The sequence below is a fragment of the Phascolarctos cinereus genome, unplaced genomic scaffold (genome assembly GCF_003287225.1).
Source record: "Phascolarctos cinereus isolate Bilbo 61053 unplaced genomic scaffold, phaCin_HiC Scaffold_21;HRSCAF=504, whole genome shotgun sequence".
NCBI classification, from domain to species: Eukaryota; Metazoa; Chordata; class Mammalia; order Diprotodontia; family Phascolarctidae; genus Phascolarctos; species Phascolarctos cinereus.
The window spans coordinates 22,902-94,159 of record NW_027555536.1 but is presented as its reverse complement, the minus strand read 5'-3'; the positions used below and the strand labels follow the sequence as shown (position 1 = coordinate 94,159).

The 71,258-nt window shown below is 45.1% G+C and overlaps 9 pseudogenes across 7 annotated transcripts in view; 7 read left to right on the top strand and 2 right to left on the bottom strand.

Annotated features, from left to right (window-relative positions):
* The window catches only part of LOC110203857 (immunoglobulin kappa variable 3-11 pseudogene), a 19,868-nt pseudogene extending 19,237 nt beyond the window's left edge, over positions 1–631 (top strand). Inside the window, exon 2 of the transcript XR_013484049.1 lies at positions 315–631. The product of XR_013484049.1 is annotated as an immunoglobulin kappa variable 3-11 pseudogene (transcript). The remainder of the gene's footprint in view (positions 1–314) is intronic.
* A 6,767-nt stretch (positions 632–7,398) lies between these two features.
* Positions 7,399–8,050, top strand: LOC144455332 (immunoglobulin kappa variable 3-15 pseudogene; annotated as a pseudogene). Its single transcript, XR_013484047.1, has 2 exons — positions 7,399–7,510; positions 7,734–8,050. The product of XR_013484047.1 is annotated as an immunoglobulin kappa variable 3-15 pseudogene (transcript).
* Positions 8,051–22,107: 14,057 nt separating this feature from the next.
* Positions 22,108–23,267, bottom strand: LOC110203863 (NEDD4 family-interacting protein 1 pseudogene; annotated as a pseudogene).
* A 3,373-nt stretch (positions 23,268–26,640) lies between these two features.
* On the top strand, positions 26,641–27,338 carry LOC110203856 (immunoglobulin kappa variable 3-11 pseudogene; annotated as a pseudogene). The gene is made up of 2 exons (XR_013484046.1): positions 26,641–26,803; positions 27,022–27,338. The product of XR_013484046.1 is annotated as an immunoglobulin kappa variable 3-11 pseudogene (transcript).
* A 9,281-nt stretch (positions 27,339–36,619) lies between these two features.
* On the top strand, positions 36,620–37,270 carry LOC110203865 (immunoglobulin kappa variable 3-11-like; annotated as a pseudogene). Its single transcript, XR_013484055.1, has 2 exons — positions 36,620–36,720; positions 36,945–37,270. The product of XR_013484055.1 is annotated as an immunoglobulin kappa variable 3-11-like (transcript).
* A 10,765-nt stretch (positions 37,271–48,035) lies between these two features.
* On the top strand, positions 48,036–48,726 carry LOC110203854 (immunoglobulin kappa variable 3-15 pseudogene; annotated as a pseudogene). The gene is made up of 2 exons (XR_013484045.1): positions 48,036–48,113; positions 48,308–48,726. The product of XR_013484045.1 is annotated as an immunoglobulin kappa variable 3-15 pseudogene (transcript).
* A 3,812-nt stretch (positions 48,727–52,538) lies between these two features.
* LOC110203853 (immunoglobulin kappa variable 3-15 pseudogene) lies at positions 52,539–53,132 on the top strand (annotated as a pseudogene). Its single transcript, XR_013484044.1, has 2 exons — positions 52,539–52,621; positions 52,818–53,132. The product of XR_013484044.1 is annotated as an immunoglobulin kappa variable 3-15 pseudogene (transcript).
* A 7,245-nt stretch (positions 53,133–60,377) lies between these two features.
* LOC110203859 (NEDD4 family-interacting protein 1 pseudogene) lies at positions 60,378–61,512 on the bottom strand (annotated as a pseudogene).
* A 3,450-nt stretch (positions 61,513–64,962) lies between these two features.
* Positions 64,963–65,609, top strand: LOC110203852 (immunoglobulin kappa variable 3-15 pseudogene; annotated as a pseudogene). The gene is made up of 2 exons (XR_013484043.1): positions 64,963–65,071; positions 65,296–65,609. The product of XR_013484043.1 is annotated as an immunoglobulin kappa variable 3-15 pseudogene (transcript).
* The last annotated feature ends 5,649 nt before the right edge of the window (positions 65,610–71,258 follow it).

The window sequence follows — 71,258 nt, the reverse complement described above, 5'->3', positions numbered from 1 at the left end:
GAGGAAGATGCTGGGCAGCTGAGAGCTCAGGCATATGGACATGGGGTCCCAGGCTCACCTCCTTTTTTTCCTGTTGCTCTGGATCCCAGGTGAGTGAGGAAGACCAGAGACAGCCCTACCTTTTCTCCTTCTGGGCAGAAGTCAAAATGTGTGTGATTCTGAGGGTCAGAGAGAAAATGTGGCACTTCATTGGTGATCATGGGGGCAAGGCCCAGAACAGGAAGGTTTAACTCACAACACGGCCAGAGATTTCTCCTGCTGTAAATATACACTTGCTTTTTTTCTCACTCTTTACCTTGTCTTTGTGATTGCAGATGCCCAAGGGGCCATTGAACTGACCCAGTCTCCAGCCTCCCTGTCTGTGTCTCCAGGAGAGAAAGTGACCATGTCCTGCACGGCCAGTCAGGGCATTAGCAATTACCTACACTGGTACCAACAGAAGCCAGGCCAGGCTCCTCAGCTCCTCATTAGAGGTGCTTCCACCCTGCACGATGGGGTCCCCTCGAGGTTCAGTGGCAGTGGCTCTGGGACAGATTACTCCCTCACAATCAGCAGTGTGGAGGCTGAGGATGCTGCAGTCTACTACTGTCAGCACAACTATAACTGGCCTCTCACAGTGCTACAACTCTGAACAAAAACCTGCCCAGGCAGCAGCTGAGGGAGGCATCACTGCCCCAGGACTTCTCCTTCCCCAACAGCTGGGTCAGGGGCAGCTTGTTTGGGCTCTCTCAGGGGGAGGTTTCTAGTCCTCAGAAGATACACAAGCTGTGTTTGTGTTTGTCTGACTTTGATTTCCCAGAAAAGAATCACAGAGTGCCATAATCTCAATGATTCAATGACACCCCAAACCTAGGTTTCTCTAACCATACATGACCAAGATTCCCCTTTCCAAATCCTCAGTAAATATTGTTAATGACATTGCTTGTAGACCTCCAAGGCAGCAGCACTAGCTACCAAGGAGATGCAGTGGAGAGAGGATAGTTATGTAAGATACCTGGTCTTCAATCAGTGGGTAAAGGGCAGTGACTGTTCTATTTGTAAATCACTTAGCACAGTGCCTGGCACATAGTAGGGGCTTAGGAGAGACTTATTTTCTTCCATAGATACCTTGTCCTTACTTCAAGTATTAAATCTGCCTCTCTTCAGCTTCTCCCCATTGCAGGAGTTTCTGCCACTGGTGCCAAGCAGAACAAGCCATACACCTCGATTGTGTGATAAATCTATGAAGTCTTCAAGGTCGCCCTCCACTCCATCCTGGTGCCCCATGTATGTTCTGCAGGCCAAGCATCTCTGCTTCCCTCCAGTGATCTTCTTTACCCACCATGGCCTCTAATCCCTTCACCATCCTGACTGTTTCTCTGGCTGACTTCCAGCATTTCTTGGTTCCCTCTACCATGGGGCACCTGAAACTGGGAAAAAAACCCACTCTTCTAGGGATGACTTGCCCAAGGGAAGAACACAGCACACTGGGATAGACTAAAGCACAGAGCCATAAGATGTGGCTGTCTGTGTTTAGGACAGGGTGAAATACACACTGGGATCTGTTCCCTCTAATCATGTAGATGACTCAGCCGTGTCTACTTGCCATTCAGGCACTAAAGTGATTTTCCTAAAGTGCAGATCTGATCTTATAACCACCCCCCTCACCGCCCAACTCAATACATTCCAGTAGCCTCTCTATTTCCTCTTAATTCTAGTGCCTTCCCTCTCTAACTATTTCCAGTTCATCTGCTCTATAGTTTGCTTTATGTAGATTTATTTACATGTCATCTCCCCCACTAGATTGTAAGCTCCTTGAGGCAGCACTTCTTTTGCCTCATTGTGAACCTCCAGTGCTTAGCACAATTCCTAGCACACAGTAGGTGCTTCCCACATGATAACTGAGGTATGAATTGAATGATCCCATGTTACACCTCTTGTCCTGTCCTCATAGACGTTCATCTCATTAATCTCCTGTGCTAGGCCCTTCCTCACTTCCTCTTAGCATCATAATCACACCAGTGTAACATAGAGACTAGGCAAGAACTTAAGTGTTGTAGAAACAAAAGATGTGGATAAAGATCTATTTGTGAAATACTCCCCCTCCTTCTTTCCTTCACACCCATCCCCACTCCCACCAAGAGCATTTTCACACCTGGTTCTAACCTGTTAATCAAGGATTATTGCACATTACTCCCCTTTATGAATTCTAAATCTAAGTCAAGTTGTCTAATAGTAATGTCCTATACCTGGCTTTGCACCTCCAGTGTGGGGCAGGATAAATCAGGGGTTTGAAATTAAAGGAACTGGATTTGAGCCACATTATATCCCAATTACATTTTAACCTGATTTGATTGCCACTGAGGAGTGTAGCCAGCAGTTTCTTGTTTAACACCTCTGCCCTAAAGCACCTTTCTTTGTTTCTCTGGGTGCTAAGTATAGGCAGCCAGGGTAGAGAAAAGGACATTGGATATGAAATTAGAGACCATAGCTTCCCATCCTCATTCTGTTCCTCCTGCCTGTGTGATCTTGTGACAGTCATTTCAATTGTCTGAGCCCCAGACTCACAGAATCACAGAGTCTTGGTGCTGTGGGACCTCTGTGGCTGTCTTGTCTCATACATACATGCAGAAATTCTCCCAGTAATATGTCTGACAAGAGTCGGTCAACTTCTGCTGGCTGACCTCCAAAGGAGGGACCCCAGTACCTCCATCCATGTTGACTGTAACTATCAGGGAATTTCTTTTGTTTTTTTGGGTCCTGATGTCAGACATGATACTCATTTAAGATCAATTGAGCCCCAATAAGGGCCAAAAACCTGAATTAATCTTTTTCTCTCTGAGTGAACTAAAAACACCCCTTCCTGTGTCAGCAAATTCCGGGACCAGATGGAACTGACCAGCATTCTTCCTGGTCGTTATCACTAAGCCCAGCATGTCTGGGACCAGACACTCTCTTGAATAATGGGACTCTTCTTATTTTGGTCTATAATTTCAATTGACACTTTTACATTCTCCTATTTTATTGTATTTACAACCTATTCAATTAAGAAAATTCCTTTCCCATGCTATATGTTAAACAAACATATGGAGGCTGTATTTTTTTTTGTAACACAGACATCCTGAGTCTGATCACTCTAAACTATTATAAAACCTCTCTCATTTTGCTTAATCTTGGAGTCAGAATCATGTTCAGGCTCCCATGTTGACATGATTCGCTAGCTAAAAGGGAATAAACTATATCATCATGTATTGCCTAACTTGTTTGCCTTCTTTCACCAAACTTTCAGGTTGACAGACACAGTGTGTCTCTTGGCAACTTCCTTCCACTGTTGCTTGCTCTATGCTCTGGACTGAACCGAATGAACCCAAGCCCTCTTCCACACGAGATCCTATGAGATACTTAAGAGAGCTATCATGACCTCCTCCCACTGCACAAAAAATCTTTTTTTCTCCAGATCAATGTACCCAATTTTTTCAGCTGATTCACGTGTGAAATGGACTCAAACTCCCTCACCGTGGATTGCTCACAGTAGGCCAGCGTTGAGTGCTGACTCTGTGTGCCTTTCCCTCTGACACTTTAGTTTATCAATGACTGTTTTCAGTCGGGGCACCTAGAATTGAACGTAATATTCCAGATTAGAATTGAAGAGGTGGAATTACCAGCTTCCCAAAGACCCAGACTGTGGCAAATGTAATTTTTCTACATTTCTCAGGAACCTATCATGAACTGAGAAGCATGAGGAAACCTCACTGATCCTGAAGTTGCCCCTGAAGAGCACTGTCCATGGAGAGTGGGCATTGCCCCCCAGAGCAGGAGAGATGCAGGAGAATACAGAAGGCGAGAGAAGTGTCCCTCAAATCTGTCTACTCAGGAACACACACTCCATGGCTTAGTGAACCCACAGGCAGCCTGATGAGAGGAACCCTGAGTGCAGGGGAGCCCTTGGGTCTGGTTTCAAGAGAAACGAGAAAGGGCCACCTATGGCAAATTCCCAAACTCCCACTGCCAGCTTTGATTGGCATCCCCCATGGACTTGGGGCAGGTGGTTGGCTTCTGGTAAGAGTGGAGGCCATGATGAGAAGGACTTTTAGAGGGAGGCCAGAGATGCATTTTGAATGCTTCTCCTCCTGAACCTTTTTGTCTGTCTCAGGTATTTTTGAGAGCCTTAACTGAAAACACCCTTTGGGGCAGGTGCCTAAATTCCCGTGAGAGTAAGAAATTGAGAAGGTCCACAAAGACTGAATGAAAGGGGGATGGGGACAAAGGACATCTTACAATGAATCCAATCCTGTTAAATATTGTATATTTATGCATTTCTATTTTATTATTTTATTTTCAATTAACATACATTTTTATTAATCAGTATCTCCCACCCCATTCCTATTAAGCAAAATTTTTAAAATTGAAATAAAGCCCTCAACATATAGTCCTATATTCTGATGAAACTAATTCCCACGTTTGCCACACCTGAAAATGTATGTCCTTCTCTGGGAGGGGTGAGGACATTTCATGTTCATTCTTTGGGACTCGTGGTCCACCCTGGCCTTGATCACGGTTCTAAAGGCTTTCCAAGTTATTTCTGTCACATCCTTATCCTTGTTTCAGCAGCTCTCCCAGCTCTGCTCACCTCAGTCTGCATCAGTTCACAGAGGCCTTCCCAGTGTCCTCTGAAATTGTCCACGTCCTCATTTCTCTTGCCCTCATGTTATTCCATTATACTCACCTATCACAAGCAGTGACCTCGTTTCTGAGAGAAGACAGGATGGCTCAGGCTCACAGTGTCCTTCAGACCTCAGGAAATCCTTCCCATGAACCCAGGCAGAGATGTGGCCCTCAGCTCAACTGCCAGGGCAGGAGGAACCAGCTAGGGCAGCCAAGCCATGCTGATCTGCCCCATGGGAGGGTTCTGTTTGGGCCTGGAGCACTGTGGAGGTGAGGTATGGACCTGCCTTCAGCGACCTCAGGTTCGGCACAGCTGAGCAGAGGGTGACATCTGTCCCAGGCCAGCTGAGTGTGAATAAGGAGATTTGGTGTCGCTGCTGGTTTCTGGTGGTACCATCGAAAATCATGAGAAATATCTGAGCTGACCTTACACTTGATGTGGACTCTGGTCCTGGTGACACTGACAAGGAGGCTGCAGCACAACAGCCCCTGGGAACCTGAAATCACAGAGAAAAGACGAATATATGGAAACTCGATACATCAGTCCATATGTGATCAGGCTGCTTTGTCTTGGGCTGAACACTAAGGAAGGAAACATCTTTGTTTGGCAAAACTCTAATCAGGCTAAATCCTTTCCTCACAGCGTTGCTCATACACAGTCCAAAAGCTGCCAAATGTCCAGTAGTTGGTTATATAACCTGTCATCTGAAGGAGGTTTTTCACCTTCCTGTCTCTGACCTGAGATGCAGAGCAGTACACCCAGAGGAGCCGAGCCTGGCCCATCTCCTGCCAAAGTCCTCCTTTCAGTTCATCAGTGATGACTGCTGGGGTCCCTGCACGTGTATGAGGCTCCTCCCTGAGGAAAACAAGCAAATGAGCTGAAGGTTCAGGTAGCACAGTCATCAAGCAGAGCCATCTTCCCTTCCTCTCAGACACAGACCATCAATATCAGCAGTTATTGTCCATTCAGAGCTGGAAAGGTCAGAGAAGCTCAGCTGGGCTGGATCCCTTCTATGTGAGCCCAGGGGGAGCGGCCTGGGCAAGGGATGGCCACTAGCCAGTCAGGGGCAGGGCTGCATCTTACTTGGGACCTTCCAAACATGGCTGAGACTTTCTGAAAGTCAGTTTCCATTCAAAGGGATTGGGCTGAATGACCTCTTTAACTCAATGACCTCTTTGATGGCCTTCAGGTATATGTAACTTCTAGGGATATACACACAGAGAAATATGGGACCTGTATATATATACTACAGCCTGTGCATAAGTGTATATGTGTGTGTCTATGTATACCTAAAACATATATGTCTAAATACATAGGTAAATATATGATGTATATACCACAACTTAAATTTATCTATATTAATATAAAATGACTATATATATATATATATATATATATATATATATATATATATATATATATATATATATATATGTATATAGCATAAACTTACCTGTGTGTGTATGTGTGAATGTAGTGAGACTATCCCCCTCATGTAGCATGGCTTTCTTGATGCGGCTCACAGAGGAACATGAATAGAGCCTCTCTGGGAGAGGCTGCTGCAGATGAGTAACATTATGGTCTAGGGGAGCAAAGTTTCCTTTCACTAACATATCAGATTCTACATTGTGACTTCTGTGCCTTAGTAGGATTTTATTTATTTATTTTGGGGGAGAAGCAGTCAGAGTTAAGTGACTTGCCCAGGTAGCACAGCCACACAGCTAGTAAATGGCTGAGGTCAGGTTTGAACTCAGGTCCTCATGACTCCAAAGTTGCTGCTCTATCCACTGAGCCACCCAGTGGCCCCACCTAGGTGCTTTATAAAGGATCCTTTGCTACTCTGCATAACCCAACCTTCCCAGATAACATGTATAGAGTCAATAGGAAGAAAAACTTTTATTCTCCCTGGTGTATAAGGCCCATCCAAAGCTTGTTTTCTTATACTGATCTTTTAATGAGTTAATTAATTAGTGAATTAAAAAATACTGATTGTGCATTTGTGGTGGGAGAACACTATGCTAAGAGCTGGAGAGTCAAGTGAGCTGGGAGATGCCCCTGCTCTCCAGGAGCTTACCCTGCAGTAGGGGAGATGCGCCATACTGAGACTTTAGCTGCAAGTTGGATGGAAAGGCCTCTCGGTCCTAAAGGCTTGGCAGCAAACTGATGGTAATTCCTCTTCATTGATGTAATTTCTTCCAATCCAATCACATCAGTTTCTGAAGCTGAACCATTTACCATTTCCAAGACTTTGGTGGCTGGAACTTTCTTCAGGGGCTGTGGTAATTCTGCAGAGGGAGAAAATATCCAACAAAGGCTAAGAAATGACTCCCTTCTGCTGTAATGACCCCAATGCCTACAAATTCCTTCCTGCTGATTAGATAGTCATAGAAATCACTGTGAACCAGTGAGGAGCAAAATAAGAATCATGGGTGATGGGCGGGTGCTTCAGGCTAGAATGTAGGGTAATCCCATTAAAGACACTGGACACAAATGAGAATCACTTCCAGGCTGGTCCCAGTCTGGTCCTGAGCTTTCTTGGCACCTTTGAGGTTTTCAGGGCTGATGGGCAAAGGGTTGTATATAACACCACTGGGATCCCCCATGCCAGGTCCCAGAAGGCCAATGCTGCACTCACACAGTTCGGGTTCTGGGCTGTCCAAGAGTGAGATCACTGGCCTGTACAGTGGGCAGAAGCCTCCCTCCCTGAGCTGTTTTGCATGGCTCACTCCCAGCCCCTGAAGCTACTCAGGAGAGCAGCTATAAAAAGGCAGCTGGGGGGGAAGATGCTGGGCAGCTCAGAGCTCAGGCACATGGACATGGGGTCCCAGGCTCACCTCCTCTTTTTCCTGTTGCTCTGGATCCCAGGTGAGTGAGGAAGACCAGAGACAGCCCTGCCTTTTGTCCCTCTGGCAGAAGTCAGAATGTGTGTGATTCTGAGAGTCAGAAAGAAAATGTGGCTTTCACTGGGATCATGGGAGCAGGGCTCAGCACAGCAAGGTTTAACTCACAAAATTGCCTAAGAGATTTCTCCTGCTGTAAAAATGGACTTGCATTTTTCTCACTCTTTATCTTGTGTTTGTGATTGCAGATGCCCGAGGGGCCATTGAGCTGACTCAGTCTCCAGCCTCCCTGTCTATGTCTCCAGGAGAGAAAGTGACCATGTCCTGCAAGGCCAGTCAGAGCATTGGCACCAGCCTACACTGGTACCAACAGGAACCAGGCCAGGCTCCTAGGCTCCTCATTACATATGCTTCCACCCTGCACGATGGGGTCCCCTCAAGGTTCAGTGGCAGTGGCTCTGGGACAGATTTCTCCCTCACAATCAGCAGTGTGGAGGCCGAGGATGCTGCAGTCTACTACTGTCAGTATGACTATAATTATCGCCCCACAGTGCTACAGCTCTGAACAAAAACCTGCCCAGGCAGCAGCTGAGGGAGGCATCACTGCCCAGGGGTTCTCCTTCCCCAGCAGCTGGGTCAGGGGCTGCTTGTCTGGGCTCCCTCAGGGGGAGGTTTCTAGGTCTTACAGGAAGATGACTGTGACTGTGGCATGTCCGGCAAGTCACTTAACCTCATTTTGTCCTACTCTGCTTACCTGTAAAATGGTGATCATAACAGCACAGGTTTGTGGTGAGGAGTTAACGAGATAATAATGATAAAGTGTTTGGCACTATGCCTGGCACTTAGTAAGCACTGCAGAAATGTTACCTCTCTTTATTATTATCACCACCTCCAGTAATGGATTTTCCATTACACTTTAAATGGTTCTCATTACTGGAGTCTCTTCTTTAGTTTAAGTCTGAAGTCTGCCTCTCTGCCCCTCCACCCTTCACTCCTATTTCTCTGCTTTGGTATCAGGCAGAACAAGTCACACCCTCTTCCTTGTAAGAGCCCTAAGAATGCTTCAAGGCAGTTATTACTTGTCCCCATGGTGACAGCTTCCCTGTTTCCTTCAGGCAACCTTCCTTCTCTTGGCCTCTGGTCCTTTCCCCATATAGGCTACCTTGCTCTGGCTGGACTCCAGCCTAAGTCCATTCTAAAATGGGGCAACCAGGAGGAAAGCATTATTCCAAAGGTGCTCTAACCTGGACAAGACTAGAACACCCTGGGACCTATGAAGAAGTGGGTTACCTCCTCTTGACAGAGAAGAAATGGACACAAAGCACAGAGACATACATTTCAAGCATGGCTATTCTGGGGAATCTTTTTGTCTGACTGTTTATTTGTGGTTTCACTAAGGCAGAACACCATGAAAGCATTGGAGTCTGTCCAACACTCCCTGGAGTCTGGTCCTTCCAGCTCTGCAGGTGACAGGGCAGCCATCCATGCCCGTGCTCTGATACAGCTTTTGTCATGTCCTTCCTACATTCACTGCAGTGGCTCCCCAAAACCAGTGGACCCTTCTTCATTTTTCTGGACATCACTAAGATGTCCAGACCACAGACACCACTAAGACACCACACGGTGAAGCACATGGATCATCCACTGTTGTACCATTCTCTTGCCACCTGCCATATTTTTTGAGCGTACATTTGGCGTGATCTGCTTTATTCTATCCTTTCTTAATAAGTCTTTGTTTCTGTTTGCTCTTTCCTGCCATGTGGCTCTCCATTGGTTTCTCTAAGCTCCATGAGGAAAATGAGACATATAAGGACTACAGTGATGTAAGTGAAAAGAAAAGCATCGCAACAAAACTGAATGCGTCATCACTGGAGTGACCAAGCTTGACCCGGGAAGAGCTGAGGAATGGGACCTTCTGCCCTTTAGGTTATATTCTGCTGATTTACTGGTTGGTTTTACTGAACTATTCCCCACTGCTTTATATTTTTTTAATTTTGTTATAGTTCTCTGAATATAGGAACAGCCAGCGATAAATTTATAAATTGATTTAAAAAGAAAAGATATGAAAAAATTTAGCTCAAAATAAAGTATTCATAATATGGAATTTATGGATAGATCCATATGAATGGATCTTCTTGCTGAAAAGAAAAACAAATTAAAAACATTGCCCCCTTTTTTTTAGTTTTTGTGTAAGAGGGGTCTTACTGAGTAGAAGAACAAGCTGGGATATGTTACTAAATTAATATTAAAGTAAAAAAAAACATTTAAAAGCAAAGTAAGAAAATACTCATAGTATAGAACTTATAAATAGTTGTATACCCTTTTTGGAAAAAAAAACACCCTTTACTCATCCCTGCCCACACATAGACCCTGCCTAAGTATGAGAGGAGAAAGAACCATCACGCTGGGTTTGATTAAAGCTCTTTCAGGACAATGGGGTCTTTAGCTTCATTTTGAACCTCCAGTGCTGAGCACACATGTTAACTGATTTATGAATGGGATTGATCCCATGCTACCCCCCTTGCCTTGTCCTCATAGAAATTCATCTCATTAATCTCCTGTGCTAGGCCCTTCCTCACTTTTCCTTGGCATCACAATCACACCAGCATAACCTAAAGACTACCTAAGAACTTCAGTGTTACAGAAACAAAAGTTGTCAATGAAGTTCAGTTTTAAAAAACTATGTATTCTACCTCCTCTCCCCTCCTTCCTTTCTCCATAACCATTCCTCGCTCCCCACCAAGACGCCCATTTCTTTGGTTTTTATACAAACTGGTTCTAAACTATTAATCAAGGATTATTGCCCATTACTCTCCTTTATGAATTCTAAATTCTAGTCAAGCTAGTCTAGGTGCAATGTCCTAAACATGGCATTCCATCTCCAGGGTGGGGCAGTGGAAAAAGGGGGGAGGGAATTTGAAGGTAAAAGAACTGGATTTGAACCACTAGCACAGCCACTTACTGGACTTTGGGCAAATTTCTTATCTTGTCAGTTTCCTCATCTCTAAAATGAGGGGTCTCATATCTAATTCCTCTTCCTCCTCCTTCTCCTCTTCCGCTTCCATCTTCTCTCCATCAACTTTGTCCCTAAATAGCCTCTGGACACTGTCAAATATTGTCTTGAGCTGGTTTTTTCCTTAATCTGCTTCTCTCTGTGAGCCCATTTGCATGGGAATTCATTTTCCAAAGTTCCCAGATCATCTGTGTAGAGTCAAAGAGGAAGAAAACTGAGCATTCCCTAGTTTAGAGGAGCCCATCCAAAGCATGGCTTCTTGTAGTACCCTTTCAATGAATGAATAAATTAATGAATTAAAAAATACCGATTAGGTAGTTAGGATGGATGAAACATGGTGCTAAGAGCTGGAGACCTAAGCAGAGCTGTAAAATGGCCCCTGCACTCTGGTAGCTCACACTGCAATAGGAGGAGATGTCCCATATTGAAGATTTCTGTTGCCAGTTGGGTGGAAAGGCCTCATAGTCCTCAGTGTACAGGAGGAAAATGGTGATAATTAATTTTCCTTAATCTAATTTCTTTCAATCAAACCACATCAGTTTCTGAGGAACCATTTGCCAATGCCAAGGACTTTGGTAGCAGGAATTTTCTTCAGGAGCTATGGTAATTGTGCAGATGGGTGAAACAATCCAGCAATATTTCATAAATGCAATGAAATGACTCCCTTCTGTTGTATTGACTCTAATGCCTATAAATTCCTCCCTGATGATCAGTCATAGCAATCACTATGAACCAGTGGGGAGTAGAATAACAGTCATGAGAAACAGGTGGGTCTTTCAGACTAGAATGGAGGGTAACTAGACTGAGGTCACTGGACATATATGTGAGTCACTTCCAGGCCTGTCCCAGTCTGGTCCTGAGCTTTCTTGGCATGTTTGAAGTTTTCAAGGCTCGTGGTGACATGGTAAGATCTAACACCACTGGGACACCCCCAACCCAGGGTCACAGAAGGGGAATGCTGCACTCACACAGCTCAGGGTTCTGGGCTGTCCAAGAGGTGAGATCACTGGGGCCTATTCTGGGGCAGAAGCCTCCTTCCCTGAGCTGTTTTGCATGGCTCACTCCCAGCCCCTGAAGCTACTGAGGAGTGCAGCTATAAAAAGGTAACTGGGGAGGAAGATGCTGGGCAGCTCAGAGCTCAGGCACATGGACATGGGGTCCCAGGCTCACCTCCTCTTTTTCCTGTTGCTCTGGATGCCAGGTGAGTGAGGAAGACCAGAGACAGCCCTGCCTTTTGTCCCTCTGGGTAGAAGTCAGAATGTGTGTGATCTTGAGGGTCAGTGAGAAAATGTGGCACTTCACTGGTGATCATGGGGGCCGGGCCCAACACAGGAAGGTTTAACTCACAAAACTGTCAAAGAGATTTCACCTGCTATAAATATGGATTTGCATTTTCTCACTCTTTACCTTGTGTTTGTGATTGCAGAAGCCCTAGGGGCCATTGAGCTGACCCAGTCTCCAGCCTCCCTGTCTGTATCACCAGGAGAGAGAGTGACCATGTCCTGCACGGCCAGTCACGGCATTAGCAAGGACCTACACTGATACCAACAGAAACCAGTCCAGGCTCCTAGGCTCCTCATTATGCTTCCACCTTGCCCGAGGGGATCCCCTCAAGGTTCAGTGGCAGTGGCTCTGGGACAGATTTCTCCCTCACAATCAGCAGTGTGGAGGCTGAGGGTGCTGCAGTCAATTGCTGTCAGCAGGACTATAGCAATCCTCTCACAGTGCTACAGTTCTGAACAAAAACCTGCCCAGGCAGCAGCTGAGGGAGGCATCACTGCCCAAGGGCTTCTCCTTCCCCTCAGCTGGGTCAGGGGCAGCTTGTCTGGGCTCCCTCAGGGACTCACAGGAAGATGCTGTGGCTGTGACCAATTCTGACCTTGATTTCTTTTCCAGCCAAAAATCATGGAGTGTCAAAATGTAAAAATTAGATGACACCCCAAAGGTGGGTTTCTTTAACTGATACCTGACCAAAGGACCCCTTTCCAAATCCTCAACAAGTGTTCCTATAGTTTTGCTTGAAGACCTCCAGGGCAGGCAGTCTGGCTATCTAGGGAGCTAGGTGGTACAGTAGACAGAGTCAGGTATTTTGTCAAGAAGACCTGAGTTCAAATCCAGCCTCAAACACTTAATAGCTGTGTCATATAGGGCAAGTCACTTAACCTCTGTTTGTCTTAGTTTTCTTACCTGTAAAATGGGAATCATAATAGCACCAACTGCTAGGGTTCATGTGAGGACCTAATGAGATAATAACGATAAAGCATTTGGCACTGTGCCTGGCCATTAGTAAGCACTCCAGAACCCTTACCTCTTTCTATTATTATTACCACCTCCAGTAATGGATCATCAATTACACTTTTAAATGGTTCTCATTACCTGTTCTTAATTTAAGTCTAAAGGCTGCCTCTCATGCTTCACTTCTATTTCTGTGCTCTGGTACCAGGCAGAACAAGTCCCACCCTCCTCCTTGCATCAGCCATTTGGATGCCTGGTGCTTAGCAGGTACCTGATGAATATTGACTGAAAGACCATTAATATAGCATGATTATACTCAGATTTACAGGACAAGCAAAAATCCCAGGAATATCCTGCCTAAAACTCCTATCATCCTTATGAAAGAAAAAATGTGGCAAAACTCCAGAAAGAAAGTATGTCAAGTCCCAAGGAATGGCTCAATATCACACAAGACCTAGCAGCTTCTGCAAAAACCAGAGAAATCTTAGAAAACAATAATACAATTGGCAATAATCTGAAAAACAAGAACACTTTAGATGGCAAATCTCAGTTTGATCATGCAGGGAACAAAACACACTTTTATTGGAATAGGGGGATATCAAGTACTTTGGCTGAAGAGACAGAGCTGAGTCTTTCCCTCACAGAGGGGATAGAGACAGATTGTCTGGGCTCCCTCAGGGCGAGGTTTATCAGGTCTCAGAGGAAGATGCTGACACTGACTAATTCCTATTTTCATTTTTCCCCTGAAGTGATGGAATGGCTGCACCTGTCATTTCACTGGGCTAGCAAACTCCTGGGTGAAGAAGCACCCGACATCGCTACTCTCATCCTCCTCTCTGTTCCAAGCTTTCCTATAACTCGGCAACTGTACAATCACCCAGGATTCTGACTTGATTGTCATCCTCAACTCCTCTCTCACACCTGAGATGACCAACTTGTGGCCAAGTCTTATCATTTATGCTTTTACAATGGCTCTGATATAGGCTAACCTTTCTTCTTAAGGAACTCCCCTGTGGGTGAATACTTACCTCCAGGAAGAGTTTATCACTGACACTTTTATGCAACTCTCATTGCCTGGAGGCAGCTAGTTAGGACACTGGCTCAAACCTTGAGCCTGTACTCAGGAAAACCCAGGTTCAAATCTATCCTTAGATAGCTATTAGAATTTTCACACTGAGCAAGTCACTTAACCTTCGAATGTTCAACTTCAAGGCTGGTCCCAGTCTGGTACTGAGCTTTCTTGGCATCTTTGAATTTTTCAGGGCTGATTAGCAGTGGGTAGGATCTAACACCAATGGGACATCTCCATGCCAGGGTCCCAGAAGGGCAAAGCTGCACTCACACAGCTCAGGGTTCTGGACTGTCCAAGAGGTGAGATCTCTAGGGCCTGTCCTGTGGGCAGAAGCCTCCCTCCCTGAGCTGTTTTGCATGGCTCACTCCCAACCCCTGAAGCTACTCATGAGAGCAGCTATGAAAAGGCAGCTGGGGAGGAAGATGCTGGGCAGCTCAGAGTTCAGGCACATGGCCTTGGGGTCCCAGGCTCACCTCCTTTTTTTCCTGTTGCTCTGGAGCCAGGTGAGTGAGGAAGAGCAGAGACAGCCCTGCCTTTTGTCCTTCTGGGCAGAAGTCAAAATGTGTGTGATTCTGAGGGTCAGAGAGAAAGATGTGGCTCTTCACTGGTGATCATGGGGGCAGGGCCCAGCACAGCAAGGTTTAACTCACAACACTGTCTGAGAGATTTCTCCTACTATAAATATGGACTTGAATTTTTCTCACTCTTTATCTTGTGTTTGTGATTGCAGATGCCTGCGGGGCCATTGGGTTGAACAAGTCTCCAGCCTCCCTGTCTGTGTCTGCAGGACAGAGAGAGACCATGTCCTGCAGGGCCAGTCAGGTCATTGGCATCTACCTACACTGGTACCAACAGAAACCAGGCCAGGTTCCTAGGGTCATCATTAAACGTGCTTCCACCCTGCAAGATAGGGCTCATCGAGGTTCAGTGCCTCTGAGACAGATTTCTCCCTCACAATCAGCAGTGTGGAGGCTGAGGATGCTGCAGTCTACTACTGTCAACTGGGCTATAGTTCTTCTCCCACAGTGCTACAGCTCTGAACAAAAACCTGCCCAGGCAGCAGCTGAGGGAGGCATCACTGCCCCGGGACTTCTCCTTCTCCAACAGCTGGGTCAGGGGCAGCTTGGCTGGGCTCCCTCAGGGGCAGGTTTCTAGGCCTCAGAAGATACATAAGCTGTGATCAAATCTGACCTTGATTTCCCAGAAAAGAAGTGCCATAATCTCAATGATTCAATGACACCCCAAAGCTGGGTTTCTCTAACCATACATGACCAAGTTTCCCTTTTCCAAATCCTCAGTAAGTATTCTTAAAGACATTGCTTGTAGACCTCCAGGGCAGCAGCACTAGCTACCTAGGTGATGCAGTCAGGAGGTGATAGATATGTAAGACACCTGGCCTTCAATCACTGGGTAAAAGGGCAGTAACTGCTCTATTTGTAAATCCCTTAGCACAGTGCCTGGCACATAGTAGGGGCTTAGGAAAGGCTTGTTTTCTTCCATAGATACCTTGTCCTTACTTCAAGTATTAAATCTTTCTCTCTTCAGCTTCTCCCCATTGCAGGAGTTTCTGCCTCTGGCGCCAAGCAGAACAAGCCATGCACCTCGATCCTGTGATAAACCTTTGAGGGCTTGAAGGTCACCCTCCAATCTATCCTGGTGCCCCATGCATGTTCTGCAGGCCAAGCATCCCTGCTTCCTGCCACTGATATTTTCACTCCAACCCTCCACCATCTGGCCCATTTCTATGGCTGTCTTCCATAATTTCTTGGTCCCTGCTACCATGGGGCACCTGGAACTGGGAAAAAACAGAACAAAACTATTCTAGAGATGACCTCCCCAAGGGAAGAATGTAACACACCGAGTTCAACTAAAGCATGGCACCATAAAATGTTGCTGTCTTTGTTGAGGACAGGGTAAAATACACATTGGGATCTCTTCCCCTAACTGTGTAGATGACTCAGCCATGTCCACTCAGGCCATTCAGGCAGTGAACTGATTTTCCTAAAGTGCAGGTCTCATCTTATAACCATCCTTCTCTTCCCCCAACTCAGTAAACTCCAGTGCCCTAGCTTCTCTAATGCCTCTTAATTCCAGTGCCTTCCCTCTTTAATTATTTCCAGTGTATCCGGTCTGTAGTTTGATTGATATAGATTTATTTACATGTTGTCTCCCCACTGGATTGAAAGCTCCTTGAGGGCAGAGCTTCTTTTGCCTCATTTTGAACATCCTGTGTTTAGCTCAGGGCCTAGCACCCATTATGCACTTAATACATGATAACTGATTTATGGATTGATTGGTCAGATGGTACCCCTCTTGGCCTGTTCTCATTAGAAGTTCACCTCATGAAATTAATCTCATGTGCTAGGCCCTTCCTCACTTTTTCTTGGCATCACAATCACACCACTGTCACATGTAGTCTAGCCAAGAACTTAAGTGTTATAGAAACAAAAAGTGTCAATAAAGACCATTTTCTTAAATATATGTATTCTCCCTTCCCTCCCCCTCCTTCCTTTTTCCATACCCATCCCTCACTCCCCACCAAGAGGATTCAATTCTTTGGTTTTTTGCAACCTGGTTCTAACCTATTAATCAAGGATTACTGCCCATTACTACCCTTTATCAATTCTAAATTCTACTCAAGCTGGTCTAGGTGCAATGTCCTGTAAATGGCGTTCCATCCTTAGGGTGGGATAGTGCATAAGGGGGAGGGGATTTGAAGGAAAGGAACTAGATTTGAATGAGTAACACAGCCACTTATTAGACTTTGGGCAAATTTCTTCATCTTGTCAATTTCCTCATCTCTAAAACAAGGGCGGCTGAATTACACTCCTCTTCCTCCTCTTCCTTCTTCTCTCCATCTGCCTGGATCCCTAAATAGCCTCTGGACAGTCAAATATTATCTTGATTTGGTTTTTTCCTTAATCTGCTTCTTTCTCTCTTTCTCTGTCTTCTCTGTGTGTGTGTGTGTGTGGTGTGTGTGTGTGTATGTGTGTGTGTGTGTGTGTGTGTGTGTGTGTTATGAGAGCTTTATCAACGAATTGATACGGCTCATAGTTCCTCTTCACAAAATTCTGCAAAGGAACTTATAATCCAAACCGTTTTTTCCATTCACTTCCACCTTTCTCTCCTTGGCAAATAAATGAAATATTTGCCAACTTTTTAGGAGCTTTTTAGTTTCTTTTGGTTTTCTTTATATGACAATAGAGTTTTATAGGTCGAGCTTTTATATGAAGTCATTGTAAATGATGCCTTTGTCATTTACTGCCATCTGATTTTTCAGTGGCAATATCATTTCAATGTGTCAAGATGGAATTGTTTTAAATGCGTGTCTCACCTTTCATCTTTGCTCAGACAAATCAGGAGTCTGACCATGCAAAGGACTGATATGGGAAAGAGTGTTTCATCAGTAATGAATAATTTTCTGTCTGTGAAAGTATGAACAATATCTTATTTTTGTGACTTTACTTGGTGCTTCCCACTATCCCGGTAGAGTAAGAGATCTGCTCCTGGAGCAAAAGAGACAAACATCCACTGGAGGCTGAGGAGGAGATGACTGTTGAAGTCCCGGGCCAGGTTCTGTCTGGGAGCAAAGGCCTCTCATGTCTTGTGGGACATGTGCAGTGGGACAGAGACAGGAAAGCAGGGTAGGGAGAGCAGTAGGTGACGGTCACTGAGCAGCTACTGAGCCCAATTGTTACCAGGCACCAGGGAGCCAGTGAGGGCAGGAGAGAGGAGCAAAGGTAGAGAGAAGCTCTAGTGCCCAGGGGAGGCCTGGCCAGGTCCCTGGGGAAAGGCTGCTGCAGGATGGGTAACATTACCTCTACATGAGAGAAGTTTTCCTAAATTTATGTATGAAATTCTAGATTGTGAGTTCTGTGGCAGAGTAGAGCTTGTATTTATTTATTTTTAGGGGAAGCGTTAGAGTTAAGTGACTTGCCCAGGTCTCACAGCCAGACAGCTAGTAAATGGCTGAGGACAAAGTTGAACACAGGTCCTCCTGAATCCAAGGCAGGTGCTCTGTCCACTGCATCACCTAGCAACTCCACCTAGGTGCTTTTCAGGATCTTATTGCTACTCCACTTGCATGGGAATTCATATCCCAACATTCCAGACACCTGTGTAGTGTCATTGAGGACGAAAAATGACTTTTCCCTAGTGTAGAGGGGCCCATCCAAAGCATAGCTTCTTATAGTGCTTTTTTAATGAATTAATGAATTCAAAAATATTGATTAGGCAGTCATGATGGGCAAATCACTATGTTAGGAGTTGGAGATGCAAGTGAAGCTGCCAGACGGCCCTGCTCTCCAGGAGCTCACACGCAGTAGGGAGATGTTCATATGGGAGACTTCAGCTGCAAGTTGGATGGAAAGGTCTCATGGTCCACAGGGTGCAGCAGCAAAGTGATGGCAATTCCTCTTAGTTGATGTAATTTCTTCCAAGAAATCATATTCTGAACCATTTGCCATTTGAAAGGACTTTGGTACCAGGAACTTTCTGCAGTAGCTCTGGTAATTCTGCAGAGGGGGGAAAAATCCAGCAACATTTACATAAACACTAGGAAATGACTCCCTTCTGTTATACTGACTCTAATGCTTACAAATTCTTCCCTAATGATCAGACACTCCTACCAATCACCATGAACCAGTGAGTGGGGAGCAGAATAAGATTCATGGTTGATGGTGATGATGATGCTTCAGGCTAAAATGGAGGTTAACCCCACTGAAGTCACAGGACACATATGTGAATCACTTCTTGCTGGTCCCAGTGTGGTCTGAGCTTTCTTGGCATCTTTGAGGTTTTCAGGGCTGATGGGGACAGGGTTGGATCTAACACCACTGGGATACCACTATGCCAGGATCCCAGAAGGGCAATGCTGCACTCACACAGCTGAGGTTGCCTGGCTGTCCAGGAGGGTGAGATCTCTGGGGCCTCTGCTGTTGGCAGAAGCCTCCCCCCTGAGCTGTTTTGCATGGCTCACTCCAGCCCCTGAAGCTACTGAGGAGAGCAGCTATAACAAGGCAGCTGGGGACGAAGGTGCTGGCTGGGCAGCTCAGAGCTCAGGCACATGGACATGGGGTCACAGGCTCACCTCCTCTTTTTCCTGTTGCTCTGCATCCCAGGTGAGTGAGGAAGAGCAGAGACAGCACTGCCTTTTTTCCCTCTGGGCAGAACTCAGAATGTGTGTGATTCTGAGGGTCAGAGAGAAAATGTGGCTCTTCACTGGTGAACATAGGGGCAGGGCCTAGCAGAGGAAGGTTTAACTAAAAACACTGCCAGAGATTTCTCCCACTGTAAATATGGACTTGCATTTTTCTCACTCTTTACCTTGTGTTTGTCATTGCAGATGCGTAAGGGGCCATTAAGCTAACCCAGTCTCCAGTTTCCCTGTCTGTGTCTCCAGAAGAGAGAATGACCATGTCCTGCATGACCAGTCAGGGCATTAGCAATGACCTACTCTGGTACCAACAGAAACCAGGCCAGGCTCCCAGGCTCCTCATTACATATGCTTCAACCCTGCACAATGGGGTCCCCTCGAGGTTCAGTGGCAGTGGCTCTGCACAGATTTCTCCCTCATAATCAGCAGTGTGGAGGCTGAGGATGCTGCAGACTACTACTGTCAGCAGAGCTATAATTGGCCTCTCACAGTGCTACAGCTCTGAACAAAAACCTTCCCAGGCAGCAGCTGAGGGAAGCATCACTGCCCAGGGGCTTCTCCTTCCCCAACAGCTGAGTCAGGGGCTGTTTGTCTCGGCTGCCTAAGGGGGAAGTTTCTGGGTCTCAGAGGCAGATGCTGTGACTGACTAATTCCTATTTTCATTTGTCCCCATGAGATGGTGGCATGGCTGCACCTGTCATTTCACACTGGGATAGGAAACTCCTGGGTGAAGAAGCACCCATCATGGCCTCTCCTCCTCCTCTCTGTTCAAAGCTTTCCTAGAACTCTTCATCTCTACAGTCACCAGACTCCTAACCTGAGTGTCATCCTCAACTCCTCACTCACACTCACCTGAGATGACCAACTTGTTGTCAGCTCTTATCATTCATACTTTAACAATAACTCTCACATATACTAACCCTTCTTCTTGAGGACCTCCCCTGTGGGCAAAATGCTTACCTCCAGTAACAGTATATCACTGACATTTGGACAAAGCTTTCATTTCCTGGAGGCAGCTAGTTGGTACAATGGCTCAAACATTGGGCCTGCACTCAGACACACCCAAGTTCATATCCACCCTCAGACAGTTACTAGCATTGTGACCCTATGTAACCTATGTCTCTCTCAGTTTCACCAATTGTAAAATCGAGATCATAATAACTCTTATCCCCCAGAGTTGTGAGCATCAAAGAAAATACCGTTCCTGTAATAGAACTATCTTTGCACAAGCCAAGATCACCTACCTAGGGTCACCCTGCTATCTGCAGCTCCCTGTCACTACAGTGGAAGCAGCTTCCTTAATTCCCTACCTAGTAGGAAAATGCTGCATCTTGAAAGGAGCCTCTCTGGACAGTCGCTTTCTTCCCTGTTGCAGCTCTTTCCAAACACACATCAGAAGGTGAAGGTCCCTACTCACCCATGATGAGGTGCCATGAGCTGAAGTGGTGAAAAGGAAGGAGCATTCCTTCCTTCATCTACTCTTTCTCTCCGGCCTGGGGCACCGAACTTCTTCAATCATTTGTCCTTCTCATTTTGGGATAGGAGGTGATCTCTCCTGGATCAGGAGTTCAACTCATGTTGTCTAATGATCCAGGATGTCAGGCAGGGTGTGGCAGCCTGACGACCTGGCAAGGAAACCCTCATATGCTATGGTTCTGGGGATGTGACCCCAAGTGGGATTGGGGATTAGGGACTAGGGACTGTACTCTATAGGAATTCAGCTAAACTGTGCCTCTATTGCCCTCTGCAGGGATGGACAGACTTGTGTGTATCTGTGTGTGTACAAGGAGGAGGGAGAGAGAAAACGGTGCCCTATGCACTATTTCTATATTTGGTAATATATCTTTGAAGTAAATATTTCTCACGAAAAGCTAATCTGACTATGAACGGCTAAATTAAATTGGAGTGTAGAAGAACCTCTTACACTTGTACGTAATAGCATCAGTGAGTTCTACAGTCAATGGCAGGCAGTCTAGAAACACCCAACCCCCCTTAAAGATGCCAGAGAACCCTGGGAAAGGGGGAAGATGTAAAGTACCTGGCCTTCAGGCAGTGGGGACCTGGGCAGTGACTGTTCTATTTGGAAATCACCTAGCACAATGCCTGCACATAGTAGGTGCTTAGGAAAGGCCTGTGTTCTTCCATAGGTACCTTGTCCTTATTTCAAGTATTAAATCTGCCTCTCTTCAGTTTCTCCCATTGCAGGAGTTTTTGCCTCTGGTAGCAAGCAGAAAAAGCCACATACCTCGATTGTGTGATAAACCTTTCAAGGCTACAAGGTGGCCCTCCACTCCATCCTGGTGCCCCATGTATGTTCTGCAGGCCAAGCACCTGTGCTTCCCTCCAGTGATCTTCTTCACCCAACGTGGGCACCAATCCCTTCACCATCCTGACTACTCCTCTGACTGCCTTCCCGCAAAGGGACACCTGGGACTGGACAAAGCCCAAAGTATTCCAGAGATAAGCTGCCCAGGGAAGAACACAGCACACTGGGATGGACTACAGCACAGAGCCATAAGATGGGGCTGTCTTTGTTTAGGACAGGGTAAAATACACACTGGGATCTGTTCCCTCTAATCATGTAGATGACTCAGCCATTCAGGCACTAAAGTGATTTTCCTTAAAGTGCAGTTCTGATCTTATAGCCATCCTCCTCATCCCCCAACTCAGTAAAGTACACTGGCCCATCCCTTCTCTAATTCCTCTTAATTCTAGTGCCCTCTTTAATTATTTCCAGTTCATCTGCTCTATAACTTGCTTTGTATGGATTTGTTTACATGTCCTCTCCCCAACTAGATTGTAAGCTCCTTGAGGGCAGCACTTCTTTTGTCTCATTGTGAACCTCCAGTGCTTAGCACAATTCCTAGCACACATTAGGTGCTTACCACATGATAACTGATTTATGAATTTATTGATCCGACGCTACCCCTCCTTGTCCTGTCCTCATAGAAATCCATCTCGTGGGGTCAATCTCATGTGCTAGACCTTCCCTCACTTCCTCTTGGCACAATCAGACCAGTGTAACATACAGACTAGCCAAGAACTTAAGTGTTATAGAAACAAAAGATGTCCGTAAGGACCTGTTTTTAAAATACTGCCCATCCTTTTTTTTTATCTTAAACACTGTTTATTTATTTTTTAAAGCAAGTGATTATTTCTTCTGTGCTTTGAGTATTGATTCACTTCCTGCTGGTGTCCTGTTGTTTCTTGAGAGAGAATTCATTGATGCACGAAGGTATTTGCCAGAAAACATCTTCAGCAAATAAAGAGAACTCTGGTCCTGGGGAGGGTTGAAAAAGTATCTGGCATCTTCCAAACCTTTGCATAAATGATAGATCCTCTGAGAAAGAGGAGAAAGCCTAATATGAGGAAAACCCACCAGAGCCAGTACTGACCATCAGAGTAGCCAGGGAAATAAGTGGAAAACCTGACAATCAAGATCCACTTAATTAAAGATAGGACACACCCCCAAATGGCCCCACATCTTCCTGCAGCTGAGGTGGTCACACAGAAAGACAGCCAAAACCCAATCCAGTTGAAGAGAAATGCCATGAAAACAGTTAACTTGAATATCCCATCAGGTCCTCTCTTCAGCTGGTCAGCATCATCAAAATCATCCCTTGCTACAAAATCATCTTCTCTCACAGAAACCAGGGAGAGCCTCGGTTCTTTCTGCTTCATCATAGGTAGGCAAAGTGGAAGCCACCTTGTAAGGATGGAACTTAGGAAATCCAGATTTATATTTGTAGTCAAAATCTGCAGCACTCTGCAGAGATGCTGCTGTACAGGAGACCAGTGTCACTACCAAGTCGCTCAGGCTCTCCAGGTCTTTCCTCATTTTGCGAATGCTGGTACCTGCTGCCACTGCTGGGCTGGGCTGCCGCAGCCATGGCCCTCTTTTCTTCACACCTATCCCCACTCCTCCCCAAGAGCAGTTTCCCAATCTGGTTGTCCTATCTTCCACAGGAAGCCTTCTCTAATTCCTCCTAATTCTATCCTGTATATAGCATGCTTTGTATGTATTTGTTTAAAAGGATTCCTTAGCAACATTTTGAACCTCCAGTGCTTAGCACAGTGCCTAGCACACATCAGGCACTTCTTACATGTTAACTGATTCAAGAATTGATTAATTCTGTCTGCCCCTCTTATCTTCTCCTCATACAAGTTCATCTCATGGGGTCAATCTCATGTGCCAGGCTCCTTCCACGCTTTCTCTTGGCATACCAATCACACCAGTGTAACATGGCAACTTGCCAAGGATTTCACTGTTACAGAAACAAAAGATGTCAATAAAGATCCATTTACAAAAAATAAATATTCTCCCTCCTCCCTTCCTCCTCCTCCTTTCGCCATACTCATCCCCCACTCCCCACCAAGAGGACTCGTTTATTTGGTTTTTCACAATCTGGTTCTAACTACAAATCAAGGATGATGGCACATTACTCTCCCTTCTGAATTCTAAATCCTAGTCAAGCTGGCATTGCATCTCCAGTGTGAGGCAGAGGAAAAAGTAGGGGATTGGATTTAAACCATTAGCACAGCCACTTACTAGACCTTGGATAAATTTCTTCATGTGTCAGCTTTCTCATCTCTAAAACAAAGGGGCTGAAATCTAACTCCTCTTCCTCCTAGTCCTCCTCCTCTTCTTCATCTGCCTCCTTCTCTTTCTCCTCTTCCTCCTTCTCTCCATCTTCTTCTATCCTTCAATAGCCTCTGATGAGGTGCTTGGGTGCTTGTGCTTGTACTTGGACCCCAATTGCCCCCTACTCTCAGAAACATTGTCTCAGACAACCAATCCCCAGCCCAACGACACTGTGCCTAGCAGTTATTCATGTGTGTGTCCCAGCATGACCCTGATCTCTCTCCCTGGTGCAGCTACACAAAGCTGGGTGAGAGAGTGCTGGGTTGCTCAGGCCCCAGCCCTCACATCATGTCTCTGGAAGCCTCCCAATTTCTTAGTAAGTTCCTGTCTTGTGAGAAAGCTTTCCCTTGTTGCACACCATTCTCTCATCAAGACAGATGGGGACGGGTGCCTTGCCTAGCCCAAGGAGTTCTGTCCTAGGCCAACCCAAGGACTCTTCCTCCTGCCAGACTCCAAACATCCATACCTCTGTCATCTCCCTCCCTGTCCAGTATATTCCCTGTACTTTCCCATCCATAGCTCCCAAAGACACCTGGACCTTTAGATTACCTCATCAGTGTCCCTGGCATTCCTTTCCCATGCCCTTTTCCATATAAACCCTAGCTCCATCCTCAGTCTCTCGCAGGTTCCTTGAGAATCCTTGCCTGCGGAAAAGGATAACAATAAATTCTTGCCACCTTCATTTGAAGAATGCTTGAGTCTCTGAATTCATTCCAGGTGACCCGGCCTATACTCCAAACTTTTGAGGGGTCTCAATCTCTCAGACCGCAACATCAGGACACAGTCAATTAGGTTCTTGAGATGGTTTTTTCCTCAATCTGCTTTTCTGTCTCTCTCTGTGTCTCTTTTTCTGTCTTTTTCCTGAACCCCTCTCACTTTCATGACAGCATCATCAATGAGGTGAAACGGCTTATAATCCTTCTTTAGAAGATTCTGCAGATCAATTTATAATCCTAACTGGTATTGCCCTTGAGGTCTGGCTTTTTCCACTTGGCAAGCATATTAAACATTTCCCCACTTTTCAGGCTCTTTTGCTCTCTTTTTTGGACAACAGAGTTTCACTGGATGAATTCCAATATGAAGTCATTGTAATTGATGCCTTGGTCATTTTCTGCTGTCCTATTCTTCAATGCGCATAACGTGTAAAATATGGCTGGATGGAATTCTTTTAAAGGCATATCTCACCTTTCTTCTTTGGTGAAACAAATTGATAGTCTGACCACTCAGAGAAATTGCACAGGAATGAGTCTTGCATCAGTAATGACTCATTTCATGTCTATGAAAATATGATCGATATCTTATTTTTGTGACTTTACTAGGTGCTTATCATGAGGATTCTGTGTAGTTTACAATCCATGACTCTTTCATATCCTTATTCTTGATCCACACATTCTAACATATTTTCCACCATTTCCCAATTTTTAAGTGAAGTCAATGAGTACCTTATTATAGGTTGATTTAGTTTATAGTTAGTTCTGAATTTCCCTAGAATTTCTGCACAGTTTCTTCTGGATTTGAACTTAGGTTCTTCTCACTTCAAGGCCAGGTCTCTATCCACTCTACCTCCTCCTAGAAGCTTTGTAGAGGAAACTGTGGATACTCCGATTGCATGGGAATTTATACCCCAAAGTGCCCAGATCGCCTGTGTAGAGCCAGCAAGGAAGAAAACTGTGATTTCTCTGGTGCACAGGGGCCAATCCAAAACATGACTTCATAGAGTACCCTTTTCATCAATGAATACATTCATGAATTTAAACAAATACTCATTAGGCTGCTACGATGGAGAAAACACTGTGCAAAGAGCTGGAGATCCAAGAAGAGCTGGAAGATGGCCCCTGCTCTCCAGGAGCTCACCCTGCAGTAGGGGGAGATATCTCATACTGGAGACTTCAGCTGCAAGTTGGATGGAAAGGCTTCATGGTCCTAAAGGTGTGACAGCAAAGACATGGCAATTCTTCTTCATTGATGTAATTTCTTCCAATCAAATCATATCAATTTCTGAGGCTGAACCATTTGCCAGTTCCAAGGATTTTGGTGGCTGGAACTTTCTTCAGGAGCTGTGGTAATTCTGCAGAGGGGAGAAAATATCTAACAACATTTACATAAATGCTAAGAAATGACTCCCTTAATGTAATGAAATACTATTGTGCTATAAGACATGATGAACAGGCTGACTTGAGAAAGACCGGAAAGACTTGCATGGTCTGATGCTGAGTGAAGTGAGCAGAACCAAGAACTTTGTACACAATAACAGCCACATTGTGTGATGACTAATATTGATAAACTTAACCCTTCTCAGCATTACAAGGATCCAAGACATGTCCAGAGCCTCGTGATGGAGAATGCTATCCACATCCAAAGAAAGAACTATGGAAGTTGAATCGCTATCCTTTTTTTTCTCATCTGTTGAGTTTTGTTTCCTCTTTCTGATGGTTCCTCCTATGGTTTTAATTTTTACTTCTACCTTCACTAATGTAAAATCTTTTATAGAAATGCAAATGTATAGCCTATATCTGATTGTGGGCCATCTTGGGGAGGGGGTGGGAGGAAGGGGAAGAAAAATTTTAAAGTCAAAAGCATGTGGAAGTGATTGTTGATACATCAAAACAAATTAATAAAATTTAAAAAATTTAAAAAAGAAAAAAAAAAGAAACGACTCCCTTCTGTTGCAATGACCCTAATGCCTACAAATTCCTTCCTGATGATTAGACAGTCATAGAAATCACTGTGAACCGGTTAGTCAGAGTGTAATAAGAATTATGAGTGATGAGGGTACTGCAGGCTAGAATGGAGTGTAACCCTGTTAAAGACACTGCACACATATGTGACTCAGCTCCAGGCTGGTCCCAGTCTGGTCCGGGGCTTTCTTGGCACCTTTGAGTTTTTCAGGGCTGCTGGGCAATTGGTAGTATCTAACACCACTGCAATACCCCATTCCCAGGATCCAGAAGGGCAATGCTGCACTCACACAGCTGAGGGTTCAGGGATGTCCAAGAGGCAAGATCTCTGGGGCCTGTCCTGTTGGCACAAGCCTCTCCCCTGAGCTGTTTTGCATGGCTCACTCCCAGCCCCTGAAGCTACTCAGGAGAGCAGCTATAAAAACGCACCTGGGGAGGAAGGTGCTGGGCAGCTCAGAGCTCAAGCACATGGACATGGGGTCCCAGGCTCACCTCCTCTTTTTCCTGTTGTTCTGGATCCCAGGTGAGTGAGGAAGAGTAGGGACAGCCCTGCCTTTTCTCCATCTGGGCAGAACTCAGAATGTGTATGATTCTGAGGGTTACAGAAAATGTGGCCCTTCACTGATGATCATGGGGGCAGAGCCCAGCACAGGAAGGTTTAACTCACAACATTGTCTGAGAGATTTCTCCTAATGTAAATATGGACTTGCTTTTTCTCACTCTTTACCTTTGTGATTGCAGATGCCCGAGGGGCCATTGAGCTGACCCAGTCTCCAGCCTCCCTGTCTGTGTCTCCAGGAGAGAAAGCTACCATGTCCTGCACAGCCAGTCAGGGCATTAGCAATTACCTACACTGGTACCAACAGAAACCAGGCCAGGATCCTCGGCTCCTCATTAGAGATGCTTCCACCCTGCACGATGGGGTCCCCTCGAGGTTCAGTGGCAGTGGCTCTGGGACAGATTACTCCCTCACAATCAGCAGTGTGGAGGCTGAGGATGCTGCAGTCTATTACTGTCACCAGAGCTATAGCTGGCCTCTCACAGTGATACAGCTCTGAACAAAAATCTGCCCAGGCAGCAGCTGAGGGAGGCATCACTGCCCAGGGGCTTCTCCGTCCCCAGCAGCTGGGTCAGGAGCAGCTTGTCAGGGCTGCCTCAGAGGTTTCTAGGTCTTACAGGAAGATAACTGTGACTGTGGCATGTCCGGCAAGTCACTTAACCTCAATTTCTTCTACTTTTCTTCCCTGTAAAATGGTGATCATAACAGCACCAACTACTAGGTTTGTGGTGAGGACCTAATGAGATAAGAATGATAAGGTGTTTGGCACTGCTCCTGGCACTTAGTAAGCACTACAGGAATGTCACTTCTCTTTATTATTATTACCACCTCCAGTAATGGATCGTCCATTACACTTTTACATGGTTCTCCTTACGGAAGTCTCTTCTTTAGTTTAAGTCTGAAGTCTGCCTCTCTGCCCCTCCACTCTTCACTCCTATTTCTCTGCATTGGTATCAGGCAGAACAAGTCACACCCTCTTCCTCCTAAGAGCCCTATGAATGCTTGCAGTTATTACTTGCCCCCATGGGCTTCCCCCAAGCTAAGCTTCCCTGTTTCCTTCAGCCGACCTTCCTTCTCTTAGCCTCTGGTCCTTTCCCCATCCTGGCTGCCTAGCTCTGCCTGGACACCAGCCTGTCTCAGGCCATTTTAAAATGGGGCAACCAGGAGAGAAAGCATTATTCCAGAGGTGCTCTAACCTGGACAAGACTGGAACATCTTGGGACCTACAAAGAACTAGGTTACCTCCTCTCCACAGAGAAGGGAGGCAGACAAAGTACAGAGGCATGCATTTCTGGCATGGCTACTCTGCAGATGGATGTTGTCTGACTATGTTTTTTGGTGGTTTCACTAAGGCAGAACACCATGAAAGCATGGAAGTCTCTCCAGCACCCCCTGGAGTCTTGTCCTTATATCTGTGTAAATGGCAGCTAGGCCATGCGTGCCCATGCAATGACACCGCTTTTGTAATGTCCTTCCTAAGTTCACTCACAGGCTCCCCCCAAACCAGTGGGGCCCTTCTTCACTTTGGGGACATCACCAGGACACAGTGCAGCACATGGATCATCCAACAGCTGTCCCGTTCTCTTGCCATCTGCCGTATTTTTTCAGCGACATTTTCTATGATCCTCTTCATCCTCCCCCTCCTTAATAATTCCTTGCTTCTGTTGGTTCTGCCCTGCCGTGTCCCTCTCCATTGGCTTCTCTAAGCACCACAAGGAAAACTATGAGGACTGCAGTGATGTAAATGAAAATAAAAACATCCCAACAAAACCTGGAATGACCAAGGTTGACCCGGGAAAGGAGTTGGAAAAATGGACCTTCCTCCCCTCCTTTTATGTTGTGTTGATTTACTGGTTGGTTTCACTGAAATGTGCCTCCCTACTTCTTATTTTTTAGTATTTGTTATACTCTTTCAAGTATAGGAGGCAGGCACAGATACATTTGTAAATTAATGTAAAAAGTATTAAACATTTAGGTCAAGATAATGTCATAATATGGAATTTATGGATGGATCTATCTCACTGAGGAAAAAAAATCCAAAAACATTGACCCTTTTTTTTTTAATGTTTGTTTGAAAAGGGATCCTAAAAAATAGAAGAACAGGCTGGAATGTTTTTGTAAATTAATATAAAGAGTTTCATATAAAAATATTAATGAAAAAATAAAGAAATGTATAGAGTAAAGTAAGAAAAGTAGTCATATTATAGAATTTACAAGTAATTATATAATTCTTTTGGGGAAAAAATGACATGCCACAGTCTCACACACACACATAGACACTGCCTAAATGTAAAGGAAGAAAGAACCAAATGGGATAGTCAGGATAAATCTAGAGGGAGCTTGGAAGAGAAATGTGATTAGAAGATACAAGTGTTCATGAGTCCAGCAGCCTGAGTGACTCTCTTTGCACGGGAGGACTGATTGACAAAGGAAGATTTCAAAGGAATGGAAGCTCTCTGAAGCCATATATACAGGGCCATGTTTTAAAAAAGAGTCCTAAACTTAAACACAGAAAGAACATTTCCCTTAACATCAACAAAACACGAAAAAAATACATCCTACAGGAAACTGTGAATCTCCATTTCATACACCTTGGCTTGAAAACAAGTATGTGATAAGCCATACACTTCTTTTCTGTACATCCTACTTTTCTGTACTCCCTTCCAAATGTCTTCTGTTCTCTTCAGTGCATTTGAAATTTTTTTTTACCTAATTTTTTTTCAGAACTACTGCTAACCTCCCTTACCCCCTGACCTTTCCTCCCTTCCCCACCAATTAAAACTGAAAGAATGAAAGAGAAAAACCAAAACATTGTGAGAAATACACATCATGAAACAAAACAATCCACACAGTAGCTATGCTCTAGAATCTGTCTCTGTTCCTTGTGCCAATCACTTCTCTTCCAGGAGGCCAATAACACACTTCATCGTAGGTCCTTTGGAGCCATGATTGCCTTGGTCATTGTACTGGTCAGAATTTTCTCATCATCTTTGCTGGATGCTCTAACCATAGGAGCCCCTCAAGGCTCTGTCCTGGTCCTCTTCTCTTCTCCCTCTCTACTACTTCACTTGATGAGATGCTCAGCTCCCACGGATTTAATTCCTATTGCATTGCTGACAATTCACAAATCTCCCTTTCCTGCCCTCATCTCTCTGCAGCCTCCAATCTGGCATCTCCAATTGCCTTTCAGACGTCAAGAACTGGAAGTCCAGTACACATCTCAAACTCAAGACCCCCAAAACACAACTTGCTGAATTTCCCCCTCAACCTGCCCCCTTCCCCTACTTTTCCCAATCCTGTAGAGGGCAACACCTCTCTTAGAAATCCCTCAGGCACTAATTTAGGAGTCATCCTGGGCTCCTCATTATTTCTCACTGCCTCCTCCTACCCAACATCTAAGCTGTGGCAAAAACCCATCAATTTCCTCTTTGCAGAATCTCTTGAATATGCCCCCTCCTCTTCTCTGACACTGCCACCACCCTGCTGCAGCCTCATCACCTCAGGCCTGGATTATGGCATTGGCTGCTGGGGGGTGTGGTGCCTGCCTCCATTCTCTCCCCACTCTAATCCATCCTCCATTCAGGTAACAAAGTGATTTTTCCTTAAACTCAGGGATTACTCTGTCATCTTTCCTACTCAATACATTCCAGGGACTCCCTATTGCCTCCAGAATCAAACACAAATGTTTCTGTTTGGCATCAAAGCCTTTCACTACCTAGCCCCCTCCTACCTTTCCAGTCTTGTTTCACCCTCACTCCAACACAAACTCTTCAATCCAGTGACACTGGCCTCTGGCGTGACCCATGAACCAGACACCCCAGCTGGTGGCTCTGCACATTTTTGGGTGTCCCCATGCCTGGAATGCCCTCCCTCCTCATTTTTACTTACTGATTCCCTTTATGTCTTCACCAAGATCCCATCTTTCACAGGAAGCCTTTCCCAACACTTCTTAATTCTGGGGTCTTCCCTCTGCTCATTTTTTCCTATTTATCTGAATATACTTTGTTTGCATAACTTGGTTACCTGTTGTCTCCCCCATTACATTGTAATCTCCTTGAAGGCAGGCATAACTTTGGATTCTTCTTGTACCCCAATTGCTTACCATAGTGCTTCCTTCAGAGCGGGTACTTGATAGATACTGACTGAAAGACCAACAATATAGCACGAGTACACTGAGATGCACAGGACAAGGGAAAAGACCCAGGGGTGCCTAAAACGCCTATCATCCATAGGAAAGAAAAAATGTGACCAAACTCCAGAAAGAAAGTATGTCAAGTCCCAAGGAATGGCTCAATATCACACAAGACCTAGCAGCTTCTAGCAAAATCCAGAGAAATCTTGGAAATCAATATTCCACAAGGCAGTAATCTGAAAAACAAGAATACTTAGATGGCAAATCTGAGTTTGATCATGCAGAGAACAAAACTTACTTTTATTCCAATAGAGGGTTATCAAGTCTTTGGATGAAGAGACAGAGCTGAGTCTTTCCCCCACAGCTGGGACAGAGACAGATTGTCTGGCTTGTCTTGGGGGACGTTTTCAAGGCCTCAGAGGAAGATGTTGAGACTCGCTACTTCCTATTTTCCTTTTATTTTCCATGAAATGATGGAATGGTTGCACCTGTTGTTTCACATTGGCCTAGGAAACTCCTGGCTGAAGAAGCACCCATCATGGCCTCTCTCCTCCTCCTCTCTGTCCCAACCTTTCCTATAACTCTCCATCTGTGCAGTCACCAGGATCCTGGCCTGAGTGTCATCCTCCACTCCTCACTCACACTCACACTTATTGCCAAATCTTATCATTCATACTTTAACAATAACTCTCACATATACTAACCCTTCTTCCTGAGGACCTCCCTTGTGGGCAAAATACTTACCTCCAGTAAGAGTTTATCACTGACACTTTGACACAACTTTCATTGCCTGGAGGGAGCTAGTTGGTGCAATGGCTCAAACATTGGGCCTGCACTCAGGAAGACTCAAGTTCAAATCCACCCTCAGAAGGTTACTAGCATTGTGACCCTGGGTAAGTCACCTAACGCTATTTGTCTCAGGCTCCTCCACTGTCAAGTGCAGATAAGAATAACTTAACTCCCAGAGCTGTTGTGAGCATCAAGCAGAAGAATGTTCCTATAACAGAACTTTCTTGGCACAAGCCAAGAGCACCTAACCTGGGGGCACCCTGTTCTCTGCAGCTCCCTATCATGGGAGTGGGAGCAGCTTCCTTAATTCCCTACCTGGCAGGAAAATGCTGCATCTTCAAAGGGGCCACAGTGGGCAGTTGCTCTCTTCCCTGCTGGAGCTCTTTCCACATGCAGATCAGAAGGTGAAGGGCCCATCTCACCCAGGACTGGGTCCATGAGCTGAAGAGGTGAAAGGGAAGAAGGATTCCTTCCTTCCTCTACTCTCTTTCCCTTAGGCCTGGGGCATTGATCTTCTTCAGTCATTGGTCTTTCTCATTTTCAGGGTCAGGAAGTACTCTCTACTGGATCAGGAGTTCAACTCATGGTGTCTAAAGATCCAGGATCCCAGGCAGGGTGTGGCATCCTGCCAACCTGGCAAGGAAACCCTCAGATGCCATGGTTCCAGGGATGTGAGCCCACGTGGGATTTGGGATCAGGAAATTCAGACTGTACTCTGTAAGAACTGAGCTAAACTATGACGCTACTGCCCTCCTCAGGACAGAGATACTGAGTGTACTTGTGCATGTGTATGTGTGTATGTGTGTGTGTGTCTGTACAAGGAGGAGAGAGAGAGAAAGTCGAGCCTGATGTACTATTTATATGTTTGTGAATATATGTTTGAAGTAAACATTTCTTTGGAAAAGCTATTCTGACTATTAATGGCTAAATGAAATTGGAGAGTGGAAGACCCTTCTAGACTTGTAAGTAATGCCATCAGTGGTGGCTAGAGTCAAGGGCAGGGAGCATAGACATACTTAACCCCCTTAAAGGTACCAGAGAACCCTGGGGAAGGGGGCAGAAGTAAAGTACTTGGCCTTCAGGCAGGGAGACCAGGGCAGTAACTGCTCTATTGTAAATCACTTAATACAGTGCCTGGAATATAGTAGGTGTTTAGGAAAGACTTGTTTTCTCCCATAGCTACCTTGTTCTTACTTCAAGTATTAAATCTGCCTCTTTTCAGCTTCTCCCCATGGCAGGAGTTTCTGCCACTGGTCCCACCCAGAACAAGCCACGAACCTCGATTGTGTGATAAACTATTGAAGGCTTAAAGGTCACCCTCCACTCCACCCGGATGCCTCATGTATGTTCTGCAGGCCAAGCATCCCTGCTTCCCTCCAGTGATCTTCTTCACCCACAATGGGCTCCAATCCCTTCACCATCCTCATTATTCCTCTGGCTGCCTTCCAGCAAAGGGGCACCTGGGACTGGACAATACCCAAAGTATTCCAGAGATAACCTGCCTAGGGAAGAATACAGCACACTGGGACGGACTAAAGCACAGAGCCATAAGATGTGACTGTCTTTGTTTAGGACAGGGTAAAATACACACTGGGATCTGTTTCCTCTCATCATGTAGATGACTCAGCCATATCCAAGCAGGCCATTCAGGCATTAAAGTGATTTTCCTAAAGTGCAGATCTGATCTTATAACCATCCCCACTTCCCCCAACTCAGTAAACTCCAGTGGCCTACATTTCTCTAATTCCTCTTAATTCTAGTGCTTCCCTCTCTATTTCCAGTTCATCTGCTCTATAGCTTGCTGTATGTAGATTTATTTACATGTCATCTCCCTCACTAGATTGTAAGCTCCTTGAGGGCAGCACTTCTTTTGCCTCATTTTGAACCTCCAGTGCTTAGCACACTGCCCAGCATACATCACGCACATACTACATGTTAACTGATTCAAGAATTGATTAATTCTGTCTGCCCCTCTTATCCTGTCCTCATAGAAGTTCATCTCATGGGCTCAATCTCACGTGCCAGCTCCTTCCTCACTTTCTTGGCATCCCAATCACACCAGTGTAACAGCGACTTGCGAATTGGCAGGGGGCGAGTCCTGATGGAAAATCTCTAAGTCCTTAGAGACTAGGGGTCAGTACATATAGAGGCTTGCCTCGGGAGAAACACTCCCAGGACTCTTGCCCTAATTCCACTTGTTATATGTTGATTCTAAGTTGTCACCCATGCCCAGCCTTGAGGCCAGGTGGCTGACTGGGGTAGAACAATACAAAGAACTGGGCAGGAAAACAATAGATATGAAATTTGGCATTAAAACTACTTTCTCATGAGAAAGTGAGGATCTTTAGCTGCTTAGATTGTTTATGCTGTAGATCATTTCTCACGAGACAAAGCTGTTTTCTATAGCATATAATCATGTAACACCTGAAATAAACTAGTCTTATGAGCGTTAGTCTCACACTCGCCTAGCCCGACTTTTCTTTCTCCAGTTCCCCTTCCCCTTTTTCTTTCACTGCTCTGTCTTACACTACTCTGGCTGCAGACGGGGAAGCATTTAACTGTTACACAAACAAAAGATGTCAATAAAGATCCATTTTAAAAAAATAAATATTCTCCCTCCTCCCCTCCTCCTTCTCCTTTCTCCATACTCATCCCCTACTCCCCACCAAGAGGACTCATTTATTAGGTTTTTCACAGTCTGGTTCTAACTACAAATCAAGGATGATTGCACATTACTCTCCTTTCTGAACACTAAATCCCGGTCCAACTGGTCTGGGATTAATGTCCTACACATGGCATTCCATCTCCAGTGTGGCGCAGTGGAAAAAGTAGGGGACTGGATTTGAACCATTAGCACAGCCACTTACTGCACCTTGGACAAATTTCTTCATCTTGTCCATTTTCTCATCTCTAAAACAAAGGGGCTGAAATCTAACTCCTCTTCCTCTTCCTCCTCCTCTTTATCTTCCTCCTTCTTTTTCTCCTCTTCCTCCTTCTCTCCATCTGCTTTTATGCTTAAATAGTCTCTGGACACTTTCAATGAGGGTGTTGAGCTGGTTGTTTCCTCAATCCCCTTCTCTGTCTCTTTCTGTTGCTCTGTCTCTCTGTCTCTCTTTGTCTCTGTCTCTCTCTGTCTCTCTCTCTTTCCCGAACTCCTCTTTCATGACAGCATCGTCAATGAGGTGATACGGCTTATGATTCTTCTTTAGAAAATGCTGAAGATGACGTTATAATCCAAACTGGTATAGCCCTTGAGGTCTGGCTTTTTCCGCTTGGCAAGCGTATTAAACATTTGCCCACTTTTCAGGCTCCTTTGGTCTCTTTCTATGACAATAGACTTTCATTGGATGAACTTTCATACGAAGTCATTATGATTGATGCCTTTGTCATTTTCTGCTGTCCTATTGTTCAATGTGCATACCTTGTGTAAGTATGTCTAGATGGAATTGTTTTAAAGGCATGTCTCACCTTTCTTCTTTGCTGAAACAAATCAGTAGTCTGACCACCCAGAGAAATTACACGGGAATGAGTCTTACATCAGTAACGAATCATTTCATGTCTATGAAAATATGATCAATATCTAATTTTTTGACTTTACTAGGTGCTTATCATGAGGATTCTGTGTCGTTTACAATCCTTGACTCTTTCATATGTATTCCTGATCCACACATTCTAACCTATTTTCCACCATTCCCAATTTTTAATTGGACTCCATGATAACTTATAGGTTGATTTAGTTTACAATTAGTTCTGAAGATCCTAGAACTTCTCTACAATTTCTTCTAGATTTAACTCAGGTCCTCCTGACTCAGGGCCAGACCTCTATCCACTGTAAGCCCCAGCAGGCCCAACCTGGGTGCTTTTTAAAGGATCCTGTGGATACTCTCATTGCATGGGAATTTATGCCACAAAGTTCCCAGATCATCTGTGTAGGAAGGAAGAAAATGAGATTTTCCTGGTGCACAGGGGCCAATCTGAAGTATGACTTCATAGAGTTCCCTCTTCATAAATGAATAAATTCGTGAATTACAAAATACTTATTAGACTGTGATGATGGACAAAACACTGTGCAAAGAGCTGGAGGTCCAAGCAGAGCTGTAAGATGTGCCCTGCTCTCCAGGAGCTCACCCTGCAGTAGGGGGAGACATTCCCTTTATGGAAACTTCAGCTGCAAGTTGGATGGAAAGGCCTCATGGTACTAAAGGTATGGCAGCAAAGGAATGGTAATTCCTCTTCATTAGATATAATGTCTTCCCATCAAATCACATCAATTTCTGAGGCTGAACCATTTGCCATTTCGAAGGACTTTGGTGGCTGGAACTTTCTTCAGGAGCTGTGGTCATTCAGCAGATGGGGGAAAATCTCTGACAACCTTTACATAAAGGCTAGGAAATGACTCCCTTCTGTTGTGCTGACCCTATTGCCTACAAATTCCTTCCTCATGATCAGACAGTCATCCTCATGATCAGACAGTCGTAGAAATAAGTCTGAACCAGTGGGGAGCAGAATAAGAATCATGGCTGATGGACGGGTGCTTCAGGCTTGAATGGAGTGTAATCCCATTAAAGACATAAGACACAAATGTGAATCACTTCCAGACTGGTCCAAGTCTGGTCCTGGGCTTTCTTGGCACCTGTGAGATTTTGAGGGCTGATGGGCAAACAGTTGAATCTAACTCCACCAGGATACCCCCATCCCAGGCCCCAGAAGGGCAAATTGTACTCACACAGCACAGGGTTCATGGCTCTCCAAGAGGTGAGATCACTGGGGACTGTCCCATGGGCAGAAGCCTCCCTCCCTGAGCTGTTTTGCATGGCTCACTCCCAGCCCCTGAAGCTGCTGAGGAGAGCAGCTATAAAAAGGTAACTGGGGAGGAAGATGCTGGGCAGCTCAGAGCTCAGGCACATGGACATGGGGTCCCAGGCTCACCTCCTCTTTTTCCTGTTGCTCTGCATCCCAGGTGAGTGAGGAAGAGCAGAGACAGCCCTGCCTTTTGTCCCTCTGGGTAGAAGTCAGAATGTCTGTGATCTTGAGGGTCAGAGAGAAAATGTGGCACTTCATTGGTGATCATGGGGGCAAGGCCCAGAACAGGAAGGTTTAACTCACAACACGGCCAGAGATTTCTCCTGCTGTAAATATACACTTGCTTTTTTCTCACTCTTTACCTTGTGTTTGTGATTGCAGATGCCCAAGGGGCCATTGAGCTGACCCAGTCTCCAGCTCCCTGTCTGTGTCTCCAGGAGAGACAGTGACCATGTCCTGCACGGCCAGTCAGGACATTACCAGCTACACTGGTACCAACAGAAACCAGGCCAGGCTCCTAGGCTCCTCATTAACATGCTTCCACCCTGCACGATGGGGTCCCCTCGAGGTTCAGTGGCAGTGGCTCTGGGACAGATTTCTCCCTCACAATCAGCAGTGTGGAGGCTGAGGATGCTGCAGTCTATTACTGTCTGCTGGACTATAACTGGTCTCCCACAGTGCTACAGCTCTGAACAAAAACCTGCCCAGGCAGCAGCTGAGGGAGGCATTACTGCCCAGGGGTTTCTCCTTCCCCCCAGCTGGGTCAGGAGCAGCTTGTCAGGGCTGCCTCAGGGGGAGGTTTCTAGGTCTCACAGGAAGATAACTGTGACTGTGGCATATATGGCAAGTCACTTAACTCTTTTTCTCCTACTTTTCTACCTATAAAATGGTGATCATAATAGCAGCAACTGCTAGGTGTGTTGTGAGGACCTAATGAGATGATAATGATAAAGTGTTTGGCTCTGTGCCTGGTACTTAGGAAGCACTACAGCAATGTTACCTCTATTATTATTACCACCTCCAGTAATGGATCATCCATTACACTTGTACATGGTTCTCATTACAGAAGTCTCTTCTTTAGTTTAAGTCTGAAGTCTGCCTCTCTGCCCCTCCACCCTTCCTCCTATTTCCCTGGTTTGTTATCAGGCAGAACAAGTTGCACCCTCTTCATTGTCACAGCCCCTTGGATGTCTGAAGGCAGTTATTATATGTCCCCATGGTACTCCCCCAACCTGACCTTCCCTGTCCCTTCAGTAAACCTTCCTTCTCTTGACCTCTGGTCCTTTCCCATCCTGGCTGCCTTGCTCTGGCTGGACACCAGCCTAAGTCCGTTATAAAATGGGGCAACCAGGAAAGAATGTTCTAACCAGGGCAAGACTAGAAAACCCTAGGACCTATGAAGAAGTGGGTTACCTCCTCCTGAAAGAGAAGAAGTGGACACAAAGTACATAGAAATACATTTCAGGCATGGCTGCTCTGGGGATTCGTTTTGTTTGACTATGTTTATTTGTGGATTCACTAAGGCAGAATGTCATGAAAGCATTGGCATCTGTCCAGCACTCACTGGAGTCTGGTCCTTCCAGCTCTGCAGGTGACAAGGCAGCCATGCATGCCCATGCTCTGATACTGCTTTTATCACGTTCTTCCTAAGTTCACTGCAAAGGCTCCCCCCAAACCAATGGGGCCTTTCTTCAGTTTGGGGGAAATCACCAGGACACAGTGAAGCACATGGATCTTTCAACAGCTGTCCCGTTCTCTTGCCACCTGCCATATTGTTTCAGCTGACATTTTGTATGCTCCACTTCATCCTCCCCCTCCTTAATATTCCTTGTTTCTGTTTATTCTGCCCTGCCATGTGCCTCTCCATTGGCTTCTCTAAGCACCATGAGGAAAAGACCTATAAGGACTGCAGTGATGGAAATGAAAACACAAACATCTCAACAAAACTGAATGCTTCATCCCTGGAATGACCAAGGTTAACCTGGGAAAGGGTTGAAAAAATGGACCTTCCTCCCCTCATTTTATATCGTGTTGTTATAATACTTGGTTTTACTGAAATGTGCCTCCCTACTCCTTATTTTTTAGTATTTGCTATACTCTTTTAAGTATATGTTTTCTTTTTTAAAAGGGCCCTAGAGAATACAAGAGCAGGCTAGGATGTGTTGTAAATTAATATAAAGAGTTTAATGTAAAAATATTAATAAAAATAAAGAAAGTTATAAAGTACAGGAAGAAAAGTAGTCGTATTATAGAATTTACAAGTAATTGTATAATTGTTTTTGGAAAAAAATGACATCCCACAGTCTCCCACCCACACACACATAGACACTGCCTAAATGTTAAGGAAGAGAGAACCAAATGGGATACTCAGGAGTTTGGAAGAGAAATGTGATTAGAAGACACAAGTGTTCATGATCCCAATAGCAAGTGAGTGACCCTTTTTGCATGAGAGGCCTGATGGACAAAAGAAGATCTCAAAGGAATGGAAGGTCTCTGAATCCATATAGACAAGGGCCACGCTTTAAAAAAGAGTTCTAAACTGAAACATAGAAAGAACATTTCCCTTAACACCAACAAAACACACACAAAAATGTATCCTGCAGGATACTGTGAATTTCCATTTCCTACACTTTGGCTTAAAAAACACTATGTGATAAACCATACACTTCATTTTCTATACATCCTACTTTTCTGTACTCCCTTCTAAATGTCTTCTGTTCTCTTCAGTGCATTTTTAAAAAGTTTTTACCGAATTTTTTTTCAGCTCTATTGCTAACCTCACTTACCCCTGACTTTTCCTCCCTTCCCCACCAATTAAAACAGAAAGAACGAAACAGAAAAACCAACAACCTTGTGAGAAATAAACATAGTCAAACACAAGGAATCCACACAGTAGCTATGTTCTAGAATGTGTGTCTCTGTTCCTTGTGGCCAATCACTTCTCTGCCAGGAGGTGGGTAACACACTTCATTTTTTTGGTGTCCCCCATGCCTGGAATACCCTCCCTCCTCATTTCCACCTACTGATTTCCTTTATGTCTTAACTTAGACCCCATCTTTTACAGGAAACCTTTCCAACACCTCTTCATTCTGGTGCCTTCCCTCTGTTAATTCTTTCCTATTTACCTGAATATAGTTTTTTTCTATATCTTCCTTGCCTGTTGTCTCTCCCATTAGATTGTAAGCTCCTTTAAGGCAGGCATTATCTTTTGTCTCTTTTTGCACTCCCATTGCTTAGCATAGTGCCTAGGTACTTGTTAGATACTGACAAAAGACCAACAATATAGCATGATTATACTCAGATCTGTAGGATAAGCAAAAAGCCCCAGGAATATTGTGCCTAAAAGTCATATCATCTATATGAAAGAAAAAAATGTGACAAAACTCCAGAAAGAAAGTATTTCAAGTTCCAAGGAATGGCTCAATATCACACAAGACCTAGCAGCTTCTAGCAAAAACCTGAGAAATCTTGGAAAACAATATTCCAAAAGGCAGTAATCTGAAAAACCAGAATACTTAGATGGCAAATCTGAGTTTGATCACAGAGAACAAAACTCATTTTTATTCAAATAGAGGGTTATCAAGTACTTTGGCTGAAGAGACAGAGCTGAGTCTTTCCCTCACAGAGGGGATAGAGACAGATTGTCTGGGCTCCCTCAGGGCGAGGTTTATCAGGTCTCAGAGGAAGATGCTGACACTGACTAATTCCTATTTTCATTTTTCCCCTGAAGTGATGGAATGGCTGCACCTGTCATTTCACTGGGCTAGCAAACTCCTGGGTGAAGAAGCACCCGACATCGCTACTCTCATCCTCCTCTCTGTTCCAAGCTTTCCTATAACTCGGCAACTGTACAATCACCCAGGATTCTGACTTGATTGTCATCCTCAACTCCTCTCTCACACTCACCTGAGATGACCAATTTGTGGCCAAGTCTTATCATTTATGTTTTTACAATGGCTCTCATATAGGCTAACCTTTCTTCTTAAGGAACTTCCCTGTGGGTGAATACTTACCTCCAGGAAGAGTTTATCACTGACACTTTTATGCAACTCTCATTGCCTGGAGGCAGCTAGTTAGGACACTGGCTCAAACCTTGAGCCTGTACTCAGGAAAACCCAGGTTCAAATCTATCCTTAGATAGCTATTAGAATTTTCACACTGAGCAAGTCACTTAACCTTCGAATGTTCAACTTCAAGGCTGGTCCCAGTCTGGTACTGAGCTTTCTTGGCATCTTTGAGTTTTTCACGGCTTATTAGCAGTGGGTAGGATCTAACACCAATGGGACATCTCCATGCCAGGGTCCCAGAAGGGCAAAGCTGCACTCACACAGCTCAGGGTTCTGGGCTACCCAAGAGGTGAGATCACTGGGGACTGTCCATGGGCAGAAGCCTCCCCCTGAGCTGTTTTGCATGGCTCACTCCCAGCCCCTGAACTACTGAGGAGCAGCTATAAAAAGGGATCTGGGGAGGAAGATGCTGGGCAGCTCAGAGCTCAGGCACATGGACATGGGTCCCAGGCTCACCTCCTCTTTTTCCTGTTGCTCTGCATCCCAGGTGAGTGAGGAAGAGCAGAGACAGCCCTGCCTTTTGTCCCTCTGGGTAGAAGTCAGAATGTCTGTGATCTTGAGGGTCAGAGAGAAAATGTGGCACTTCATTGGTGATCATGGGGGCAAGGCCCAGAACAGGAAGGTTTAACTCACAACACTGCCAGAGATTTCTCCTGCTGTAAATATACACTTGCTTTTTTCTCACTCTTTACCTTGTCTTTGTGATTGCAGATGCCCAAGGGGCCATTGAACTGACCCAGTCTCCAGCCTCCCTGTCTGTGTCTCCAGGAAGAAAGTGACCATGTCCTGCACGGCCAGTCAGGCATTGGCACCAACCTACACTGCTACCAACAGAAACCAGGCCAGGCTCCTAGGCTCCTCATTAGGTATGCTTCCACCCTGCACGATGGGGTCCCCTCGAGGTTCAGTGGCAGTGGCTCTGGGACAGATTTCTCCCTCACAATCAGCAGTGTGGAGGCTGAGGATGCTGCAGTCTATTACTGTCTGCTGGACTATAACTGGTCTCCCACAGTGCTACAGCTCTGAACAAAAACCTGCTCAGGCAGCAGCTGAGGGAGGCATCACTGCCCCGGGACTTCTCGTTCTCCAACAGCTGTGTCAGGGGCAGCTTGTCTGGGCTCCCTCAGGGGGAGGTTTCTAAGCCTCAGAAGATACATAAGCTGTGATGAAATCTGACCTTGATTTCCCAGAAAAGAAGTGCCATAATCTCAATGATTCAATGACACCCCAAAGCTGGGTTTCTCTAACCATACATGACCAAGATTCCCTTTTCCAAATCCTCAGTAAGTATTCTTAAAGACATTGCTTGTAGACCTCCAGGGCAGCAGCACTAGCTACCTAGGTGATGCAGTCAGGAGGTGATAGATATGTAAGACACCTGGCCTTCAATCCCTGGGTAAAAGGGCAGTAACTACTCTATTTGTAAATCACTTAGCACGGTGCCTGACACACAGTAGGGGCTTAGGAAAGGCTTCTTTTCTTCCATAGGTTCCTTGTCCTTATTTCAAGTATTAAATCTGCCTCGCTTCAGCTTCTCCCCATTGCAGGAGTTTCTGCCTCTGGTGCCAAGCAGAACAAGCCACGCACCTCGATCCTGTGATCAACCTTTGAAGGCTTGAAGGTCACCCTGCAATCCATCCTGGTGCCCCATGTTCTTGTGCACAACTAATTCATCTCACCACTAGAACCAGGATCCTATACTAACTTTGAAGGGATAAGACCAGCTTAACCTTCTATCTCGAATGCACATTGATGAGATGGAGACAAGATGGAAGCAACTCCGTTTATTTTTAGCAAAGCACTTCCTTATATAGTAAAATAACAGGCACTCTTTCTCAAGTTACAATGACATATAGCCCATGCTGTGCTCAAGGACAGTGCATGCACATCCTGTGCACTTATCTGACTCCAATCCCAGAATAGATTGCTAATGACCATACAATAACTAGGGGAGTTAAACATTGTTACAGCTCCATACAATGGAGAACCGAACCAGGAGACCTTTGCTCAAAGATCAGCACCAGAGGAGGGCCTTCACCCATCAGTGAGATCTCTTGAACAGCCTGTGGCCCTCTACATCCTTATAGATCCCTAACACCATGTATGTTCCGCAGGCCAAGCATCCCTGCTTCCTGCCACTGATCTTTTTCACTCCAACCCTACACCATCTGGACTATTTCTCTGGCTGCCTTCCATAATTTCGTGGTTCCTCCTACCACGGGGCACCTGGAACTGGGGAAAAAAACCCCAAAACTATTCTAGAGATGACCTGCCCAAGGGAAGAATGTAACACACTGGGTTCAACTAAACCATGGCACCATAAGATGTTGCTGTCTTTCTTTAGGACAGGGTAAAATACACATTGGGATCTCTTCCCTCTAATTGTGTAGATGACTCAGCCATGTCCACTCAGCCCATTCAGGCAGTAAAGTGACTTTCCTAAAGTGCAGGTCTCATCTTATAACCATCCTCCTCATCCCCCAACTCAATAAACTCCAGGGGCCAGCCTTCTCTCATGCCTCTTAATCCCAGTGCCTTCCCTCTTTAAGTACTTCCAGTTTATCCAGTCTGTAGTGTGCTTTATATAGATTTATTTACATTTTGTCACCCCTGTTAGACTGTAAGTGCCTTGAGGGCAAAGCTTCTTTTGCCTCATTTTGAACATCCCATGCTTCGCACAGGGCCTAGCACACATTGAGCACTTTCTTCATGATAACTGATTTATGGATTGATTGATCAGATGCTACCCCTCTTGTCCTGTCCTCATAGAAGTTCATCCCATGAAATTAATCTCACGTGCAAGGCCTTTCCTCACTTTTTCCTGGCATCACAATCACAGCACTGTAACATGTAGTCTAGCCAAGAACTTAAGTGTTATAGAAACAGAAAGTGTCAATAAAGATCTGTTTTTTAAAATATATGTATTCTCCCTTTCCTCCTCCTCCTTCCTCTTTCCACACCCATCCCTCACTCCCCACCAACAGGACTCATTTCTTTGGTCTTTTACACTCTGGTTCTAACCTATTAATAAAGGATTATTGCCCATTACTCCTCCTGTATCACTTCTAAATTTTTTTTTAAACTTTTTTTTATTTTTTCCACATACTTTTGAGTTGAAAAATTTTCTCCCTTTTCCTCCCCCCCAAGACAGCACACGATCTGATATGGGATTTACATTTACATACCCACTAAACATATTTTCACATTAGTTAAGTTGGAAGTAAAAATTAAAACCAATAGGAGGAGCCATCAGAAAGATGAAACAAAACTCAACAGAAGGTAAAAATAAGATATAGCAATTCGACTTCCATAGTTCTTTCTTTGCATGTGGACAGCATTTTCCATAATGAGGCCTCTGGAGATGTCTTAGATCCTCATAATGCTGAGAAGGGTTCAGTTTAACAATCTTAGTCATTGCATAACATGGCTGTTATTGTGTACAAAGTCCTCTTGGTTCTGCTCACTTCACTCAGCATCAGACCATATAAGTCTTTCCAGGTGTTTCTGAAGTCAGCCTGTTCATCATTTCTTATAGCACAATAGTATTCCATTACATTCATATACCACAACTTGCTCAGCCATTCCCCAATTGATGGGCATCCTCTCAATTTCCAATTCTTTGCCACCACAAAAAGAGCTGCTATGTATATTTTTGTACATGTGGGTCCTTTTCCCATTTGTTTGATCTCTTTGGGATATAGCCCTAGAAGTGCTATTGCTGGATCAAAGGGTATGCACATTTTTGTAGCCCTTTGGGCATAGTTCCAAATTGTTCTCCAAATGGTTGGATCATTTCACAACTCCACCAACAATGTATTAGTTCCAATTTTCCCACATCCTCTCCAACATTTATCATTTTCCTGTTTTGTCATGTTGGCCAATCTGATAGGTGTAATGATGTACCTCAGAGTTGTTTTGATTTGCATTTCTCTAATCAATAACGATTTAGAGCATTTTTTCATATGACTATAGATGGCTTTAATTTCTTCATCTGAGAACTGTCTGTTCATATCCTTTGACCATTTATCAATTGGGGAATGGCTTGTGTTCTTATAAATTTGTCTTAATTCTCTATATATTTTAGAAATGACCTTTATCAGAGAGACTGGTTGTAAAAATTCTTTCCCAATTTTCTACCTTCCTTCTAATCTTAGTTGCATTGGCTTTGTTTGTGCAAAAACTTTTCAATTTAATGTAATCAAAATTATCCTTTGCTTTTCATAATGTTCTCTATCTCCTGTTTGGTCATGAATTCTTCTGTTCTCCATAGATCTGATAGGTAAACTATTCCTTGTTCTCCCAGTTTACTTATGGTATCAGCCTTTATATCTAAGTCATGAACCCATTTTGACTTTATTTTGGTATATGGTGTGAGATTTGGGTCTATGCCTAGTTTCTGCCATACTCTTTTCCAGTTTTCCCAGCAGTTTTTTTCAAAGAGTGGTTCTTATCCCAGAAGCTGGGGTCTTTGTTTATCAAATAATAGATTACTATAGTCATTGACTACTGTGTCTTGCATATTTAACCTATTCCACTGATCCACCTCCCTATTTCTTAGCCAGTACCAAGCATTTTTGATGATTGCTGCTTTATAATACAATTTAAGATCTGGAATTGCTAGGCCACCTTCCCCTGCATTTCTTTTCATTAGTTCCTTTGATATTCTGGACCTTTTTTTTTCCAAATGAATTTGTTATTATTTTTTCTAACTGTATAAAATAATTTTTTGGTAGTTTGATTGGTATGGCACGAATAAGTAAATTAGCTTAGGTAGGATTGTCATTTTTATTATATTGGCTCGGCCTACCCATAAGCAACTGATGTTTTTCCAGTTCTTTACATCTGATTCTATTTGTGTGGTATCAATTCTAAATTTTAGTCAAGCTGGTCTAGGTGCAATGTCCTATACATGGCATTCCATCTCTAGGGTGGGGTAGTGGAAAAGGGGGGAAGGGATTTGAAGGTAAAGGAACTGGATTTGAATAACACATCCAGTTATTACACTTTGGGCAAATTTCTTCATCTTGTCAATTTCCTCATCTCTAAAACAAGGGTGGCTGAATTACAACTCCTCCTCCCCCTCTTCCTTCTTCTCTCCATCTGCCTTGATCCCTAAATAGTCTCTGGACACAGTCAAATACTGTCTTCAACTAGTTTTTTCCCTAATCTGCTTCTCTCTCTCTCTCTCTTCTCTCTCTCTCTCTCTCTCTCTCTCTCTCTCTCTCTCTCTCTCTCTCTCTCCTCTCTCTCTCTTTCTCTCTCTCTCTCTCTCTCTCTCTCTCTTTCTCTCTCTCTCTCTCTCTCTCTCTCTCTCTTTCTCTCTCTCTCTCTCTCTCTTTCCTGTGTGTGTCTCTGTGTGTGTCTGTGTGTGTTATGAAAGCTTGATCAGTGATGTCATACGGCTCATAGTTCTTCTTAACAAACTTCCGCAAATGAACTTATAATGCAAAAAGTTTTTTGCATTCACTTCCACCTTTATCTGCTTGGCAAGTAAATGAAATATTTCTTGACTTTTTAGGTGCTTTTTACTCTCTTTTGGTTTTCTTCATATGACAATAGAGTTTCATAGGTCAACTTTTATATGAAGTCATTGCAAATGATGCCTTTGTCATTTTCTGCCATCTGTTTTCAAGTGGCAATAACTCATTTCAATGTGTCAAGATGGAATTGTTTTAAATGCTGTCTCACCTTTCATCTTTGCTCAGACAAATCAGTAGTCTGACCATGCAGGGACTGATAGGGAATGAGTGTACATCAGTAATGAATAATTTTCTGTCTATGAAAGTACGAACAGTACCTTATTTTTGTGACTTTACTTGGTGTTTCCCAATATCCTGGTAGAGTAAGAGATCTGCTCCTGGAGCAAAAGAGACAAACGTCCACTGGAGGCTGAGGAGGAGAGGACTGTTGAAGGCCGGGCCACATCTGTCTGGGAGCAAAGGCTCTCATGTCCTGGGAGCTGAGGACAGCTACTGGACTCTGCAGTGGGACAGAGACAGGAAAGCAGGGTAGGGAGGAGCAGTAGGTGACAGTCACTGAGCAGCTACTGAGCCCAGTTACCAGGCACCAGGGAGCCAGTGAGGGCAGGAGAGAGAGCAAAGGAGAGAGAATTCGAGTGCCCGGGGAGGCCTGGCCAGGTCTGGGGAGAGGCTGCTGCAGGATGGGTAACGTTACCTCTACATGAGAGAAGTTTCCCTTAACTTATATATGAAATTCTAGATTGTGAGTTCTCTGGCCTTAGTAGTGGCTTTATTTATTTATTTTGGGGAAGCGGTTAGAGTTAGAGATTTGCCCAGGGTCTCAAAGCCAGACAGCTAGTAAATGGTTGAGGCTAAATTTGAACTCAGGCTTGCTGAATGGAAGGCAGGAGCTTGTCTACTGCATCACTAGCATCTCGACCTAGATGCTTTTTACAGCATCCTATTGCTACTCACTTGCATGGGAATTCATATCCCAACATTCCAGATCATCTGTGTAGTGTCATTGAGGAAGAAAAATGGCTTTTCCTAGTGTAGAGGGGCCCATCCAAAGCATAGCTTCTTATAGTGCTTTTTTAATACATGAATACAGTATGAATTCAAAATATTGATTAGGCAGTCATGATGGGCAAATCACTGTGTTAAAGTTGGAGATGCAAGTGAAGCTGCCAGATGGCCCTGCTCTCCAGGAGCTCACCCTGCAGTAGGGGGAGATGTCCCATATGGGAGACTTCAGCTGCAAGTAGGATGGAAAGGTCTCATGGTCCACAGGGTGCAGCAGCAAAGTGATGGCAATTTCTCTTAGTTGATGTAATTTCTTCCAATGAAATCATATTCTGAACGATTTGCCATTTGAAAGGACTTTGGTACCAGGAACTTTCTGCAGTAGCTCTGGTAATTCTGCAGAGGGGGGAAAAATCCAGCAACATTTACATAAACGCTAGGAAATGACTCCCTTCTGTTATACTGACTCTAATGCTTACAAATTCTTCCCTAATGATCAGACACTCCTACCAATCACCATGAACCAGTGAGTAGGGAGCAGAATAAGATTCATGGTTGATGGTGATGATGATGCTTCAGGCTAAAATGGAGGTCAACCCCACTGAAGTCACAGGACACATATGTGAATCACTTCTTGCTGGTCCCAGTGTGGTCTGAGCTTTCTTGGCATCTTTGAGGTTTTCAGGGCTGATGGGGACAGGGTTGGATGTAACACCACTGGGATACCACTATGCCAGGATCCCAGAAGGGCAATGCTGCACTCACACAGCTGAGGTTGCCTGGCTGTCCAGGAGGTGAGATCTCTGGGGCCTCTGCTGTGGGCAGAAGCTTCCCCCCTGAGCTGTTTTGCATGGCTCACTCCAGCCCCTGAAGCTACTGAGGAGAGCAGCTATAACAAGGCAGCTGGGGAGGAAGGTGCTGGCTGGGCAGCTCAGAGCTCAGGCACATGGACATGGGGTCCCAGGCTCACCTCCTCTTTTTCCTGTTGCTCTGCATCCCAGGTGAGTGAGGAAGAGCAGAGGCAGCCCTGCCCTTTGTCCCTCTGAGGGTAAGAGAGAAATTGTGGCTCTTCACTGGTGAACGTGGGGGCAGAACCCAGCACAGGAAGGTTTAACTCACAACACTGCCAGAGATTTCTCCTGCTGTAACTATACACTTGCTTTTTTCTCACTCTTTACCTTGTTTGTGATTGCAGATGCCCGAGGGGCCATTGAGCTGACCAGTCTCCAGCCTCCCTGTCTGTGTCTCCAGGAGAGAAAGCTACCATGTCCTGCACAGCCAGTCAGGGCATTAGCAATGACCTACACTGGTACCAACAGAAACCAGGCCAGGCTCCTAGGCTCCTCATTAGATATGCTTCCACCCTGCACGATGGGTCCCATCGAGGTTCAGTGGCAGTGGCTCTGGACAGATTACTCCCTCACAATCAGCAGTGTGGAGGCTGAGGATGCTGCAGTCTACTACTGTCAGTATGGCTATTATAATCTCCCACAGTGCTACAGCTCTGAACAAAAACCTGCCCAGGCAGCAGCTGAGGTGGCATCACTGCCCGGGACTTCTTCCCAACAGCTGAGTCAGGGGCTTGTCTGGGCTCCCTCAGGGGGAGATTTCTAGGCCTCAAAAGACATAAGCTGTGATGAAATCTGACCTTGATTTCCCAGAAAAGAAGTGCCATAATCTCAATGATTCAATGACACCCCAAAGCTGGTTTCTCTAACCATATGACCAAGATTCCCTTTTCCAAATCCTCAGTAAGTATTCTTAAGACATTGCTTGTAGACCTCCAGGGCAGCAGCACCAGCTACCTAAGTGATGCAGTCAGGAGGTGATAGATATGTAAGACACCTGGCCTTCAATCACTGGGTAAAAGGGCAGTAACTGCTCTATTTGTAAATCACTTAGCACAGTGCCTGGCACATAGTAGGGGCTTAGGAAAGGTTTGTTTTACTCCATAGGTTCCTTGTCCTTACTTCAAGTATAAAATCTGCTCTCTTCAGCTTTTTGCATTGTGGGAGTTTCTGCCTCTGGTGCTAAGCAGAACAAGCCATGCACCTCGATCCTGTGATAAACCTTTGAAGACTTGAAGGTCACCCTCCAATCCATCCTGGTGCCCCATGCATGTTCTGCAGGCCAAGCATCCCTGCTTCCTGCCACTGATCTTTTTCACTCCAACCCTCCACCATCTGGCCCATTTTTGGCTGCCTTCCATAATTTCTTGGTTCCTCTACCATGGGGCACCTGGAACTGGGAAAAAAAAACAAAACTATTCTAGAGATGACCTGCCAAGGGAAGAATGTAACACACCGAGTTCAACTAAAGCATGGCACCATAAAATATTGCTGTCTTTCTTTAGGACAGGGTAAAATACACATTGGGATCTCTTCCCTCTAATCGTGTAGATGACTCAGCCATGTCCACTCAGCCCATTCAGGCAGTGAAGTGATTTTCCTAAAGTGCAGGTCTCATCTTATAACCATCCTCCTCATCCCCCAACTCAATAAACTCCAGTGCCTAGCCTTCTCTAATGCCTCTTAATCCCAGTGCCTTCCCTCTTTAATTACTTCCAGTTTATCCAGTCTGTAGTTTGCTTTATATAGATTTATTTACATGTCATCTCCTCTACCAGACTATAAGCTCCTTGAGGACAGAGCTTCTTTTACCTCATTTTCATATCTCATGTTTAGCACAGGGCCTAGCACACATTGAGCACTTTCTACATGACAACTGAAATAGGAATTAATTGATTCCTCTTGACCTGTCTCATAGAAATTAATCTCACATGCAAGACCTTTCCTCAGTCTTTCTTGGCATCACAATCACACCAGTGTAACATGGAGACTAGCCAAGAACTTAAGTGTTATAGAAACAGAAAGTGTCAATATAGATCTCTTTTTGAAATATATGTATTCTCCTTCCCTCCTCCTCCTTCCTTTTTCCATACCCATCTCCCCTCCCACCAAGAGGACTCATTTCTTTGGTTTTTTACCGTCTGCTTCCAACCTTTTAATTAAGGATTATTGCCCATTACTACCCTTCATCAATTCTAAATTCTAGTCAAGCTGGTCTAGTTTAATTTCCTATAATGGTTTCTATCTCAGGGTGGGGCAATGGAAAAGGGGGGAGGGGATTTGAAAGTAAAGGAACTGGATTCCAATGAGTAACAGCCACTTATTAGACTTTGGGTGAATTTCTGTATCTTGTAAATTTCCTCAGCTCTAAAACAAGGGCAGCTGAGTTACACCTCCTCCTCCTCCTCTTCCTTCTTCTCTCCATCTGCCTTGATCCTAAGTAGTCCCTGACACACTCAAATAATGTCTTGAGTTTGTTTTTTAATTAATATGCTTCTCTGTCTCTGTCTCTCTGTCTCTCTCTCTCTGTGTGTGTGTGTGCGTTACAAAAACTTTATCAATGAGGTGATATGGCTCATAGTACTTCTTCACAAAATTCTGCAAATGAACTTATAATCCAAACCATTCTTTTCATTCACTTCCACCTTTGTCTGCTTGGCAAGTAAATGAAATATTTATTGACTTTTTAGGAGCTTTTTAGTCTCTTTTGGTTTTCTTTATATGACAATAGAGTTTCATAGGTCGAACTTTTATATGAAGTCATTGTAAATGATGCCTTTGTCATTTACTGCCATCTGATTTTTCAGTGGCAATAATTCATTTCAATGTGTCAAGATGGAATTGTTTTAAATGCCTGTCTCACCTTTCATCTTTGCTCAGAAAAATCAGTAGTCTGACCATGCAGAGGACTGATATGGGAGTGGGTCTTCCATCAGTAATGAATAATTTTCTGTCTATGAAAGCATGAACAATATCTTATTTTTGTGACTTGACTTGGTGTTTCCCAATATTCTGGTAGAGTAAGAGATCTGCTCCTGGAGCAAAAGAGACAGAAGTCCACTGGAGGCTGAGGAGGAGAGACTGTTGAAGGCAGGTACCAGGGTGTGTCTGGAGCAAAGGCCTCTCCTGTCTTGGTAGCTGAGGACAGCTACTGGACAGCGCAGGGGGACAGAGACAGGAAACCAGGGTGGGCAGGAGCAGTGGGTGACAGTTACTCAGCAGCTACTGAGGCCAGGCATTACCAGGTACCAGGGAGTCACTGAGGGCTGGGGAGAGGAGCCAAAACAGAGAAAACATTGAATGCCCCGGGTAATTCTGGCCAGGTCTCTGGGGGAAGGAGGCTTGCAGGATGGGTAACATTACATTTACATGAGAGAAGTATCCTTTAACTTGTTATAAAGTTCTAGATTATGAATGTGTCTCTTAGCAATGGCTTTATTTATTTATTCTGGGGAAAGCAGTCAGAATTAAGAGATTTGCCCAGGGTCTCACAGCCAGACAGCTAGTAAATGGTTGAGGCTAAATTTGAACTCAGGCCTTGCTGAATGGAAGGCAGGAGCTCTGTCTACTGCATCACCTAGCATCTCCACCTAGATGCTTTTCAGGATCTATTGCTACTCCACTTGCATGGGAATTCATATCCCAACATTCCAGATCATCTCTGTAGTGTCATTGAGGAAGAAAAATGACTTTTCCCTAGTGTAGAGGGGCCATCCAAAGCATAGCTTCTTATAGTGCTTTTTTAATGACATGATAAGTATTGAATTCAAAATATTGATTAGGCAGTCATGATGGGCAAATCACTGTGTTAAGTTGGAGATGCAAGTGAAGCTGCCAGACGGCCCTGCTCTCCAGGAGCTCACCCTGCAGTAGGGGGAGATGTCCCATATGGGAGACTTCAGCTGCAAGTAGGATGGAAAGGTCTCATGGTCCACAGGGTGCAGCAGCAAAGTGATGGCAATTCCTCTTAGTTGATGTAATTTCTTCAATGAAATCATATTCTGAACCATTTGCCATTTGAAAGGACTTTGGTAGCAGGAACTTTCTGCAGTAGCTGTGGTAATTCTGCAGAGGGGGGAAAAATCCAGCAACATTTACATAAACGCTAGGAAATGACTCCCTTCTGTTATACTGACTCTAATGCCTACAAATTCTTCCCTAAGGATCAGACACTCCCACCAATCACCATGAACCAGTGAGTGGGGAGCAGAATAAGAATCATGGTTGATGGTGATGATGATGCTTCAGGCTAAAATGGAGGTAACCCCACTGAAGTCACAGGACACATATGTGAATCACTTCTTGCTGGTCCCAGTGTGGTCTGAGCTTTCTTGGCATCTTTGAGGTTTTCAAGGCTGATGGGCACAGGGTTGGATCTAACACCACTGCGATACGCCATTCCCAGGATCCCAGAAGGGCAATGCTGCACTCACACAGCTGAGGTTGCCTGGCTGTCCAGGAGGTGAGATCTCTGGGGCCTCTGCTGTGGGCAGAAGCTCCCCCTGAGCTGTTTTGCATGGCTCACTCCCAGCCCCTGAAGCTACTCAGGAGAGCAGCTATAAAAAGGCAGCTGGGGAGGATGCTGGGCAGCTCAGAGCTCAGGCACATGGACATGGGGTCCCAGGCTCACCTCCTCTTTTTCCTGTTGCTCTGCATCCCAGGTGAGTGAGGAAGAGCAGAGGCAGCCCTGCCCTTTGTCCCTCTGAGGGTAAGAGAGAAATTGTGGCTCTTCACTGGTGAACGTGGGGGCAGAACCCAGCACAGGAAGGTTTAACTCACAACACTGCCAGAGATTTCTCCTGCTGTAACTATACACTTGCTTTTTTCTCACTCTTTACCTTGTGTTTGTGATTGCAGATGCCCGAGGGGCCATTGAGCTGACCCAGTCTCCAGCCTCCCTGTCTGTGTCTCCAGGAGAGAAAGCTACCATGTCCTGCACAGCCAGTCAGGGCATTAGCAATGACCTACACTGGTACCAACAGAAACCAGGCCAGGCTCCTAGGCTCCTCATTAGATGCTTCCACCCTGCACGATGGGGTCCCATCGAGGTTCAGTGGCAGTGGCTCTGGGACAGATTACTCCCTCACAATCAGCAGTGTGGAGGCTGAGGATGCTGCAGTCTACTACTGTCAGTATGGCTATTATAATCTCCCCACAGTGCTACAGCTCTGAACAAAAACCTGCCCAGGCAGCAGCTGAGTGTGGCATCACTGCCCCGGGACTTCTTCCCCAACAGCTGAGTCAGGGACAGCTTGTCTGGGCTCCCTCAGGGGGAGATTTCTAGGCCTCAAAAGACCCATAAGCTGTGATGAAATCTGACCTTGATTTCCCAGAAAAGAAGTGCCATAATCTCAATGATTCAATGACACCCCAAAGCTGGGTTTCTCTAACCATACATGACCAAGATTCCCTTTTCCAAATCCTCAGTAAGTATTCTTAAAGACATTGCTTGTAGACCTCCAGGGCAGCAGCACCAGCTACCTAAGTGATGCAGTCAGGAGGTGATAGATATGTAAGACACCTGGCCTTCAATCACTGGGTAAAAGGGCAGTAACTGCTCTATTTGTAAATCACTTAGCACAGTGCCTGGCACATAGTAGGGGCTTAGGAAAGGTTTGTTTTACTCCATAGGTTCCTTGTCCTTACTTCAAGTATAAATCTGCCTCTCTTCAGCTTTTCTGCATTGTGGGAGTTTCTGCCTCTGGTGCTAAGCAGAACAAGCCATGCACCTCGATCCTGTGATAAACCTTTGAAGACTTGAAGGTCACCCTCCAATCCATCCTGGTGCCCCATGCATGTTCTGCAGGCCAAGCATCCCTGCTTCCTGCCACTGATCTTTTTCACTCCAACCCTCCACCATCTGGCCCATTTTTCTGGCTGCCTTCCATAATTTCTTGGTTCCTCCTACCATGGGGCACCTGGAACTGGGAAAAAAAAACAAAACTATTCTAGAGATGACCTGTCAAGGGAAGAATGTAACACACCGAGTTCAACTAAAGCATGGCACCATAAAATATTGCTGTCTTTCTTTAGGACAGGGTAAAATACACATTGGGATCTCTTCCTCTAATCGTGTAGATGACTCAGCCATGTCCACTCAGCCCATTCAGGCAGTGAAGTGATTTTCCTAAAGTGCAGGTCTCATCTTATAACCATCCTCCTCATCCCCCAACTCAATAAACTCCAGTGCCCTAGCTTCTCTAATGCCTCTTAATCCCAGTGCCTTCCCTCTTTAATTACTTCCAGTTTATCCAGTCTGTAGTTTGCTTTATATAGATTTATTTACATGTCATCTCCTCTACCAGACTATAAGCTCCTTGAGGACAGAGCTTCTTTTACCTCATTTTCAATATCTCATGTTTAGCACAGGGCCTAGCACACATTGAGCACTTTCTACATGACAACTGAAATAGGAATTAATTGATTCCTCTTGACCTGTCCTCATAGAAATTAATCTCACATGCAAGACCTTTCCTCAGTCTTTCTTGGCATCACAATCACACCAGTGTAACCATGGAGACTAGCCAAGAACTTAAGTGTTATAGAAACAGAAAGTGTCAATATAGATCTCTTTTTGAAAATATATGTATTCTCCTTCCCCTCCTCCTCCTTCCTTTTTCCATACCCATCTCCCCCTCCCCACCAAGAGGACTCATTTCTTTGGTTTTTTACCGTCTGCTTCCAACCTTTTAATTAAGGATTATTGCCCATTACTACCCCTTCATCAATTCTAAATTCTAGTCAAGCTGGTCTAAGTTTAATTTCCTATACATGGTATTCTATCTCCAGGATGGGGCAATGGAAAAGGGGGAGGGGATTTGAAAGTAAAGGAACTGGATTCCAATGAGTAACAGCCACTTATTAGACTTTGGGTGAATTTCTTATCTTGTAATTTCCTCATCTCTAAAACAAGGGCGGCTGAGTTACACCTCCTCCTCCTCTCTTCCTTCTTCTCTCCATCTGCCTGATCCCTAAGTAGTCCCTGGACACACTCAAATAATGTCTTGAGTTTGTTTTTTAATTATGCTTCTCTGTCTCTGTCTCTCTGTCTCTCTCTCTCTGTTTGTGTGTGTGTGTGTGTGTGTGTGTGTGTGTGTGTGTGTGTTATGAAAGCTTTATCAATGAGGTGATACGGCTCATAGTTCTTCTTCACAAAATTCTGCAAATGAACTTAGAATCCAAACCATTCTTTTCATTCACTTCCACCTTTGTCTGCTTGGCAAGTAAATGAAATATTTATTGACTTTTTAGGAGCTTTTTAGTCTCTTTTGGTTTTCTTTATATGACAATAGAGTTTCATAGGTCGAACTTTTATATGAAGTCATTGTAAATGATGCCTTTGTCATTTACTGCCATCTGATTTTTCAGTGGCAATAATTCATTTCAATGTGTCAAGATGGAATTGTTTTAAATGCCTGTCTCACCTTTCATCTTTGCTCAGAAAATCAGTAGTCTGACCATGCAGAGGACTGATATGGGAGTGGTCTTCCATCAGTAATGAATAATTTTCTGTCTATGAAAGCATGAACAATATCTTATTTTTGTGACTTGACTTGGTGTTTCCCAATATCTGGTAGAGTAAGAGATCTGCTCCTGGAGCAAAAGAGACAAAGTCCACTGGAGGCTGAGGAGGAGAGGACTGTTGAAGGCAGGTACCAGGGTGTGTCTGGGAGCAAAGGCCTCTCCTGTCTTGGTAGCTGAGGACAGCTACTGGACAGTGCAGGGGACAGAGACAGGAAACCAGGGTGGGCAGGAGCAGTGGGTGACAGTTACTCAGCAGCTACTGAGCCAGGCATTACCAGGTACCAGGGAGTCACTGAGGGCTGGGGAGAGGAGCCAAAACAGAGAAAACATTGAATGCCCCGGGTAATTCTGGCCAGGTTCTGGGGAAGGAGGCTTGCAGGATGGGTAACATTACATTTACATGAGAGAAGTATCCTTTAACTTGTATATAAAGTTCTAGATTATGAAATGTGTCTCTTAGCAGTGGCTTTAATTTATTTATTCTGGGGAAGCAGTCAGAATTAAGAGATTTGCCCAGGGTCTCAAGCCAGACAGCTAGTAAATGGCTGAGGCAAATTTGAACTCAGGTCCTCCTGAATCCAAGGCAGGAGCTCTGTCTACTGCATCACCTAGCATCTCCACCTAGATGCTTTTTACAGGATCCTATTACTACTCCACTTGCATGGGAATTCATATCCCAACATTCCAGATCATCTCTGTAGTGTCATTGAGGAAGAAAAATGGCTTTTCCCTAGTGTAGAGGGGCCCATCCAAAGCATAGCTTCTTATAGTGCTTTTTTAATACATGAATACAGTATTGAATTCAAAAATATTGATTAGGCAGTCATGATGGGCAAATCACTGTGTTAAAAGTTGGAGATGCAAGTGAAGCTGCCAGATGGCCCTGCTCTCCAGGAGCTCACCCTGCAGTAGGGGAGATGTCCCATATGGGAGACTTCAGCTGCAAGTAGGATGGAAAGGTCTCATGGTCCACAGGGTGCAGCAGCAAAGTGATGGCAATTTCTCTTAGTTGATGTAATTTCTTCAATGAAATCATATTCGAACCATTTGCCATTTGAAAGGACTTTGGTAGCAGGAACTTTCTGCAGTAGCTGTGGTAATTCTGCAGAGGTGGGAAAAATCCAGCAACATTTACATAAACACTAGGAAATGACTCCCTTCTGTAATACTGACTCTAATGCTTACAAATTCTTCCCTAATGATCAGACACTCATACCAATCACCATGAACCAGTGAGTAGGGAGCAGAATAAGATTCATGGTTGATGGTGATGATGATGCTTCAGGCTAAAATGGAGGTTAACCCCACTGAAGTCACAGGACACATATGTGAATCACTTCTTGCTGGTCCAGTCTGCTCTGAGCTTTCTTGGCATCTTTGAGATTTTAAGGGCTGATGGGACAGGGTTGGATCTAACACCACTGCGATACACCATGCCAGGATCCCAGAAGGGCAGTGCTGCACTCACACAGCTGAGGTTCAGGTGTCCAGAGGTGAGATCTCTGGGGCCTGTCTGTGGGCAGAAGCCTCCCCCTGAGCTGTTTTGCATGGCTCACTCTCAGCGCCTGAAGCTACTCAGGAGAGCAGCTATAAAAGGCAGCTGGGGAGAAGGTGCTGGGCAGCTCAGAGCTCAGGCACATGGACATGGGTCCCAGGCTCACCTCCTCTTTTTCCTGTTGTTCTGGATAACAGGTGAGTGAGGAACAGCAGAGACAGCCCTGCCTTTTTTCCCTCTGGGCAGAACTCAGAATGTGTGTGATTCTGAGGGTCAGAGAGAAAATGTGGCTCTTCACTGGTGAACATAGGAGCAGGGCTCAGTAGAGGAAGGTTTAACTCAAAACACTACCAGAGATTTCTCCCACTGTAAATATGGACTTGCATTTTTCGCACTCTTTACCTTGTGTTTGTCATTGCAGATGCGTAAGGGGCCATTAAGCTAACCCAGTCTCCAGTTTCCCTGTCTGTGTCTCCAGAAGAGAGAATGACCATGTCCTGCATGACCAGTCAGGGCATTAGCAATGACCTTCTCTGGTACCAACAGAAACCAGGCCAGGCTCCTCATTAAACATGCTTCAACCCTGCACAATGGGGTCCCCTCGAGGTTCAGTGGCAGTGGCTCTGGACAGATTTCTCCCTCAATCAGCAGTGTGGAGCTGAGGATGCTGCAGACTACTACTGTCAGCAGAGCTATAATTGGCCTCTCACAGTGCTACAGCTCTGAACAAAAACCTTCCCAGGCAGCAGCTGAGGGAAGCATCACTGCCCAGGGGCTTCTCCTTCCCCAACAGCTGAGTCAGGGGCTGTTTGTCTCGGCTGCCTAAGGGGGAAGTTTCTGGGTCTCAGAGGCAGATGCTGTGACTGACTAATTCCTATTTTCATTTGTCCCCATGAGATGGTGGCATGGCTGCACCTGTCATTTCACACTGGGATAGGAAACTCCTGGGTGAAGAAGCACCCATCATGGCCCCTCTCCTCCTCCTCTCTGTTCAAAGCTTTCCTAGAACTCTTCCATCTCTACAGTCACCAGAATCCTAACCTGAGTGTCATCCTCAACTCCTCACTGACACTCTCCTGAGATGACCAACTTGTTGTCAGGTCTTATCATTTATACTTTAACAATAACTCTCACATATACTAACCCTTCTTCTGGAGGACCTCCCCTGTGGGCAAAATGCTTACCTCCAGTAACAGTATATCACTGACACTTTGACACAACTTTCATTGCCTGGAGGCAGCTAGTTGGTGCAATGACTCAAACATTGGGCCTGCACTCAGACACACCCAAGTTCATGTCCACCCTCAGACAGTTACTAGCATTGTGACCCTATGTAACCTATGTCTCTCTCAGTTTCACCAACTGTAAAATCGAGATCATAATAACTCTTATCCCCCAGAGTTGTGAGCATCAAAGAAAATACCGTTCCTGTAATAGAACTATCTTTGCACAAGCCAAGATCACCTACCTAGGGTCACCCTGCTATCTGCAGCTCCCTGTCACTACAGTGGGAGCAGCTTCCTTAATTCCCTACCTAGTAGGAAAATGCTGCATCTTGAAAGGAGCCTCTCTGGACAGTCGCTTTCTTCCCTGTTGCAGCTCTTTCCAAACACACATCAGAAGGTGAAGGTCCCTACTCACCCATGATGAGGTGCCATGAGCTGAAGTGGTGAAAAGGAAGGAGCATTCCTTCCTTCATCTACTCTTTCTCTCTCCGGCCTGGGGCACCGAACTTCTTCAATCATTTGTCCTTCTCATTTTTGGGATAGGAGGTGATCTCTCCTGGATCAGGAGTTCAACTCATGTTGTCTAATGATCCAGGATGTCAGGCAGGGTGTGGCAGCCTGACGACCTGGCAAGGAAACCCTCATATGCTATGGTTCTGGGGATGTGACCCCAAGTGGGATTGGGGATTAGGGACTAGGGACTGTACTCTATAGGAATTCAGCTAAACTGTGCCTCTATTGCCCTCTGCAGGGATGGACAGACTTGTGTGTATCTGTGTGTGTACAAGGAGGAGGGAGAGAGAAAACGGTGCCCTATGCACTATTTCTATATTTGGTAATATATCTTTGAAGTAAATATTTCTCACGAAAAGCTAATCTGACTATGAACGGCTAAATTAAATTGGAGTGTAGAAGAACCTCTTACACTTGTACGTAATAGCATCAGTGAGTTCTACAGTCAATGGCAGGCAGTCTAGAAACACCCAACCCCCCTTAAAGATGCCAGAGAACCCTGGGAAAAGGGGAAGATGTAAAGTACCTGGCCTTCAGGCAGTGGGGACCTGGGCAGTGACTGTTCTATTTGGAAATCACCTAGCACAATGCCTGCACATAGTAGGTGCTTAGGAAAGGCCTGTGTTCTTCCATAGGTAACTTGTCCTTATTTCAAGTATTAAATCTGCCTCTCTTCAGTTTCTCCCATTGCAGGAGTTTTTGCCTCTGGTAGCAAGCAGAAAAAGCCACATACCTCGATTGTGTGATAAACCTTTCAAGGCTACAAGGTGGCCCTCCACTCCATCCTGGTGCCCCATGTATGTTCTACAGGCCAAGCACCTCTCCTTCCCTCCAGTGATCTTCTTCACCCAACGTGGGCACCAATCCCTTCACCATCCTGACTACTCCTCTGACTGCCTTCCCAAAGGGACACCTGGGACTGGACAAAGCCCAAAGTATTCCAGAGATAAGCTGCCCAGGGAAGAACACAGCACACTGGGATGGACTACAGCACAGAGCCATAAGATGGGGCTGTCTTTGTTTAGGACAGGGTAAAATACACACTGGGATCTGTTCCCTCTAATCATGTAGATGACTCAGCCATTCAGGCACTAAAGTGATTTTCCTTAAAGTGCAGTTCTGATCTTATAGCCATCCTCCTCATCCCCCAACTCAGTAAAGTACACTGGCCCATCCCTTCTCTAATTCCTCTTAATTCTAGTGCCCTCTTTAATTATTTCCAGTTCATCTGCTCTATAACTTGCTTTGTATGGATTTGTTTACATGTCCTCTCCCCAACTAGATTGTAAGCTCCTTGAGGGCAGCACTTCTTTTGTCTCATTGTGAACCTCCAGTGCTTAGCACAATTCCTAGCACACATTAGGTGCTTACCACATGATAACTGATTTATGAATTTATTGATCCGACGCTACCCCTCCTTGTCCTGTCCTCATAGAAATCCATCTCGTGGGGTCAATCTCATGTGCTAGACCTTCCCTCACTTCCTCTTGGCACAATCAGACCAGTGTAACATACAGACTAGCCAAGAACTTAAGTGTTATAGAAACAAAAGATGTCCATAAGGACCTGTTTTTAAAATACTGCCCATCCTTTTTTTTTATCTTAAACACTGTTTATTTATTTTTTAAAGCAAGTGATTATTTCTTCTGTGCTTTGAGTATTGATTCACTTCCTGCTGGTGTCCTGTTGTTTCTTGAGAGAGAATTCATTGATGCACGAAGGTATTTGCCAGAAAACATCTTCAGCAAATAAAGAGAACTCTGGTCCTGGGGAGGGTTGAAAAAGTATCTGGCATCTTCCAAACCTTTGCATAAATGATAGATCCTCTGAGAAAGAGGAGAAAGCCTAATATGAGGAAAACCCACCAGAGCCAGTACTGACCATCAGAGTAGCCAGGGAAATAAGTGGAAAACCTGACAATCAAGATCCACTTAATTAAAGATAGGACACACCCTTCAAATGGCCCCACATCTTCCTGCAGCTGAGGCGGTCACACAGAAAGACAGCCAAAACCCAATCCAGTTCAAGAGAAATGCCATGAAAACAGTTAACTTGAATATCCCATCAGGTCCTCTCTTCAGCTGGTCAGCATCATCAAAATCATCCCTTGCTACAAAATCATCTTCTCTCACAGAAACCAGGGAGAGCCTCGGTTCTTTCTGCTTCATCATAGGTAGGCAAAGTGGAAGCCACCTTGTAAGGATGGAACTTAGGAAATCCAGATTTATATTTGTAGTCAAAATCTGCAGCACTCTGCAGAGATGCTGCTGTACAGGAGACCAGTGTCACTACCAAGTCGCTCAGGCTCTCCAGGTCTTTCCTCAATTTGCGAATGCTGGTACCTGCTGCCACTGCTGGGCTGGGCTGCCGCAGCCATGGCCCTCTTTTCTTCACACCTATCCCCACTCCTCCCCAAGAGCAGTTTCCCAATCTGGTTGTCCTATCTTCCACAGGAAGCCTTCTCTAATTCCTCCTAATTCTATCCTGTATATAGCATGCTTTGTATGTATTTGTTTAAAAGGATTCCTTAGCAACATTTTGAACCTCCAGTGCTTAGCACAGTGCCTAGCACACATCAGGCACTTCTTACATGTTAACTGATTCAAGAATTGATTAATTCTGTCTGCCCCTCTTATCTTCTCCTCATACAAGTTCATCTCATGGGGTCAATCTCATGTGCCAGGCTCCTTCCACGCTTTCTCTTGGCATACCAATCACACCAGTGTAACATGGCAACTTGCCAAGGATTTCACTGTTACAGAAACAAAAGATGTCAATAAAGATCCATTTACAAAAAATAAATATTCTCCCTCCTCCCTTCCTCCTCCTCCTTTCGCCATACTCATCCCCCACTCCCCACCAAGAGGACTCGTTTATTTGGTTTTTCACAATCTGGTTCTAACTACAAATCAAGGATGATGGCACATTACTCTCCCTTCTGAATTCTAAATCCTAGTCAAGCTGGCATTGCATCTCCAGTGTGAGGCAGAGGAAAAAGTAGGGGATTGGATTTAAACCATTAGCACAGCCACTTACTAGACCTTGGATAAATTTCTTCATGTGTCAGCTTTCTCATCTCTAAAACAAAGGGGCTGAAATCTAACTCCTCTTCCTCCTAGTCCTCCTCCTCTTCTTCATCTGCCTCCTTCTCTTTCTCCTCTTCCTCCTTCTCTCCATCTTCTTCTATCCTTCAATAGCCTCTGTGATGAGGTGCTTGGGTGCTTGTGCTTGTACTTGGACCCCAATTGCCCCCTACTCTCAGAAACATTGTCTCAGACAACCAATCCCCAGCCCAACGACACTGTGCCTAGCAGTTATTCATGTGTGTGTCCCAGCATGACCCTGATCTCTCTCCCTGGTGCAGCTACACAAAGCTGGGTGAGAGAGTGCTGGGTTGCTCAGGCCCCAGCCCTCACATCATGTCTCTGGAAGCCTCCCAATTTCTTAGTAAGTTCCTGTCTTGTGAGAAAGCTTTCCCTTGTTGCACACCATTCTCTCATCAAGACAGATGGGGACGGGTGCCTTGCCTAGCCCAAGGAGTTCTGTCCTAGGCCAACCCAAGGACTCTTCCTCCTGCCAGACTCCAAACATCCATACCTCTGTCATCTCCCTCCCTGTCCAGTATATTCCCTGTACTTTCCCATCCATAGCTCCCAAAGACACCTGGACCTTTAGATTACCTCATCAGTGTCCCTGGCATTCCTTTCCCATGCCCTTTTCCATATAAACCCTAGCTCCATCCTCAGTCTCTCGCAGGTTCCTTGAGAATCCTTGCCTGCGGAAAAGGATAACAATAAATTCTTGCCACCTTCATTTGAAGAATGCTTGAGTCTCTGAATTCATTCCAGGTGACCCGGCCTATACTCCAAACTTTGAGGGGTCTCAATCTCTCAGACCGCAACATCAGGACACAGTCAATTAGGTTCTTGAGATGGTTTTTTCCTCAATCTGCTTTTCTGTCTCTCTCTGTGTCTCTTTTTCTGTCTTTTTCCTGAACCCCTCTCACTTTCATGACAGCATCATCAATGAGGTGAAACGGCTTATAATCCTTCTTTAGAAGATTCTGCAGATCAATTTATAATCCTAACTGGTATTGCCCTTGAGGTCTGGCTTTTTCCACTTGGCAAGCATATTAAACATTTCCCCACTTTTCAGGCTCTTTTGCTCTCTTTTTTGGACAACAGAGTTTCACTGGATGAATTCCAATATGAAGTCATTGTAATTGATGCCTTGGTCATTTTCTGCTGTCCTATTCTTCAATGCGCATAACGTGTAAAATATGGCTGGATGGAATTCTTTTAAAGGCATATCTCACCTTTCTTCTTTGGTGAAACAAATTGATAGTCTGACCACTCAGAGAAATTGCACAGGAATGAGTCTTACATCAGTAATGACTCATTTCATGTCTATGAAAATATGATCGATATCTTATTTTTGTGACTTTACTAGGTGCTTATCATGAGGATTCTGTGTAGTTTACAATCCATGACTCTTTCATATCCTTATTCTTGATCCACACATTCTAACATATTTTCCACCATTTCCCAATTTTTAAGTGAAGTCAATGAGTACCTTATTATAGGTTGATTTAGTTTATAGTTAGTTCTGAATTTCCCTAGAATTTCTGCACAGTTTCTTCTGGATTTGAACTTAGGTTCTTCTCACTTCAAGGCCAGGTCTCTATCCACTCTACCTCCTAGCGGCCACACCTAGAAGCTTTGTAGAGGAAACTGTGGATACTCCGATTGCATGGGAATTTATACCCCAAAGTGCCCAGATCGCCTGTGTAGAGCCAGCAAGGAAGAAAACTGTGATTTCCCTGGTGCACAGGGGCCAATCCAAAACATCACTTCATAGAGTACCCTTTTCATCAATGAATACATTCATGAACTTAAACAAATACTCATTAGGCTGCTACGATGGAGAAAACACTGTGCAAAGAGCTGGAGATCCAAGAAGAGCTGGAAGATGGCCCCTGCTCTCCAGGAGCTCACCCTGCAGTAGGGGGAGATATCTCATACTGGAGACTTCAGCTGCAAGTTGGATGGAAAGGCTTCATGGTCCTAAAGGTGTGACAGCAAAGACATGGCAATTCTTCTTCATTGATGTAATTTCTTCCAATCAAATCATATCAATTTCTGAGGCTGAACCATTTGCCAGTTCCAAGGATTTTGGTGGCTGGAACTTTCTTCAGGAGCTGTGGTAATTCTGCAGAGGGGAGAAAATATCTAACAACATTTACATAAATGCTAAGAAATGACTCCCTTAATGCAATGGAATACTATTGTGCTATAAGACATGATGAACAGGCTGACTTGAGAAAGACCCGGAAACACTTGCATGGTCTGATGCTGAGTGAAGTGAGCAGAACCAAGGGAACTTTGTACACAATAACAGCCACATTGTGTGATGACTAATATTGATAAACTTAACCTTTCTCAGCATTACAAGGATCCAAGACATGTCCAGAGCCCTCGTGATGGAGAATGCTATCCACATCCAAAGAAAGAACTATGGAAGTTGAATCGCTATCCTTTTTTTTTCTCATCTGTTGAGTTTTGTTTCCTCTTTCTGATGGTTCCTCCTATCGGTTTTAATTTTTACTTCTACCTTCACTAATGTAAAAATCTGTTTTATAGAAATGCAAATGTATAGCCTATATCTGATTGTGGGCCATCTTGGGGAGGGGGTGGGGAGGAAGGGGAAGAAAAATTTTAAAGTCAAAAGCATGTGGAAGTGATTGTTGATACATCAAAACAAATTAATAAAATTTAAAAAATTTAAAAAAGAAAAAAAAAGAAACGACTCCCTTCTGTTGCAATGACCCTAATGCCTACAAATTCCTTCCTGATGATTAGACAGTCATAGAAATCACTGTGAACCGGTTAGTCAGAGTGTAATAAGAATTATGAGTGATGAGAGCGTACTGCAGGCTAGAATGGAGTGTAACCCTGTTAAAGACACTGCACACATATGTGACTCAGCTCCAGGCTGGTCCCAGTCTGGTCCTGGGCTTTCTTGGCACCTTTGAGTTTTTCAGGGCTGCTGGGCAATTGGTAGTATCTAACACCACTGCAGTACCCCATTCCCAGGATCCCAGAAGGGCAATGCTGCACTCACACAGCTGAGGGTTCAGGGATGTCCAAGAGGTAAGATCTCTGGGGCCTGTCCTGTTGGCAGAAGCCTCTCCCCTGAGCTGTTTTGCATGGCTCACTCCCAGCCCCTGAAGCTACTCAGGAGAGCAGCTATAAAAACGCAGCTGGGGAGGAAGGTGCTGGGCAGCTGAGAGCTAAAGCACATGGACATGGGGTCCCAGGCTCACCTCCTCTTTTTCCTGTTGTTCTGGATCCCAGGTGAGTGAGGAAGAGTAGGGACAGCCCTGCCTTTTCTCCATCTGGGCAGAACTCAGAATGTGTATGATTCTGAGGGTTACAGAAAATGTGGCCCTTCACTGATGATCATGGGGGCAGAGCCCAGCACAGGAAGGTTTAACTCACAACATTGTCTGAGAGATTTCTCCTAATGTAAATATGGACTTGCATTTTTCTCACTCTTTACCTTGTGTTTGTGATTGCAGATGCCCGAGGGGCCATTGAGCTGACCCAGTCTCCAGCCTCCCTGTCTGTGTCTCCAGGAGAGAAAGCTACCATGTCCTGCACAGCCAGTCAGGGCATTAGCAATTACCTACACTGGTACCAACAGAAACCAGGCCAGGCTCCTAGGCTCCTCATTAGATACGCTTCCACCCTGCATGGTGGGGTCCCCTCGAGGTTCAGTGGCAGTGGCTCTGGGACAGATTTCTCCCTCACAATCAGCAGTGTGGAGGCTGAGGATGCTGCAGTCTATACTGTCAGAGACTATAATTATCGCCCCACAGTGCTACAGCTCTGAACAAAAACCTGCCCAGGCAGCAGCTGAGGGAGGCATCACTGCCCAGGGGCTTCTCCTTCCCCAGCAGCTGGGTCAGGGGCAGCTTGGCTGGGCTCCCTCAGGGGCAGGTTTCTAGGCCTCAGAAGATACATAAGCTGTGATGAAATCTGACCTTGATTTCCCAGAAAAGAATCACAGAGTGCCATAATCTCAATGATTCAATGACACCCCAAAGCTGAGTTTCTCTAACCATACGTGACCAAGATTCCCTTTTCCAAATCCTCAGTAAGTATTCTTAAAGACATTGCTTGTAGACCTCCAAGGCAGCAGCACTAGCTACCAAGGAGATGCAGTGGAGAGAGGATAGTTATGTAAGACACCTGGCCTTCAATCACTGGGTAAAAGGGCAGTAACTGCTCTATTTGTAAATCACTTAGCACAGTGCCTGACACACAGTAGGGGCTTAGGAAAGGCTTGTTTTCTTCCATAGGTTCCTTGTCCTTATTTCAAGTATTAAATCTGCCTCTCTTCAGCATCTCCCCATTGCAGGAGTTTCTGCCTCTGGTGCCAAGCAGAACAAGCCACGCACCTCGATCCTGTGATAAACCTTTGAAGGCTTGAAGGTCACCCTGCAATCCATCCTGGTGCCCCATGTTCTTGTGCACAACTAATTCATCTCGCCACTAGAACCAGGATCCTATACTAACTTTGAAGGGATAAGACCAGCTTAACCTTCTATCTCGAATGCACATTGATGAGGCGGAGACAAGATGGAAGCAACTCCGTCTATTTTTAGCAAAGCACTTCCTTATATAGTAAAATAACAGGAACTGTTCCTCAAGTTACAATGACGCATAGCCCATGCTGTGCTCAAGGACAGTGCATGCACATCCTGTGCATTTATCTGACTCCAATCCCAGAATAGACTGCTAATGACCATACAATAACTAGGGGAATTAAAGACTGTTACAGATCCATACAATCCGAGAACCGAACCAGGTGACCTTTGCTCAAAAATCAGACACCTCTTGAACAGCCTGTGGCCCTCTACATCCTTATAGATCCCTAACACCATGTATGTTCTGCAGGCCAAGCATCCCTGCTTCCTGCCACTGATCTTTTTCACTCCAACCCTACACCATCTGGACCATTTCTCTGGCTGACTTCCATAATTTCTTGGTTCCTCCTACCATGGGGCACCTGGAACTGGAAAAGACAAAATAAAACTATTCTAGAGATGACCTGCCCAAGGGAAGAATGTAACACACTGGGTTCAACTAAAGCATGGCACCATAAGATGTTGCTGTCTTTCTTTAGGACAGGGTAAAATACACATTGGGATCTCTTCCCTCTAATTGTGTAGATGACTCAGCCATGTCCACTCAGCCCATTCAGGCAGTAAAGTGACTTTCCTAAAGTGCAGGTCTCATCTTATAACCATCCTCCTCATCCCCCAACTCAATAAACTCCAGGGGCCAGCCTTCTCTCATGCCTCTTAATCCCAGTGCCTTCCGTCTTTAAGTACTTCCAGTTTATCCAGTCTGTAGTGTGCTTTATATAGATTTATTTACATTTTGTCACCCCTGTTAGACTGTAAGTGCCTTGAGGGCAGAGCTTCTTTTGCCTCATTTTGAACATCCCGTGCTTAGCTCAGGGCCTAGCACACATTGAGCACTTTCTACATGATAACTGATTTATGGATTGATTGATCAGATGAAATTAATCTCACGTGCAAGGCCTTTCCTCACTTTTTCCTGGCATCACAATCACACCAGTGTAACATGGACACTTAGCCAAGAACTTCAGTGTTATAGAAACAAAAAGTGTCAATAAACATCTGTTTTTTAAAACATGGGTGTTCTCCCTTCCCTCCCCCTCCTTTCTTTTTCCATACCCATCCCTCACTCCCCACCAAGAGGACCCATTTCTTTGGTTCTTTACAATCTGGTTCTAACCCATTAATCAAGGATTGTTGCCCATTACTACCCCTTTATGCATTCTAAATTCTACTCAAGCTGGTCTAGGCGCAATGTCCTATACATGGCATTCCATCTCCAGGGTGGGGCAGTGGAAAAGGGGAGAGGGGATTTGAAGGTAAGGGAACTGGATTCGAATGAGTAACACGTCCACTTATTAGACTTTGGGCAAATTTCTTCATCTTGTCAATTTCCTCATCTCTAAAACACCGGCAGCTGAATTACAACTCCTCCTCCTCCTCTTCCTTCTTCTCTCCATCTTGGTTTTTCCTTAATCTGCTTCTCTCTCTCCTCTCTCTCTCTCTCTCTCTCTCTCTCTCGATCTCTCTCTCTCTCTCTCTCTCTCTCTCTCTCTCTCTCTCTCTCTCTCTCTCTCTCTCTCTCTCTCTCTCTCTCTCTCTCTCTCTCTCTCTCTCTCTCCCTCTCTCTGTGTTATGAGAGCTTTATCAATGAGGTGATATGACTCCTACTTCTTCTTCACAAACTTCTGCAAATGAACTTAGAATCCAAACCGTTTTTTCCATTCACTTCCACCTTTGTCTGCTTGGCAAGTAAATGAAATATTTCTCGACTTTTTAGGTGCTTTTTACTCTCTTTTGGTTTTCTTCATATGACAATAGAGTTTCATAGATCTAACTTTTATATGAAGCCATTGCAAATGATGCCTTTGTCATTTTCTGCCATCTGATTTTTAAGTGGCAATAACTCATTTAACTGTGTCAAGATGGAATTGTTTTAAATGCATGTCTCACCTTTCAACTTTGCTCAGACCAATCAGTAGTCTGACTATGCAGAGGACGGATATGGGAATAAGTCTGACATCAATAATTTTCTGTCTATGAAAGTATGAACAATACCTTAGTCTTGTGACTTTACTTGCTGCTTCCCAATATCCTGGTAGAGTAAGAGTTCTGCTCCTGGAGCAAAAGAGACAAACGTCCGTTGGAGGCTGAGGAGGAGAGGACTGTGGAAGGCCCGGGCCAGGATGTGTCTGGGAGCAAAGGCCTCTCATGTCCTGGGGGCTGAGGACAGGACTGTGCAGTGGGACAGAGACAGGAAACCAGGGTAGGGAGGAGCAGTAGGTGAAGGTCACTGCGTAGCTACTCAGCCCAGCCACTACCAGGCACCAAGGAGCCAGTGAGGGCAGGAGAGAGGAGCAAAGGGAGAGAGAAGCTCGAGTGCCCAGGGGAGGCCTGCCCAGGTCCCTGGGGAGAGGCTGCTGCAGGATGGGTAATATTATCTCTACATGAGAGAAGTTTCCCTTAACTTATATATGAAATTCTAGATTGTGAGTTCTCTGGCCTTAGTAGTGGCTTTTATTTATTTATTTTTGAGGGAAGCAGTTAGAGTTAACTGACTTGCCCATGGTCTCACAGCCAGACAGCTAGTAAATGGCTGAGGACAAAGTTGAACTCAGGTCCTCCTGAATCCCAGGCAGGGGCTCTGTCTACTGCATCACCTAGCAACTCCACCTAGATGCTTTTTACAGCATCCTATTGCTACTCCACTTGCATGGGAATTCATATCCCAACATTCCAGATCATCTCTGTAGTGTCATTGAGGAAGAAAAATGGCTTTTCCCTAGTGTAGAGGGGCCCATCCGAAGCATAGCTTCTTATAGTGCTTTTTTAATACATGAATACATTAATGAATTCAAAAATATTGATTAGGCAGTCATGATGGGCAAATCACTGTGTTAAGAGTTGGAGATGCAAGTGGAGCTGCCAGATGGCCCCTGCTCTCCAGGAGCTCACCCTGCAGTAGGGGGAGATGTTCCATATGGGAGACTTCAGCTGCAAGTTGGATGGAAAGGTCTCATGGTCCACAGGGTGCAGCAGCAAAGTGATGGCAATTCCTCTTAGTTGATGTAATTTCTTCCAAGGAAATCATATTCTGAACCATTTGCCATTTGAAAGGACTTTGGTAGCAGGAACTTTCCTCAGTAGCTGTGGTAATTCTTCAGAGGGGGGAAAAATCCAGCAACATTTATATAAACACTAGGAAATGACTCCCTTCTGTTATACTGACTCTAATGCTTACAAATTCTTCCCTAATGATCAGACACTGGTACCAATCACTCTGAACCAGTGAGTGGGGAGCAGAATAAGAATCATGGTTGATGGTGATGATGATGCTTCAGGCTAAAATGGAGGTTAACCCCATTGATGTCACAGGACACAAATGTGAATCACTTCTTCCTGGTCTCAGTCTGGTCTGAGCTTTCTTGGCGCCTTTCAGGATTTCAAGGCTGATGGGGACAGAGTGGGGTCTAACACCACTGAGATACCCCAATGCCAGGGTCCCAGAAGGGGAATGCTGCACTCACACAGCTCAGGGTTCTGGGCTGTCTAAGAGGTGAGATCACTGGGGCCTGTCTTATGGGCAGAAGACTCCCTCTCTGCGCTGTTTTGCATGGCTCACTCCCAGCCCCTGAAACTACTGAGGAAAGCAGCTATAAAAAGGGATCTGGGAAGGAAGATGATGTGCAGCTCAGAGCTCAGGCACATGGCCTTGGGGTCCCAGGCTCACCTCCTCTTTTTCCTGTTGCTCTGGATCCCAGGTGAGTGAGGAAGACCAGAGACAGCCCTGCCTTTTGTCCCTCTGGGCAGAAGTCAGAATGTGTGTGATTCTGAGGGTCAGAGAGGAAATGTGGCTCTTCACTGGTGATCATGGGGGCAGGGCCCAGCACAGGAAAGTTTAGCTCACAACATGGCCAAAGATTTCTCCTGCTGTATATATGACTTGCATTTTTCTCACTCTTTATCTTGTGTTTGTGATTGCAGATGCCCGAGGGGCCATTGAGCTGACCCAGTCTCCAGCCTCCCTGTCTGTGTCTCCAGGAGAGACAGTGACCATGTCCTGCACGGCCAGTCAGAGCGTTGGTACCAGCCTACACTGATACCAACAGAAACCAGGCCAGGCTCCTAGGCTCCTCATTAGAGTGCTTCCACCCTGCACGATGGGGTCCCCTCAAGGTTCAGTGGCAGTGGCTCTGGGACAGATTTCTCCCTCACAATCAGCAGTGTGGAGGCTGAGGATGCTGCAGTCTACTACTGTCAGCAGACAGAGTAATCCCTCACAGTGCTACAGCTCTGAACAAAAACCTGCCCAGGCAGCAGCTGAGGGAGGCATCACTGCCCAGGGGTTTCTCCTTTCACAGCAGCTGGGTCAGGAGCAGCTTGTCAGGGCTGCCTCAGGGGGAGGTTTCTAGGTCTTACAGGAAGATAACTGTGACTGTGGCATGTCCGGCAAGTCACTTAACCTCAATTTCTTCTACTTTTCTTCCCTGTAAAATGGTGATCATAACAGCACCAACTACTAGGTTTGGTGAGGACCTAATGAGATAAGAATGATAAGGTGTTTGGCACTGCTCCTGGCACTTAGTAAGCACTACAGCAATGTCACTTCTCTTTATTATTATTGCCACCTCCAGTAATGGATCGTCCATTACACTTTTACATGGTTCTCATTACAAAAGTCTCTTCTTTAGTTTAAGTCTGAAGTCTGCCTCTCTGCCCCTCCACCCTTCACTCCTATTTCTCTGCATTGGTATCAGGCAGAACAAGGCACACCCTCTTCCTCCTAAGAGCCCTATGAATGCTTGAAGGCAGTTATTACTTGCCCCCATGGGCCTCCCCCAAGCTAAGCTTCCCTGTAACCTTCAGCCGACCTTCCTTCTCTTAGCCTCTGGTCC